General features: G+C 43.2%; 3 protein-coding genes across 7 annotated transcripts in view; all 3 read right to left on the bottom strand.

The window, feature by feature from the left end:
- LOC147258696 (septin-7-like) overlaps nucleotides 1-3,453 on the bottom strand; it is a 42,335-nt gene extending 38,882 nt beyond the window's left edge. For 3 of the 4 annotated variants that reach the window (XM_086208666.1, XM_086208669.1, XM_086208673.1), the window contains exon 1: nucleotides 3,138-3,452. In XM_086208666.1, coding sequence (XP_086064792.1) covers nucleotides 3,138-3,176 — 39 coding nt within the window. In that variant the 5' untranslated portion in view covers nucleotides 3,177-3,452. Of the gene's footprint in view, nucleotides 1-3,137 lie in introns of all 4 variants that reach the window. The other variant, XM_086208667.1, reaches the window with a different exon arrangement.
- Nucleotides 3,454-6,359: 2,906 nt separating this feature from the next.
- On the bottom strand, nucleotides 6,360-8,579 carry LOC147258695 (C-C motif chemokine 18-like). Its single transcript, XM_086207765.1, has 3 exons — nucleotides 8,429-8,579; nucleotides 7,161-7,278; nucleotides 6,360-7,067 (listed from the first exon to the last, which is right to left on the bottom strand). The coding sequence occupies exons 1-3, from the start codon at nucleotides 8,493-8,495 to the stop codon at nucleotides 6,953-6,955; spliced, it is 300 nt and encodes a 99-aa protein (XP_086063891.1). The 5' UTR covers nucleotides 8,496-8,579; the 3' UTR covers nucleotides 6,360-6,952.
- A 3,672-nt stretch (nucleotides 8,580-12,251) lies between these two features.
- On the bottom strand, nucleotides 12,252-70,270 carry smpd3 (sphingomyelin phosphodiesterase 3). 2 transcript variants are annotated; one of them, XM_086208664.1, is made up of 10 exons: nucleotides 70,028-70,270; nucleotides 41,824-42,514; nucleotides 40,150-40,401; nucleotides 38,844-40,041; nucleotides 26,194-26,269; nucleotides 22,847-23,008; nucleotides 22,013-22,102; nucleotides 19,301-19,364; nucleotides 18,621-18,789; nucleotides 12,252-16,625 (listed from the first exon to the last, which is right to left on the bottom strand). In XM_086208664.1, exons 2-10 carry the CDS (start codon nucleotides 42,123-42,125, stop codon nucleotides 16,524-16,526), a joined length of 2,415 nt encoding a protein of 804 aa, XP_086064790.1. In that variant the 5' UTR covers nucleotides 42,126-42,514; nucleotides 70,028-70,270; the 3' UTR covers nucleotides 12,252-16,523. The 2 variants fall into 2 exon arrangements, with proteins under 2 accessions (XP_086064790.1, XP_086064791.1); XM_086208665.1 differs by lacking the exons at nucleotides 12,252-16,625; nucleotides 26,194-26,269 and having other exon boundaries at nucleotides 18,641-18,789.
- Nucleotides 70,271-72,089: the final 1,819 nt, after the last annotated feature.

Genomic DNA, 72,089 nt, shown 5'->3' with positions numbered 1-72,089 from the left:
CTTTCTCCATCCTTCTAATGTCAAACTACGAACACAAATCATTCTCCACCGAGACTCTCAAACATCCAACTGAAGTTAAAAAAGAAAAACAAATCACTTTTTTGATGGGGAACCTTTATCGTAGCCAACTGCAACAAAGCAGCCAACATCAACACTTCGTTCAACATCAGCTGACCTCTGCGTTCTATGAAATGAGGAGTGAATCCGATGAACAACCAGCGGATGTTACAGACAAATAGACTGAAAAGAAGGAAACGATGATCCATCGGCCTTGTCGATACTCAGCTGGCACAGATACTAGCCTGAAGCACTTTCCACCATTCCTGTTTGAGCCGCCCACACAAAATTTAGTGTGTGCGAGCGTGTGTGAGTGTGCGTTACATAAGGGGCCACCTCTGATGGCCTCTCCACTTCCCTGCAGCTGCCCTGGGAACAGCACAGGTATTGTAACATAGTGGCTTGGTCATTTCACCACTGGGGATCAAATATGAGTGGAGGCTGTCAGCGATAAAACAGGCGAGGGAGTGAAACGGAGTACCTGCAAGCGTGCATCTGCAGATTCACAAACGCGTGCGAGAGTGAGAAAAACAACGGAGTTTGGTGTAGTAGAGTTTGATGATGTTTGTACAAGGCACGAAGCCGCAGAGCAACAGAAACACTCGAACATGACTGCTGCACTTATTTTGTGTCAAGAAAGTGATTAAGAGAGAAAGAAGAAAGTAATGGGGATCAAGAGTAATGATATGAAGACAAAAGGCTAGTATATGTCCATAATACTCATGTTAACCCCTCCCCCTTCCCCATCAGTGGTGATAGTAGCTGCCTGGTTCACTGACATCATCTGCGTTGCATTCAGCAGCTGATGTTGAGGGCCTCTCTCATTGCTCTTACCAACTGCTTTAAATTCTATTCATTGCACATTCAACATTAATGACAGCGTTAATAGTAGAGTGGTGGATCTTGAGGGTCCTGACGTGACGACACGCTCTTCCCCCATATTCTTTGCATGGTTAATGTTTGAGTGCAGTAGTCGGTTTCTGTTTGACACCTCTTAATCTTTGAACTCTCACTGCTTTGATCACCACATCCAGACATCACCGCTATCAAAACCCCATCTGTAATCTCAGAAGCTTTCATCTCAGTGTGCCGTTCCAGCCCCGGCTCCAGCGCAGGATCTTTCTGTGTGAGTCTGCATGTTCTCCCTGTTCCTGTGTGGGTTCTCTCTGGTACTCCAGCTTCCTCCCACAGTCCAAAGACATCAAGAGAGGACGAGGCTGATTGATACTCTAAATTGACTGTAGGTGTGAGTGTGAGTGTGAATGGTTGTCTGTCTCTATGTGTTGGTCCTGTGATGGACTGGTGACCTGTCCAGGGTGAACCCTGCCTCTCACCTGAAGGCTGATGGGATAGGCGCCAGCCCCCCCCCCCCCCCCCCCCCCGTGACCCTTAACAGGATAAGAGGGAGAAAATGGATGGATGGATGGATGGATGGATGATACATTCAGACATTTCTTGACCTCATGCTAAGAAATTCCCTAGCTTATCACTGCTAAAGGACAGAAAACATTTCAGCTTCCAAACAGCAGTGCAGCTGCCATGTTCTTATCTTTAGCATCACAGGACACTCACTGCTCCTTCACCATCTCTATTGCTTTCTCACATTGTGCTCCATGCCAAGGAGAGTCACTGTCTCTCATCTCAGAAAACATACAGTGTCTTGTGTGATGAGTAACAAGTCACAAGCGCCAGTGTCGAAATCCCTGAACAGAGCATGCCTGATGTGCTCAGTGGCCTGGTGACTCATGCAGTGTTTCACTTCAGAACCACATCAGCTTGACATATCAAACATCTCCCCAGAACGACACGTATGTCCCCTTAGTACTGTCCTCTATGTGTTTGCGTGTTGTGCAGTTAAGCGGACAGACATGGCAAACTAGATTCATCAATCGTGTACAGTAAGGTGAAGGAGCACGCACGTCATCGTGTCTTATGTTGCTTCGGTACAGCAAGCAGCATTCTATTTGTTACAAATCATAAATGTGAGATTTCTGAAGGGAGTTTGGCTCTCCAAATCTCAGCTGGGCTCTGATCCTCTAGGATTTTATTCAGCAAAATACTTGCACTACTAAAATGGTCAAAGTTGGTGTGAAAACACGTCTAAACATGAATTCACTGGAGCCCACTTCTTTCCAAACTGAAAGGCGTTATAATTGAGTCCAGACGATGCACATCTGATACCAGCAGCTCTGTATATATCTCATGGAACCTTGAAGGCAGCATGCGATTGAGAATCTGCCATTCATAACACAATACTTTAAGTCCAAGCGGTAAAGCAGGAGGGGAAAAAAAACCCACTATCTTCTATTCCAGGGGGCCTCAAACATTCAATGAGGGGCTGAGTACAAAAACAAACACACATTGTGTCGTTAAAAAGAAAAAGTCCCCTGAATTAAATGACTTTAATTATTTGAATGGCGCTACATTTTTCAGTCACGATTTTTTTTTAAATGATTCCATGACATCACAGCTCAATTTAAATGTAAAATCTTTACACATAACGAATAATTAAAAATCCTAAACACATAAAGTGTAAAGCGAGAAAACAGCATAAACAGTGAATTAAAGTATATTTCTAATTGCTTTTTAGGAGGTCAGTTCTATTCTTTCTCGTCTTTATCACACTGCTCACTCATGTCCTACGATGGTCGTGTAGTGGCTGAGCTTGTTCATGCCGTGGAGGTGTCTTCGCTCCAGGACTCTTTAATTAGATCGATGACAATTTTTTTTGGAGGGGGGGGGATTATACATTATTATTATTATTATTATTATTATTATTATTATTATTATTATTATTATTATTATTATTTATTGCTCAAGCGTTCATTGTAACGCAAACATGTGGCAAAAGCTGTGGTTTAAGATCAGTTTTATGAATGTGCAAGCGAAAGAGCGTAAATATAAGCGCTGAGAGCTCCGTGCCAACGCAGGCTAGTGTCAACCCGCGGGCGACTGAGGTTAGCTAGGCAGAGATGCGGGGGGGACGGGGGGACGGGGGACGTCACAATCATTAATGTACCGGGAGTAACAGCAACCTCAACCGTAACACATCGGCCTATTGTGAAGAGAAATCGACTTACAGCGATGCTGGGAACCGCAGTCTCTGGTCGCTCGATCATTGTACTGTGCTGTCACCACCCAGCCCGCAATGGACAGTCACCGAGGCATACACCGATAAACGTCCGAGAGAACGACGGAGTGGAGAGAAACACCAAGCTTCCCGCCCCCTAAAAAAATGTAGCTTGGTGCTGGGAAAAAGAACCAAAGTGTATCTGAAAATGAATGAATGGGGTTAAATTACATATGGCCGCTAGCGGATACTACAACCAGATGTAGCTCAGTGAGGAAAAATGCTCCTTCGACTTTGTTCCGACGAACCAAGCGCGCGGAATTCACACAGTCGTACATCCGGTGGAGAACTTCAAAATAAATTCCTTACTCACGCTAAGGTTCCATCGTTTTAAAGTCTAGTTGTCTTGACAGTTTATTTATTTATTTATTTATTTATTTATTTATTTATTTATTTATGAATCTATTCATGACATGTATGTCTCACAAAATACTCTGTATTCTGCTGGGGCGTATATTTATGACTCCAGCTTCTTCTTCTTATTGATTAGAAAGAAAAAAATACAGGCAACCTGCCTATAAAATGTAAAGTTTTTAAATTCTAAAGTGTAACCCCAAACCGTCATTGCCTATCCATTTCGATTATTTTACACTTAAAGCTAAAAAAAAATTCAAATCCATGAAATATAAACACATTTTTAAAGATGTTCTTAGCCACTGGAAAGATGGCGGTCAATTGAAATGCACTGCGCTTGCCGCCTTCCAAGGTGAGGCCTACTGCTTTCCAGCTGAAGCACTCGCCCTCAGCACGTACTCTCACCACTCTTAAAGTTTAATTAAGCAAGCAGGGCGAGAACACACAAAGTATTTGTCTCCTACAACAATTTTACACCCTTCTCTGTTTTATCTAACCACCTCAGCTAACTAGGTTAAAGTAAGTAGCCTCTTCTAGTCTTTAACTCAGTTTTTTTTTAAATTTTATTTTCTAATTCAGAATTTATGTTACATGTTTACCAAAAGTACTGTAAAAAGAATTGTAAAATTGTAGAACTTAGACTTTAGGCTACATCACATGTTTATTTACTGAGGATGCAGTTTGGATTTACTTTGAGAGGAAATGGACCAGCTGTGTGTTGTTACTTGTGCGTGTTATTTACAGGGAAAGACGACAGCCTAAAGAATGGAAAACAGAAACAAAAATAGTCTAAAGAATGTGCCAGTGTTTTAGTCATAAATCTGAAGTGTGTGTTTCGCATCATCAGGGAGATCCAGGAATCTGAGCTTCAGATGTACTACAGCAGGTCGATTGAGCTGGTCCAGGAATATGAAATATAGTATGGAGTAAATATAGTGTGTAGCATATAGAATATATTCATATTCATATTATATTCATACTATATGAAGATCTCTGGGGGCTAAATGATTTAATACGAGCTTTAATGTGTAAATATTCCTTCCTTGTCTTCTGACTATCCTGCCTTACGGACCAAAGATTACCCTCAGAGGTGTTTAAGAGGCTTGTACCCAGCCTCCCCTCGCCATGGAGCAGTTTCAGGTGCTGAATTCAGTCGTGCACAGAGAGATGCTGCCACTCTCTGGTCAGGAAGTGAACTACAGCCAGGTTGACACAAGCTGCTGCTTTCACATGTCTGCATTTTCCATGCATGTTTTAATTTTTAGGTGATTCACATTCTGTTGGTCCGCTCACTGATTTATCGCCTTCCACTCTCAAACTGAACTCACACTGACAGGCCTTTTCACTTGGTCACATTGTTTTTTTAATATGTAATTTCAATCATGGCTAAATTCGTTGACTTAACTCAGGAGGAGCCATCTTGTTTATACTGGATTGATAGTGGGTTGCCGGTTGATTTTGGGAGTTATTTGTCATCAGGTAGTGGGCGGCCCGCTGCTACACTGATGAAATGCTTCTGGTGGAACTCTGGCATGTAGCTGCCATGATTTTAGTCATCTGGAGTGGCACATGACGGCTGGAGAACCAGTGGCCCGTTGACATTTGGAGAGATGCCAAGATTTGCCCCATTTACGAAGCATATGACTCATAAAAGTTGAAACAAAGTTGGGAAATCATTTTATTTGAAAGAGGACACAAACAAATTGTCATTTTTTTCTTTTAAAAGGAAAAATAACTTCATGTAAATCCCTAAATAGCAAATCCGTCTACAGTCACGCCTGCATTGTTAGCCCTGGACGGTGTCCTGGTCATTCAACGCGGGGAGCTGAACAAACCATGGAGTATATTCTTCCCCGATGTACTAATGTTAAGTTGATGAATATTGTTGTGGTCAAACAGTTTTAAATGTTTTCATGATTTTATAAGGTCTTGACATGTTAACTTCACTTTTCTGAGTCTGCTGCGTTGTCGGCTTCACTGGCAAAAGCTAGAGACAGAGAGATGTTGGTGGCAGTCATCATCGAGATGATGAATCTAGACGGATTAGGTGACTGAATACTCACATTCTCACCTAAAAACCACCACGAATTTAAATAACAGCAGTTTTAAGGTTAATTAACCATCAGCCAACCTGCCTTTAGGCACATTACTGCCACCTGTTGGACTGGAGTGTAGTTGTAAGTTTAATTCTGCTATGTGTCAATGTTCATTTGGGTCAGAGGTACAAAGTTTGCCATGAGATGAGGTTGAGTCAGCTCCCCCACAACATCTGTGCCCCCACCCCCCCATAAACAGTCATACTAGTAATGTCAGACACTACCACTAACACCTAATTGTAACATCCAGCATAATGTGACCTTCATGCAGCACAGCTATGCATCGATACAATCAGCCAGTATTCTAACAACAAATTTACAATTATAAAAGAATTCATGAAGGAAGCGACAGGTTCACTCCAAGCCCAAGGTCAAGGGTCAGATCAGCTTTTATACTTACAGACGAATAAGACCAAGAAAGTTAAAACTAAGGATACACATGAAACCTTATCAGATACCATGAAATTAGAAGACATTCCACTACTGGTGGCCTTTATGAATGAAAGTCTGATAAAATGTTGTTGTTTTACCCCAAATTTCTCAGCTTGTTGTATGTAAGCATGCACATATGACGTTTGAAACAAAAAAACACACACGGTCAGTTGGAAATTGCGTGCAATGCTGAATCGTAAGTTCAACAGTGCAACAACAGCAGCCGCCATTGTTTCAACTGGAGCATTAACATGAATTATCAGCAAGCACAGGGGCAGAGAATACGCAGTCTGACGTGCTGTATGGCTTTAATTGAAGGGTTGGACAACATTGGTAGACAGGTTTTTTTTTTGTTCAACTATGTAAACATTATCACTCTGCTTCAAAATCCAAAACAGGGTACAGAACTCACAGTGATTCAGTACGGTGGTGCAGCCCTTAGCTTATACTCAACTGATGACACCAAGTGGAGTCGTTATGCATTGATGTTCACACTGAATTAAGTTTTGGTAAATCAGATTCCATTCCTATTCACAGTGTTGACGGTCTCAGTGTTAAATAAATCATACATTTGTCCCACATGATTAAATGTAAATGTAGCCAAGTAAAAAAATAATGGTAGAAAATATCACAATTATTTAAAAAAAAAAAGCATCCTTGTACAGATAAATATGTGTCTTTTCCCAACAAATTTGATTAGAATGTAGTACAAAATATTTTGTATACAGCTTTTGTATAAAGAGAAGTAAAAATCTCCTGTCACTAACATTCGAAAATTATCAGCACATATAATTTAGATCTTTTTTTTTTAAGCTTCAAAATTAGAAGTTGCCTTATAGAAACATAGCGACTGTAGTCACAGCAGGCAGGCTCTTTGGGGCTGTTACAGGTGAGATGACTGTCCTGGGGCGGCTTTGGCATCCAGGTCGCTGATGAGATTCTTCACCCAGGTCACTGAGGATCTGACACACATCTTACGACCCTCCATGGTCGTCAGCCTGAACATAAACAAAACAGTCGGTATGGTTGGTGCACTGGAGCGGGGGTGAAGTAGCCTTGACTATGTATTTCTTCAAGGTTGGTCTAGTTACCTCACAGCAGGGGTGGGACACTGCTGGTTCACCTTGGCGTAGCTCGCCACTCTCTCTATAGCGATGGGTTTCTCATTGAAGATAAAGCAGCACTTTCTTGGTCCAGACCCACGCCTTCCTGCATGGAGATGTGAAAGAACAACTCTGAGACAAGCAAGCAAACTCATCTTCCTCAGGTTTTATCAGCTTTTAAAATCACAATGCTGGATTCTTTTTGGCCTCTCGGGCCACTACAGTACTTTATTGACATGCTCAGCCAGCATGGATAGATACATGACAAATACAAATGCTGCAGCCAACACAAAGTGCTGTGTGCTAAATGTCCGCCAGCTTTTTTGAGACTAGAGATGGAGTATTCCATCTGGGATATCGGAATCTTGTACCAGTACGAACGTTATTTGTTGGCTGGATAGCGACTCATTCATCCCATTGTTCGTAACTGCCAGAAGTTGCTTTGGACAAAAATGACATCATTGAATGTGATCTAATGTTGGAATGATGACACCTATCCACATTTTATTCCATAGGTTTTTTCTGGACCATGAACCCACTCAAGCTAACATGTTCCATACAAAATTAACACATTTGTGTAAACGTTTTCGCTGTAATAATAATAAGAAATGAATCTGGAGTTAGTTGGAACTGAAAGCATTTACGGTCGATTTATCCATCCATCCATCCATCCATCCATTGTCTTCCGCTGATCCTATTAAGGGTTTCAGGGGGGCTGGAGCCTTTCCCAGCGGCTTTCGGGTGAGAGGCGGGGTTCACCCTGGACAGGTCGCCAGTAGTCGATTTATGTATTTGTTTTTATAATATTGCAGCGGGGCAGGCAAGCCAGGCCCCTGAGCTGGAAGGAGACCCTTAAGGAGAGCTGATGACATTCGTCCAGCAGCAGAGAGTTCCCTGCAGCGACCCCCTGACCACATGCTTGGTGATTAAATCCCCTCTAGCACATGGTGTGTTTAAGAGCTTTTTCAGTAAAACAGCTGCATGCTGGTGTGAGATGAGGATGAGCGAGAGGCGAGACTGAAGAAATGAGCTTTAAGGGTCATTCTCTTCACTTCATCGTCATCAGATTCACTGATCATGTAAACATAGATTTAATCTGTGAATTTGTTTTAGAGGAAAACAAATGTATTTATTAGAGAACTGTGAGGACAACATGAAATTTAAAGAACGGCAATAAATATGATCACGTTGATTTTTTTGAATTATTGTTTCATTTTAAAATGTTGGCCTCGTAGTTTAGTACAGAAGGGTCTTACCTTCGGTGAGAGTCAGAGCAACCAGCATCAGCGCCAGCACAGACAGAGCAAAACGAGGAGCAGCCATCCTGATGTGTGTGAGTGGATCCTCGCTTGGCTGCAGCAGTCACTCTCAGTTGAGTTGTCTCAGCCTGAGCTCTCAGCTGAGTGGACGGCATTATAAAAGGGAACGAGCCAGCTAGGGAGAGTCCCACAGGTCCTCTTATTCCCCTGAAGGGAAGTACCATGAGAAGACTTATCTCATGTGGGTGAAACAGTGTGGGTGTGTGTGTGAGTGTGTGTACTTTCAGATATTTCACTCTCTCAAAGGAAATGACATTCAGGGGATCAGCCTTGTGACAGTAGTTTTTGACTTTGCATGGTTTCCCCGAGAATAAAAGCTTTTGTCTGGGAAGGATATTGGACTTTCTCTTGGTCCCGGTCACAGCTTTGGTCACATGAAGTGTGTCGTCATCGACCGTAGGTGTGGCGTTGTACTGATGAAGCCTTCACCAGCCCAGAGAAAAATGGTCCTCAATTTCACAAATTAACTTAACAAATAAAAGATATGAAAATAATGGGTGAAGTGGAAATCAAGTTTCACTAGAAAACATTCACACGCCTGCACTCAGGTGAACCTTCAGCCCCGGACGCTTGTAGGTTGTAATTAAAGCTGCAGGCAGCGATGAGTGGAAATTCTGTCTAGGGAGAAGGAGGGAACCTGAATATACATGATATCTGAATTTTGCATGAAGGAGATGACAAATGCTGCACTGTGAGGCAAATATCTGCATCCACTAATTTTATTTTATTTTTTTTACAAACATGATCCATCAATCTTTGGTTTTAAAGGAGTCATCTGAGGTGGGTCAGGTATTTGTTCAGGATGCCAATTGGGCGCCTCTTCGGGAGCTGTCCCTGGCACATCCACCTGACAACAAGGTGGATGGATTACACCACCATGCTGGCCTGGGAATGCCTCAAGATCCCCCTGTCAGAGTTGGTCCATGTGGCCAGGGAAAAGGAATTTAGGGTTTACCTGCTGGAGCTGCTAAATCTTGAAAATGTTTTTAAAAGATGGACGGATGGACATAAGGTTTATCTCCTGTAACCACCTGTGGACATGATGACTTCAAATCAGCTTGTAGATGTCTTCAAACTGGTAAAGAGCTGACCACGTCTGCTTCAACCCATCACAGCATCCCGGCATTTCTGATCAAGTACAAGAAGGTTGTGGCCGAACCGTAGGAAGAGAACTGAGTGGTGGTGGCGCTCCGTGGGATTCTTCCTTCGCGCATTCTACACCTGAGTTTGGTGAAAATAAGTCTTGTGGCTTGTGGTTTCTCCTGCTGGCAGAATTTCAGACCAACAGACAAGTTCAATACAAGTACAATATTTACAATAGTGACTCACATCATCGGGATTCACAACTACACCCTTTAGCACGAGGGAAGGAGAACTGCACAGCAGCAAAACTGGTTTGGCAATTCTGAAAAGTTTCCAGGAACAATGATGTCATCAACACACAGGGGAAGTTGTTATTTGGTTGGTTGGATGAAACCAACCTGGCAGCACTGGGTTCTTAGATGTGTAGCTAATTGTTTGTTAAGTATCTGAAAAGTGAATGGACGCTTAACGCAATTTCATGGAATATTACAAGGAAGAAGTGATGAACATTGGGAGTCGACCTTATTCAGATTCTCGATGCTGGATCGTGAAGCAGTTCTTGGTCATTTGCAGGATTTGAGGCCATATGAAATGAAGACGCTTCCCGAAAGGATCTTGATTAAACATCCTCCTTTCAATCCTTGATGTCAGTGTTGTATTCATGCCTCATATAGCATTTTAGCTTTACTCACTAATTTCATCCTTGATTATTTAATGCTATTATTTTCTGTTATAGAAAATGTGTTTTTTGGGGGGAAGAAATGAATACATTTCTTCCGTCTCTCCTGCACAACTATAGTTGTTGTTTCTATTGTTCAGTGGTGTTGTGATAGCAAACTCCTGGAACACCTTCAGGGAACTGCAGTGAAGAAGCTGGAGAAAATGGGAGAGCTGATTTACGACTATGGCGCCATCCGGTTTGGAACGGCTGAGAAGAGGAAGAAGGCAACCTTCCCGCTGAACCCCAGGAGACAGCAGGAGATAGAGAAACTGGTGAAGGAGAGAAGACAGCTGAAGGAACAATGGAGAAAAGCCTCGGAGGAGGAGAGGGAGGGAATAAACCTGCTGCAAGATGAAATCAAAGTCTGCCTGGCAGTGTTGAAGAGAGCTGAGATTCTGAGAAGGAGGCGTAAGAAGAAGGAGCAGATAAGATAAAGCTTCTTCAAAGATCCCCTCAAGTTCGTGAAGAGTCTTTTCACTCAGGAGAAAAGCGGAAAACTCACAACATCAAGGAAAGATCTCAAAGCTGACCTATAAGAATCCACACCGACAGCCAGAGATGCAAGTAGATGGCCCTTCCACCTGATATACCACCAATAAACCCTCCAGAACATCAGATGGATGTCAGTCCTCCCAAATGGAGAGAGGTGGGAAAAGCTGTATGTCAGGCAAGAGCTGTATCCTTCCTCAAGGGAAGTAGAAAAATGAACCAGAGGAGCTACGTTTCCTATGGAGGCTGATGAAGTTGGTGTGGCAGACGCAAATGATACCAACATCATGCCAGGGGGCAGGAGGTGTCCTAATTCCTACGGAAAGGGACTCTGTTGATATCAGCCAGTTTCGCCACATCAGCGTGTTGAACGTCAAAGGTGTCGAACTCTTCTTCAGCGTAGCGACTCGCAGTCTGACTGCGTTCATGGAAAGGAATGGTTACATCCACGCATCGGTGCAGAGAGCAGGGATTCCAGGCTTTCTGGTTGCTTGGAGCACGCTAAGATGATATGACATCAAATTCTGCTTTCAACTACTTCAGTGTCCCAGAGACAAATATTTCCAGATTTTAATTGATAATTCATGTATTTAGCAGCACAACACACATTTGTTGATCATTTGTGTGACTTGAAAATCCTCAGACATGGCGGTTGTTCCAGGATGACAAGTAAACTCAGCCTCCTGCGAGGTGTCGGTGGAGTGATTTTCTCTGGTACATTACAGGATGAAGACGCACTCTGAAGGTGTTTAGCATGTAGCAGCAGCAGCAGCAGCAGGTGACCTTTATGCATTTTTTGGGGGGGGGGTTTTACATCTGGGGCCGAATTGTTCTGACTCATACAGCTGCTCGATATTTTTAGCACGGTTAAATCTGAGTATCGTTGCCATTTTTGAAACAGTTCAATGGTAAAGCAGGAGGAGGAAGTGGAGGTGTTGACCTGATCTCAGGCGGTCAGCAGAAGGATGTGTGACACAGTTCTGACATATTATAACACCGGTTCAGCCCAGTTATTGTGTTAAACTCAACAACATCTGGAAATACTGCATTAACCGGTTTTTGGGGGGTTACTAAGGGACCGTGTAACTATGTTTAATTGATTTCTTGGGAATTACTTTGAAAACTCCATGCTTTACATTTAATTTTGGTGGGGAGTACCAACATGCAAATTTAGAGAGGATTACTCCTTTCACAAAAGCAGAACTTGACAAAAGATTCTTTCACTTCCTACAAACGAGAGAGAAGTTGTGGACCTTTAATTATTAACTCTGGCTCTCTTGAATGACTCACTTGTTGAAATAAAAACACAAAATCACAGATTAAGAGGGAAAACGGCTTTGTTTGGGTTTTTTTTGTTTTTTTTTTAGAAAGCAGAAGAAAAGCAGTTTCGAACAAGTAAAGCAGATGACCCCGGCCCCCAGCCACATCACAAGCTGGACAACCCCAATTAGAGGGCCCCCCCCCCCCAACAAGACATAAACCAATAAAATAAAACAGACATGATAGAAAATCAGAGGGTTGGCGTCTACTGAGACTACAGGCCTGAAGCAGTACTACAGGACGTTCAGCTACCAAAGAACACGGACCTGCTGTGTCCCAGAACATCGGAGAATATTCCTGCCCTGGTTTGGCTGGGACATGGGGGGATGTTCAGAGATCAGAAATTTAAAAACAAACAAACAAACAAACAAAACTGAAATCATTTAGATTTATCAACAGCTTAGCCACAATTTGCCTTGTACCTTGGACTCTAGAATACTGTAGCAATCCTCCCATATAAGGTTTGAAATGTACTGAATTTTACCAAAAAAGAGAACATACGATTGTAAATCCCAGTGAGCCTTCACAAAAAGCTTCTAAATCTTCTAAAATGAAAATGCCCTTTTTCTCCTTGAAATTGAAGCATAGTTTAAAAAAGTGTTTGCATTCAACCTCTGAGGGGTAAAATAAAGATATTTGCTTGTCTCATCCCAGAATCAGACGGCCATCAGGGCTTTGTGCAACTTTACTGGAGGTGTCTGAGGTTCAGACCTTCCCTGGGGGGGTTTGATCCATCATCAAAACCAAAAGGAGGGAGAACTGATTTCTACAAACACTGTTTTTGTTCTCCCTCTCAATGAAACACTGACTGTCCCCCTGTAGATGATGATCCAGGATCCCGGTCACTTGACTTCTAAAACTACAAAAAAACAACATAATTTCCTGCAACAGATGGCAGTAGAGGCCACGCAGGGAGACGAGCATCCCGTTCTCACCCTAGGTCCTGATGTCTCAGGCTCCAGTGTGAGCTGAACACGTGCCACCTTAACAAAAGCGCATTTTAACTCAAAATCACAATCATTTCCTAAACCTAACCAGACCGAACCAAAGCGTAGATAATGAAATGTTCTGGTAAACCAGCGTGAACCACCTTCCATCTGAGTTGGACGTAGTACGTGTGTGTGGTTGGAAAAGAGAAATGAACAGCAGCAAGTTCAGTAAAAATCTGGTGTTTTCTCACACAGTTGTAAACAGTAATTGTGGAATTTTGTCTTCAAAAAAAACCCCAAAACACCAACAACATACGAGACACAAATGATTCCAAACTGTGTGTTTTATGTAAAATGGATTTTGAACATTTAACTACGGACAGCCTGAGTGAGTGAACTGTTCCTGGATCAGGTCTGTAACTCACCACACACACACACACACACACACACACACACACACACACACACACACACACACGCTTTATGAAATTAAAATCAACCGTTTCACTCTGCTGTCCGACACACTGCCTTTGAGTCACTGAAATATGCAAAACTACAAACACAGTCAAAGAGAAATTACAAATGGATTTTCTTCCACCGGTGAAACTGACCTGAAGACAGATGCTCTGAGAAACTGTGGCAACTCATTGTAGATCTCGAGTCTCTAGACACAACTACCCACAACTTTCAAGGGTTTGAGCTCACAGAAGTTTACCACAGTGGTGAGCAAGAGAGTCTGACTCAAACGAAGAAAAAAAACTACAAGATGAAGTACAAACTTTAATAATAATTAGAATACGAGACATAACGAGAGCAGCCAGGTGGCCTGTGGACTCACAGCGTTAGTAAAAATGTACAGTTGAACACAAGTACCCTCAATGGGGGGGGGGATCTCCTGAAGCCACTCACGCGGCACTACATTTGTATGCACGTTTGTACACCTCACATTTATACTGAAAACTTCAGAGGCCCCCCTTAAGTGTCAGAATCAGACTACGGAAATTAAACCAGATCTGTAAATAAAATAAACACATTTATTCAATTTGTGTTTTTCAAAGAGATGAGCTTGGACATAACTTAAAAAAGAAATGTAAACCACGAGTCCAAGGTTCACGTGTTCCAAACAGATCATAATGTGAGGCCACCAGACTCAAAACCTCAAGCAAGTTCACATCACAGTTGATCAGAATGAAAAGATTGTTGTTTTTTTTCTTTTGCACTACTTGTTGAGACCAGTTCACCTGTGTAGGGTTGTGTTTCTGTGGAAATGTAACAACCAGCAAATGAAACACGGACCTTTAGGTAATTTCCTGATCATGAATCACTGTGCTGTGAATCACGGGAAGAGGAACATAGACAGCTGGAGGCAGATGAAGCAGCACAATTGTTTGAAATATGGACCCAGATGTTCCACCGTGTCTCCACCTACATCTGCAGATGTGTAGCACATAACTGAAAAAGTAATAAAACCTGTCTGAATTTCTCTCAACATAAATACCCACCTTCTGCAACTACAATCTCTTTGCACAGCGCACGCCTGACTGCAGATATCGCACCAAAACGCCGCGCAAACGGGGATGTGTTGATGTGTTGATGCAGCTACGCGCCACAATGCAATCAGACTTAACCGGCATTATAATTTACATTTGAACATTTGTCACTGTGTCGTAACTCTCACCTCCGATGATCTGCGGGTATGTAATATGTCATCAAACGTTAGTAGTGGTAGCAGTTTATCTGGAGCCCCGCAGCATCTACAATAGATTAGAACATTCACACTCAAAAATGGAGGTATGAGACAAAATCAAACAAAACAGGCAAACAAAGAGTGGACAAAGTGAATGGGAGGGTGTGCAGTTTGTACCCTTGTAGGTACACCGGTACCTCTATTTTTGAGTGTGTTCTGTGAGTGTGCAAATTCAAATGCCTACGTATACGTGGCTCGCTGATAGAGGTGTATGCGCCCCTCGGCTCTTTAAAATGTTTCTCTAATGGCGAGGTTTTGTAGGACGTTATAATATGGCTGTCGTCATTGTGGTCCACCAGACAACTGTCTGTGTTTGAAACAAAAAAACTAGGTTAGCTACGTTAGCTAGCTCACATCAAAACAGCGGTGGCTCGCTGATCAGACAGCTACAGCGGTTCACAAGCTAACTCGATGACAGCGTCTACTCTCTCAAAGGCAAATGTTTTCATGTCAGGACTTCTAATGGCTGCCAGATATCCCGGTGTCACCAGAGATCTGTCTGTGTGGCAGCTCTATGTGCATCCCCATGTTTCTGTGATACGCGTGTGTTAGGTGTCTTCAACTGGGTGGAGTTTACATGCAGAACTGGCATACATGACATGTTTGAGTGTGTGTGTGTGTGTGTGTGTGTGTGTGTGTGTGTGTGTGTGTGTGTGTGTGTGTGCGTGTGTTTTTCAGGGTGAAATATTTCTTGACTCATCAGACATCCAGACTCAAGCAAGCATGGATCAAGCCGCTATATAATGGTTGTAAACTGTTTCCCATCATGCATCGGCAAAGCCTCAACTATGTCACTGACCTTCTTAAAAGACATCAGTCATAGCTGTAAAACATGCTACAAGCATCACATTGCATCTCCAATTCCATGTCCCTTTATACAATAACTCTTAAGAAACATACCATAATAGTATTAAACAGGCATTTAAACTCCCTATAAAAAGGTGTGGCGACAATAGAAATGATTTTTCTCATTTTAGAAATCCTTTTTTTTTTGTGGTTTGGTTTGTTTTGTTTTGTTTTTTTAAGAAAAAAAAGACACTTGTTGAGCTTCCTGGGACTGACTTGGGAGAGGTAAGGTAACTGATAACGAAACTGACCGATAAGCCTCTCAGGAAGGAGTGCGACACCATGACACAGACGTTCAGGCCGGTTGGTCGGGAGCTTCAATCTCACTGCTTCACATGTTCTTCTTTTATATACAGTCACTAAAGGATCCAACTGTCCCTGAAGGTAGTTCAACGTTTAAAGACAGAAACTTACTTACACTAGAGCTTACACAGATCCGATAAGAGGAGTGAGTGTAAATTGGCTACATGAAACAATTCACTGTAAATGAAACCCCTTTTGGATGCAGTGCGACGGGGAGTGTTTTGACTGTGAGGAGAGGAGAAGAGCAAAGAGGCCAGGCCATATTCAACATTTAAAATGCTGATGTGTGTGTGTGTGTGTGTGTGTGTGTGTGTGTGTGTTTGTGTGTGTGTGTGTGTGTGTGAGAGAGAGAGCAAGAAAGACAGAGTTCCCTGCTTGTCTGCCCACCCTCCCCTCCCCCACTGTAGTTTTCGTGCATCCACCATCACTGCTCAACCAGCGGTTCATCAACCACTTTGCTGCCCCTCTCAGGAAACTCTATTGTGTCCGTCTTCATCTGTAAACACTTCATCTTCATCTGTCGCTCCTCCATGGCAGTAATATATATATATATATATATATATATATATATATTTAAAAGCAAAGGTGGTCAGTCTAAGGTTCCTCCTCCCCGGTGGCAACGGCCAATCGCATGGCAACAGACAGGTGGTCGGTGAGGCCGGCCAACTGCGTTACGAAGCTGAACTCTTCCATTTCCTGCAGGAGGAGGAAACGTCATCATGAATCATCATAAAGGAACTGAAATGATTGATATTCATCCAGGCTTCAGTATACTTTGTTTGAGCAATTATTAATGCAGTGCACATCCACAGGGTTTGCGCGTGATGACATCGCCATGTTGACAGCGTTGGGAACACAGAACTGGGATGTCACTGCGTGCTCTGACATTAACATTCCCCTTCCTGACCATGATTAACACACTATCATACTTTTGGCCATGTAGGGATCTTTACGAGTACCACAAGTTTTTCCACAAATACCAATCTTGATACTTCTCAGTACCAATGTTGGTCTTCAATTTAAGTATTTTACTACTAGGACTTCTATCATCACTGTTACCACAAGTGGTGCAAATTAAGATGGCGCGCATACCTCCACCCCACAAGTTAAGCCAAAGCCTGTGTACAAACAGCCGGAGGGCCCTCACACCCTGCACACATCAGAGTGTGTGGCGGATGGTGAAATCTGGCAATGTTTGGATTTTGCACGAAAAGACTATGTAGTTGAGGTAATACTATGTAGGATCAAATTATTCCATCAAGCATTTTATTATAGTATATTAATATTCGCCAGTGGAGACAGTCGACCCAGCTGTCAGGAGCCACAGGGTCCTGAGTGTTCGTGAATCATCTGGATAGACGTGTTTAGAGGGGATTTTGTTTTTCAGGGATTTTTTTGTTTAAAAAAAAAATCCCCAGCACAATTGAGGAGTGTTTTTGTGGAGGAAGAAATGGTGTAACTATGTTCTGGCACAAGGTGGCACCAGGTGGCTGTTTGAGAGAGAGAGAGTGAGGGAGGGGGGGGGGGGGGGCGGTTGGTGATGTAAGGTGATGTAACTGAGATTAAAACTACTAAAAGTGTGTTTACAGTAAAGACAAGGTTGAAATTTAATCATCAGACTGGTGATTATTATTATCATTGTTCCTTTCATCTTTGCCGGTATAAAAATCCAATCGTGTGAAAACTCCAGCAGTGACTCCCTCCCTCTTATTAGACTAGAAGTCCTCCAGTCGTGGGACTTAAGAGCCAGCACAGCAGTACGGCTTCTTTAGGAAGGTTCCTCAGGTCTGTCTCATTCGAATTCTGATGCAAAACAGGCCAGGCTCCTGGCCTCATCAGTGCTGGCACACCTGAACCCTGCTCCTATCCCAGCTCTCTGGGAATAGACAAGCGCTGGAGGAAGGAAGGAACGTGGGTGAGGCTGGAGAACCACCAGCTAACAGAAGCTGTTTTTCTGTCTCTGTCCTTCAATTCAGCAGCAGTGGTGGACACGGTGGGTGGGTGGAGGGGGCGGGGGGGGGGGGGGGTCACAGGACCAGACTGAGGTCTGCAGGTAGAGAGATTTACATTCCCCAGCGTCAAGCACTATTTTGCCTTCTAAGCCCAATCCTTCTACACCTGTTGAATTTATCAAGACTACCAAAAGAGTTTTTTTTGAATTTATAATTGAACTTAAAGAAGCAAGGCTTTGTAATAAAACATCCATTTTTAGGCTTTATACCAGTCAAACATTCTCTTGTGAAGTGAAATAACTGATCCTGAGCTGGTAGACGCCAGCTTTTTTCACCGCTGCTCCCATTTTCAATAGAATTCTGGGACTAAGTCGTTACAAACAGAAATGCAATCATTTGGCTTCGGTTGCAGACTTATCAGCAGAGTTTAATTGTAGAAATTAAAATGGGAACATTGATGCAAAAGCGACGTTAGCAGGACTTGTCTGCTGCTCTTGGCCTCTCATCTTCTGCGTGTCTCTAAAAAAACTTGTTTTTCTGGATCTCCTTCAGTCTTTTGTCTTCTGAATTACGGGAAGATTTCATTTCTTCGAAATTGAAAGACTGCGTATCACCTTTCTATCAGGGTCAGGAAATGGATGCACGGAAATATTACTTATTATTTGTTTTACATTTTTTTCGTGGGATTTGATGACAGTGAGCTAAATATATCTTTTAGGACTTGAGCTCTAAATCATACCAGTTTCCAGTCTTGCTGCAGGCCCTCGTCGCTGTACAGGATGTAGTCAATCCGGCGTCCGTTGCCCTTCAGCGGAATCTTCCTGCCCTTCTGACTGCTGGCGGGACACTGGCTCTTACTGGGAGGGAACACCAGATACTCCTTCCTCCCCTCCTCGTTCTCCATCACTCTGGTAGACATTTACAGATGTGTGAGAATCAGCAGGTTAAAGTTCAGACAGACAGACACACAGCTGGACACGGGCCTAACACAGGAGACGCATCAAGGAGAGAATTTGAGAAATAAAGCAACCGTTTCCAGTTCTTTTGGGGAATTATATTCACTTCTAGCAGTATTCTTAAATGTACCCACTGTTTTCTGAGAGAACGCTCTCTCTACACCACCTGCCCAGGTGCAGTTAGACTCTAGCTGGTGAAACTAGAGTCAGATATTCCTCTCAGGAGACAGCGGAGAGCAAAACCAGCGGATAAAGAATGTGAATATCAGAATACTTTCACTGGCTCGGCCAGATCTCTACGGGCAACACAGTGCTGAGCGTGTTGAATGCTGCTGCAGCAACAAGAGGAGGTAAATGAGGCCTGTAAAGTCAAAATGTGCTAAAGGTCAGGACCGGTCTCCTGGGGAGTCATGTGAGTCACTGGAATGACAGAAACTAACCACTGAGCTTCTGTGTGACTTACTTTTGTAAACTTTCCGGTGAACTGACCTCATCGTCGTAAAGGCCACTGGGATCCAGTAGTGTACCTGTTGCATGACAGCAGAGAGGCGCATTGAAAGAGTGCAGGCAGACACACACGCACGCACACGCACACACGCACACGCACACGCACACGCACACACACTTGCACACTGCGACTGACGCCACCAGAAGACTGTGGTATAGGCAACGTTATGGCTGTGACTAACATTTCAGAAGAAGAGTCATCTATATGCAAAAATATGAAGAACAGTCTTCTAGAGTTGCTTTTCTAGAGTACCAGACAGTTCGTGGACATTTTGAATGCCGTCCAGCCTCTAAATCCAAAATCTGATATTGATCATCTTTCTTTACCGGCATATCATGGCGGTAAATACAGAGATGTTATTCTAATTACAGGAGAAACAGCGGTCCTCATTTATCAAACCATGTACTATACTATAGTATAGTATAGTATTTATGTAGGAAATAATTGCCCACCTATTTACTATAGTAAATGGGTGGGCAATTATTTCCTCCCAGATCTTGGCATTTATTCATGTGGACGTGAACAGAGGCTTTGATTAAATGTCAGGTCGGGCACGTGCACAGATGTTTTTGAGCCAGCGTGAGCTTGTGGTGCAGCAGAGTAGAGCTGCAGGACTGACATGACACCACCCCGACCGTCGTCGAACAACACGCAGTCACATACTCACTGAAAAGTAGAGCTCACAGCCATCGCAGGGACGCTACTACTGCATGATGGATACCTGAGGGCCGCTGTGTACATCTGCACGCAGAGAGCACTCCCTCGCCTCCTGTTTCCTGTTTGTGAGGACGGCTAGTTTCTAGTGACAAATTAATTTCCTTCCAGGGGTTAATCACATTTTTGTGATTCTGAATACGTGGTTGGCAGCGCTGGATAACAGGTTAGCTAAAAGGGCTGTTGTGTCAGATGGGATTGTTTTGCAAGTGATCCATACAAACAGTCAGCTGGGTGTAGATGACCTCTTTGTATCAGCTGACTTTGATGGACAAGTGTACGATTCCGTGTTTACGGTTCTCAGGTCCCAAACTTCTATCATCAGCCAGTGAAACGCGACAGCCACAGAGGACGAGCACTCGGAGATCCTCTCGACAAGGAGGACGTGGGACTGTAGATAATGGATTTAAAATGAAGCGCTTGAAGAGGGCAGCACTCTGAAATTACTCAGTCAATTCAGTGTTGTGGGCTCTTTTAAAAAAAAAGTGGGCATCTGATGCACAGCCACTATTCACAAGCCTTGGAACAGGCTTGATACAAGGTTAGGCAGCAACATGCGACTAGTAATGTGTTACTGCTAAAAGATTATTTTCACCGGAGAGTGGTAGAACGTTGATGTGCGTGTCACAGTTTGGTGAGCTACCTAGACCGCTGACATCCATAGACAAGAGTAAACAGTTTTGAATGCTGCTGCTGCTGCTGAAGCCTTGGAGGTCGAGCTAATATTATCAGGCCAAGAGCGTAAGAAACTGTATCTTAATATGTGTACACAGTAAAAAAACTTCAAGATTAAAGTTTGCCCAAAAAAACTGTCATTAATCATTTTTCAACTCGACCAGAAATGAGCAGAACAAACACGGTCCAGATTCTTTCCTGGGAAATTGTTCAGTTGGCCAACCATAAATATCCTCCAATTTGTTGCACTCTTCACACTGATTCGTGAAAACTTGCCAATCTGCTGTCCTTCTAATGATTTTCTGGCTACAACGGATTATTACAGCAAATAACACGGCAGTAATTGACAGTTTTGAGCTAAAATATCTTGTTTTAATCTAATTTATAAGGCATGGCAGCTGGGTTACATTATTTATGCTCAGTATCTTCAAGATGGCCGACTGCCACTTTGATAACATACTGGATAGCCCCTCTTCAGTCAGGAATTTAATTTACTCTGCTCAGAAATAACTTGTGACCTTCTTGGTTTCTTAAGTCCAATCACTTCATTCTCAAACGACTTTGAAGCAGGGTGATGTTTTACATCCAGCTAGGAACTTTTATGGACTCATAATATCCACAAAAAAAAAATGCTAGTTTGAGGCCTAAACTGTGGCATTACACTCATGTACCTCTCAAAGTTGAGTGCAGTTTCTAAAAAATCTATCTGCGGTACGATGTCAGACAATAGCCGGCCTGGCTCTCTGCCTGTCTGTCTTTCTTTCTTTTTTTCCCCCCTCACTATTGTGTTCATCAAGGTCTTATCTTCTTTGGATAAGCTTCATGAAATGGGATAATCCTCCTTCCCTTTCTTTCTTTCATTGATTCATTCTTTTTTTTCTTGCGTCTTCTTCCCCTCCCGTCTACCAAGTGGGAAAGACAGATCTGCTCCCTTGGCCAGTTGCACAAAATCCCCCTGTCCACATAAATAAGCCCTTCATTGAACAAGGCCCTTCTCTCCGCCCTGCCCACACTGTCCCGAAATACTGCTGGCCTAAATAACGCTTCATATCCAGACCAAAACCCCCCAGTCTTGACGTCACTAATGCCCATCAGCACTGTACTCAGTGTATTTTCATTCAAGCAGTGGAGCCCACTGATTTAGCCACACAGAGACAGATTATGGTCTGCTCTGCATGCATTATACCGACATGCAGATGTACTGTTATACTATTTGTACACAAGTAGATGAAGTTTTGGTGTGTGTGTGTGTGTGTGTGTGTGACTGTGTTTTGTTACCCAGAGCCCATGGTTTGTCCTCCCCTGGCCCCAGGCGACATGGGTCCTTGTATTGAGTAAAAAGTGCATGCTGCTGTTCCAACTTGTCCTCTGCAGAAACACAAGAGAACACACACTCAGAACACACACTTGGAACGGACGCTCAGTTTCTTCAATCCTGCTCAGGAACAGGTTTGAATGTGTTTCTAATATTTGTCCATTCATTCATGATAACGTGACGAGTTAATATCAGGCTAGAATATGAAGAATACATCCTTCCACCACAGGATTCCATCCACTGTTGCTCCTTATTCATTAGACGGGAGTAAAACTTAAGATTGTTTTTAATTTCTTGTTTAAGAGACGTACAGCAGGGGAAATATGTGATATTCATTTAACTGAGCATGGGATTTTGTAGTCACGTAATTTTTTTCTTCTAAAATGTGCCGTCAAAGGAAGACTGAAAATTTAAAAAAACAATAGCTATGAAACGTGAATAAAGGCTGATCGAGGCGGTTTAACTGGGTGACATTCCTGGATAATCACAATAATCCTCTTCTAGATTTATACATAAAAGTGTACACACACATACACACGCACACACAAACACACACACACTCCCTTGCTTTTTTTAAACATTATATCACACCACATTCATTTGGCAGAGGCTTTTATCAAAGCCATTTATAATACGTGTGTTCAAACTCCACAAGAACAAGATTTTATCAAAAAACTGAGATGAATCCCTCTAAAACCAAAGCATATTTGAATGGTTTCACATGCTTTGTGTGTGTGTGTGTGTGTGTGTGTGTGTGTGTGTGTGTGTGTGTGAGTTGTTGTGAGATGGTGGCGTACCTGAGGAGCAGTTATCAAAGTTGAGATCTCCCAGTAGGACATCGAAGGCCACCAGGTCTTCCAGCACCTTCTCCCCTTCAGGAGGCTGGGATGAGGATTGGCGAAACTCCGCCCCCCATTGGAGCAACAGGTCCAGCTGCTCACCTCGCACAGAAGCATCACCTGAAGAGGGGGGGGGGGGGGTGAAAGAGAGAGATTTAGACCCTCTAACCACTCGAGTATTCAACTAAACTGTTTTTTTTTTTAACAAGGGGGAAAAAAGGGACAGAAACTGTATCAAAAGATATAACAAGCCATGGTGTAAGAGTGTGGTAAAGAAGATAATAAACACTCTGATATGAAATGTTATGATTTTAGATCTCAGGCAGTACAATAAGCCTCCTGGTTTTAGCGATCCAACAAAGTTTATTAATCTGGGATTAAAGTATTCTGCCTGAAATCACCTCATGGTACAATATGCCGCAGAGCAGTTCTATACCGAAAAAAACATACGAACCGGAACTCTCGGGTACTTCAGAAGCAATCTTTTTGTAAGTTGCGGAGTTATGTTGCTACTTTTAGTGACTAAGTCCCTTTTGGTGCTGTTTTGCTCTGGCAAGGTTCGCCTCTGTCTACTCCTGCCAGGAAAGCAGATAAATTGGAGGTAGGGAGAGATGAGAGGAGGTGAACAGAGGGAGGCGGTAGGTGAGAGAAATAACAGCTGAACAGTTGAGAGTGTGAGAAACAAAAGAGGTGTCAAGATATTAGTGTTTGAGTAGGTGGCTTTGGCTTTGATTACTCTCAGCTCCTTCTCAAGGACTTGTGAAATGACTGTTTGATTCTTTTTTTAAAGAAAATATATCTTTGTGTTACTGGATCACACAGATAGACGAATACCGGAGCTTGCAGAGGCATCTTTGCTTTGTGGGTCCGTGTGTGTGTGTGTGCTCATACGAATGTCTTGTTCTTTATATTTGTAACTCCACGAACCCCCCCCCCCCCAATCTAGATTAAAATAGCGTTAGATCCTTGCACCAATCAACTTCCACATACGGAACACGGGAGACGTTTGCCTCCAAGGCTTCCTACAGGCTGGAAGTCTCGACAGGTTCTCTTTAGCTCAAATGTGAACCTCAGCTATCAGTTCTGCTGCTTAAATTTAGCGATACAATGATAGAAAACCAGAAAGCCGAAGATAAATTTAGAATATCTGGAAAAAAATGTAGCTAAAACCCCGGTGCAGGTGTCAAACATGAGGTGAAAACCCTGTTTGTACCTGCAACTATGGCTTTTTACATCTCCCCTTCAATTAAGAAAACCTAGTAGCAGTTCTACTCAGACCTGAAAGTACCTATCATTCTAATCTTTTCACAGCAGCCTTTCATAGGCAGCAGAGTCTGTCGCAGCCTGGTGTTCCCACTCATGGTGCTGATTAGTTAATGTTCTGATGGGTATAGGATCCAGTTTTCACTTAATAAACACTGGTACAAGTCACCATGCCACACGATGATGCCTGACATAATTATTTCCTCCTGGGCTTTCAGAAGATGTGCATGATTTTTCCTGTTGTGTCCTCAAATACTCCTCAGTTTGGTTTGGATCTCTGTGTTTCCTTGATGTGTGGTTAGGGTTTAATTAGTCTACTCAGGAGGTGGCATGGTGGTGCAGTGGTCAGCACTGTGGCCTCACAGCAAGAAGGTTCCAGGTTCAAGTCCCAGCTCGGGCACAGGATCTTTCTGTGTGGAGTCTCCATGTTCTCCCTGTTCCTGTGTGGGTTCTCTCTGGTACTCCAGCTTCCTCCCACAGTCCAAAGACATCAAGAGGGGACGAGGCTGATTGATACTCTAAATCAGGGGTCTCAAACTGGTCCAGTAAAGGGCCGGTGTGGCTGCAGGTTTTCATTCCAACTGAACAAAAGCGACACCTGATTCTACTTACATCAACCAAGCTGTGTCCTCACAGCTCATTTGTTAGATCAGGTGTTGCTTTTGTTCAGTTGGAATGAAAACCTGCAGCCACACCGGCCCTTTACTGGATCAGTTTGACACCCTTGGTCTAAATTGACCGTAGGTGTGACTGTGAGTGTGACAGTCGCGACCCTTAATAGGAATAAGCGGAAGAGGATGGATGGATGGATGGATAGTCTACTCAGTTTCTCTTTTATTTTGTATTCTCTTCCCTCCTGTGTCTTCATCTGCTTTCCACTTCCTGTTTTTGTCAGTTTCCCGCCTTTTCTGAGTGAGTCACCTGTGTCTCGTCAGCTAATTAGTCTCAGTCGTGTTCTTTGAGTCCGTCATCCCATCAGCTCCTTCCTGCCCTCCTCTTGTCCCACCTGTTTCTTGTTGTGTGATTAGCTGAGTTTGTGTTTCAGTCACGTCTAATCTTTACGTTCACCCTCCTAAACTGTGCCTGTTTTTGCCTCCCTGTTTGCTGTCCTTCATCTTTTTCATTTAACCTGCTATTTCTGTGCGTTGTGCTGTTGTCTTGCATGTGGGTCCACCTCCCTCCTCACCGCCAAACCTGACACGAAAGAGACTTTGATACAAACCCGGATCTCTGGTTGATGAAAATCCCCGCTGCTGCTACTGATGCTGCTAGTAGCACAAATGGCAGGTTGTCATGACAGGTGTGTGGGCGAGTACATGAAAAACATCCTCAAGGACCTGACGGCACTTTTCCAGTTGCTCGTTTTTCATCTGCAGCTGCTGTTTGATAAGTTTGTACGTCAGTCAGATGGATGAATACCAGTGCTGCCTGGGTCAAGGGTGAACCTGGTACCTATATTAAAGACCACTGTGACGGAGGTCTGTGCTGGTTGAGGGCTCTTCACATAAATAACTCTCCCCTCTTGACAAAAAAATCAGAGCTTTTGCTTTTCCCACCTTTTCCCCTTGCTGCTTCGTCCTGTTTTTACCCCCCCAGTAGGCTTTATGTTTGATTTATCTTTAGAAACAACCCTGCCGCTGCTATATTTAGAACCATGTTAAGCGTAGGAGGAGCCCAAAATAACAGACGGGGAGGGACGGGGGCGTGACATTTCTCTGGTAAAAAATGAGGGAGGCATTGGGACCGGAGGCTTTAAATAGGGCTGTGACGCCTTAAACAGCTTGAGCCGGTCACCATGGGAACAGCAGGAGGAAGAATGCAGGGGTTTTGATGCACCCATTTATCAGCTTTCTAGAGAAGCAAACACACACAAATGGCTACTTGTGTAGCAGGATGTTTGAGACTGAACAGTGAGAGCCACACAGGCGCGTGGAGCTAAGATGTTCCCCACTGGTACAAACTGCCTTGGAAAATGAATGACCGGCAATGTCACGGAAATCACGAGCGTGATGTGGAAGAGAAGGAGATCTCCGTAACTGTACCTTCTATGGCGTGGAGGTGCGTACACGTGAGATATCCCACAACCCTTTGCTCCTGATGGGAGTTTCCCACATGAACCTGCAGAAGCCGGAGACAAACACAACACCATGTTCAACTGCCACGTTCAAACAAGCAACATCAAAACCCACTCAACAAGAGTGTTTGCATGTGTAAATCACGGAAGGTGACGACTCCACCAGTTAGATGATGCAAGAGAAACGTCACTGATCCCTGCTGGGAGCCATTAGTGCACCGGTGTAATGACAGTAGTGGAGCAGGACCAGCATGAAGAGCAGGCGATTCAAGTTGATGGGGAAAAAGCGGTACCACATGAATATACAGAAAACAAGTGAAGGATTCTTGTCAGGCACTTGGAACAAGAAGCACCTGCTAAGCCTACTTGTGACTGATGCCCTCTAGTGGCCATCATGATTATGACCAGCAAACCCAAAAATTGTACGGGTTGGGGTTAGAGGACGCCCCTCCATCATGATCTTTTCCTAACCTAACCATCACCGTAATGTTGAAATATCTTAAAATATTATTACATTTTGTGGTGCAAATTCAGAAAACACTTGAATATTTTCCACTTATCAAATTAAGATAGAGATCAGGGATATTGTTTCTTGTGAACATGAGGTAGCACCTTAATAGTTTCATTTTGTTTTAAGACACAGTGAACAACAAACGAAATTAACACGAAAAAGACCACAATTGAACCAGAAACATGTTTACTTTGAAAAAAAAATCCCATTTGCACGGAAGATGTTCAAAGAGATCTTGAATGAACAATGAAACTTTTGTTAAAAATGCAGAAAATGTAAATTTTTGTCTTTTAAGCCTGATGTGAGTGCACTCTTCCCTCTCTGCTCTGATGGTTCTCTAATGGTAGAGCGCTTACAGCAAACATTTGTGCTTCGATTATTTATCAGGAGATATTTGTTAGGTGGGCTTCAGAAATGGAAATATCTACTCCTACTTAAAGGTGTATCTTTGGTTCATGTTTCTATATTTCAATGCTCCGTCTGTGTTTTCTGCACTTAAGAGATTTCACCTGTCAATCAAACCATGAAAGTAGCTCAGTTTGGGTTTCCTCTTGAAAGACTTTTGAGTTTCTTTTGTGGGTCTGTCTACTCGTCTTCAGCAACTTGTCTGTCGCTGCTGGCATAAAACATGTACCTTTTTATTAAAATAGTTACCTGTGATGCTTTGATGCTGTCAGCGTGTTTGTGCACCTCTTTGGTCCAGAAGACATACCCAACAATGATGATGAGAAGGAACCATAATGACTCTAGCAGAGGAGCAGTTGGAATGATCACAGCGACTTGCTGGTGTGAGTGATGCTACAGAGGTTTCCGGGCATTTATGGACATTGTTGGACATATATCATGAGATATAAGGACAGATATCATGAGATATATGGACAGATATCATGAGATATATGGACAGATATCACGAGATATAAGGACAGATATGAGATATAAGGACATATATCATGACATATAAGGACAGATATCATGAGATATATGGACAGATATAAGATATATGGACAGATATGAGATATAAGGACAGATATCATGAGATATAAGGACATATATCATGACATATAAGGACAGATATCATGAGATATATGGACATATATCACGAGATATAAGGACAGATATAAGATATATGGACATATATCACGAGATATAAGGACAGATATAAGATATATGGACAGATATGAGATATAAGGACAGATATCGCGAGATATAAGGACAGATATCATGACATATAAGGACATATATCGTGAGATATAAGGACATATATCATGACATATAAGGACACATATCATGAGATATATGGACATATATCATGACATATAAGGACATACATCATGAGATATATGTACTTATATCTCATGATATATGATATCATGAGATATAAGTACATACATCATGAGATATATGGACATATAAGATATTGATTGTCTGGACCTTTTTGGGTGAGTTTCAGGAACAACTGCATTGACTCAACACCTCGAGAGTGTAGCATAACTCGCATGTCTGATTTGATTGCCTTCAAATGATATGCAGCATGAGTTGCTACATGAAAACTGTGTTATGATACTCCTGCACAGTCAGGGTAGTCTGTATGCAGGGTTAAGGGATTTCAGAAACAATCTAGAGGTAATGCAATATTTACATTTTATCATAAAAATAATATTATTTAAATCCTAAATTGTATTTTTGGCTGGGAAGTCCTTGTGTGCCTGTCCATTGCTGGCACTTTGGTCTAGCCACATGTTGCGTTTCATGTCTTTCTGTGGACGTCATGTTGTAGTAAAACTGAAATTTTGCACATTCATTCAGGGCTGCTAGCGTGACAATGGACTCTGACCAGAAAAGGAAGAAAAGGGGGGGGGGGGGAAATGGTTTGCAATTGATAAAAGAAAGCAAATTGGGGCACACGGCCTCTACAATACTGCCCATTGTTTTCATACAATGCCCCATTGAGAGATTTGGCTGGGAGTCAGCTTTCACCTTTGGGGAAAAATTGTGTTGTCAAATGAAGCAGAGACAAATACAGATTGATGGGGTTCTTCCTTCTTGACAGTCGTGTTTGAAATAGTACATGATTTTAATGAGCTGGAGATGTAAGTCAGTCTGAGCGAGCTGAACACAGAGCTGGCGCGAGTGGGTTTTTTTTTTTTGTTGTCGTTTTTTTTTTGTTTTCATCACGTCGTCACACACTTGATACATTTTTCAGTGCTTCTTGCCGACCTCAATTTCTCGATTCCCCCGGGGAGCAGAGTGTTGGAAAAGCTGCAATCAATCCAACACCAATCGAGATTTAATCAGACACCTTTAGCATGAGAGTAGAGTCCTTTAGCGAGACAGAAACCTGTGTGTCTGAATCCAGCAGCTCTGGAGTGCTGGTGGGTGGATGCAAACAGATGAGGAGGAGGAATGAAAGGTTGCAGAGAAAGGGGAGATGGTGATTGTGGGGTGGTTAGACAGAAGTGGAAGGGATCTGTTTGGAGTGCGTCTATTACAAGACAGATACACCCGCTTAAAACGAGACACCCTTGGACAGGAATATCACAAGAGCTACTCGACTCTCAATGTAGCACCTTCGCCATCAAGGAGGGATTTTTTTTTTTTTTGGCCAGGGATACAGAATTAGGCTTCAATTACACCTTGCTAGAAAAGAGCATTCAAAAAAGAAATGAAGATTGAATCGTGCTGTTTATCCAACCTCGGCCTGGTTGCATTTTCGGTGGGAAAATCCTCACACAAGCAGAAGGAGAGAATCTTTCTGTATGTTCTCTTCGTGCCTGCAAGAATTTACTTTGGTTATGCCAGTTTTGTAGATTGGGGTCTAGACATCTAACCCAGTTTTTTTTTTTTTCAACCAGGCCAACCAGCTTTAAAAAGCTGATTGATCCCGTTCCCACTGCGAGAAGTTGCCTTTCCTGTTGCATCACGTTCAATATCACATGGCCACCACTCATCGTAGGTTGGCCGGAAATTACTGTTTTTACTGCCAATGCCGATTGCAGTAGAAGCCAATAAATACTTGTGTCTATGTTAGGGTTACTTGATCCGAGTGCTGAGGAAGTTTAAGTAAGAGGCAGGCAAGAGCTGAAACTAGAACAGTAGCAGACCTATGCAAAAAATCCAAAAACAACAAAACCCGGGAGAATGAGGAAAACTCTCAGGGAGCAAAATGGCAAGCAGCTGATCAGATAATCAGAACTGAAAAATGAACTCAACCTATCTGACAGCAAGAAACGGGCGGGAGAGCAGGAGGGGGGAAGGAGCTGAGCGGAAACACACAGTGGGAACAGAGCCCTGACTGGTGAGGTCTGATCAAGTGACAGGACACAAGAGATTCACTCCAAGACCAAACAGCAAAAACAAGGAACGATGCAAAACTCAGGGGTGCGTAGACACAACAAAGTTGTAGGACCGAAACTAAGAGCCCACAACTACAACTCAACACGGTCCAGGTGGGGCTGCCACACCAGGATCAACGACAAAGCTGGGAGTTTATCTGGCCAATGGGAGAGAGGCTTGAACGTGTCTATTAAACGTCATGACGTTTAGAACGCCCTGATTTCCTCAGTTTTCTTTATTCATAAATTGTCCCAATGCGGCTAAATCTTAAAAATCTGCTGCTGCTGCTGCTTGACTCTCAGGGCGAGGTGACACACTTGACATTGGAAGTCATTGTAACGGCTGATGTCACTGCGGCGATGGTGAGGTTTCACACGGTCCGGCTGTATTTTTGGTTCAAATTAAACAGTCTTCACCAATTAAGGTCAGTTCATGTCCACAATAATGAAGAAATAATTGAGTGTTTATCTCTATTGTGAATCACTGGCAGCCTCCCACCGAGGTGGGGGGGGGGGGGGGGCTGTCTTCTAGACAAATGGAAACTGTTTATCAATAATGGGATGGCTATTTTGGCTTGGTTTCTTTGCAGAGCTCAGTAGGAGAAAAAAAACAAAAAACCTTCAAAGTCATAATACAACATTAGCTTAATTAGCCTGATTCTAATGCCAGACTAACCCTTAAAAAGACAGGAAATACCCCTTATAGCAAAGCCTATAGATTTCAGGCACTGATTCAATTACTCTTAATGGAAGGAGTATTTTCTAAGAGTGGTTGGGATAAAGGGTCAATTTTGTTAAATGTGCCTTCAGTGAGTAAATTAACTTTTTTTTTTGGGAAAAAAAAAAGGTGAATCATTGATTTATGTTACTTGTCCCAGAAACCTGTGGTTTACTACCTTCATACCTTTAACTTCCATAATTCCATAGATAGCAAATATCTCTCATTTATCTTTATAGGAAACATCCATCGTAACACTTAATTGCTTTCTGCTGACGGATGAGAAGAATGATAATATACTTATATTTAACCCCAAATCAGATATGGTTAGGGGGCGGCATGGCTCGGAGGCGGTGTGGCTGTCTAGCAACCGAAGGATTGCTCGTTTGATGCGCACTTCCCCCAGTGACCATGTCCAAGTATCATTGAGCAAGATACTGAGCTCCTAAGTGCTCCTGATGGCCTTGCGACGGACTGGTGACCCGTCCAGGGTGAACCTTGCCTCTCGCCCAGTGTCAGCTGGGATAGGCTCCACCCCCCCTTTAACGGATAAGCGATATAGAAAATAGAAGGATGGATGGATTTGGTTAGCTTAGCTGGAGGGGAGATAGCTATCCAAGTATAGGGTGCTAACACCTATACTTGCTTCAGCCCAGTTTGCTAATTACACTTAATATCTGGTTTGTTTATTTTAGTTTTGTTTTTTTTTAATTTCAAGAAACCAGATACAAATGTTAATTAGTGAGCTTTTGGGTGGGGGGGGGGGGGTTATTACCAACAAGCCTTGGTGCTAAGCTAAGCTAAGCAAAGCTTAGCAAAACTAAGCTAGCCAGCTGCTAGCTATGGTGTCATATCTACTGTACAGATGGGAGATGATCCTCTTAGCAAATTCTTGGCACGAAAAGGAACAAGTGTACTATTTCTTTATCTCCAAGGTTCAAACTGTAATTAAGTCCTCAAATTCCTGTTTTTGCAAACACCCAGCTTTGCCAGCATTGCTGTACAAACAGTTCGAAGCCCATGTATGATTCTATTACGTGCCTCTACTTCCTTATGGCATTCATTTCAGTAAAATTCACCTCGGGGCAAGTTCCATCTCATCATCTCATTCTGTCTCAATTCATCCCTTCCTCTCCCTGCTCTTCTCTCTTTGCTGCTCTGTGTATTAATATTTCAGGGGCTTATCTATGCTTCGGTAGGTGTGTGCACGCCGAGGCTGACGAGAGGCCTGAGGGAATTATGTATATATGTGTGTCGTGTGTGTACTCATGCATGCAAATAAGAATGGACTCCTAATGTGTTTACATTATTCGTGGCCCCACAGTAGATGAAGTACAGATGATACAGATACTAATTGGAATTCTACATTGTGACAACAGGAAGCCTCGCCTGAAAGCAATTTATGCTAAAGTGAGCTGAAAGTACTTCATTTCCTTTCTGGTCTGTGAGAGTAAAAATAACCTGGAATGAAATAAACTGTATTTCTCTACAAATAAAGCAGCAACTGAGTCAGAGTCCCATCACAGCATTAGAGACAGAATCAAGCTTCACACTTAGAAGCCAAATAAACTGATCAAGAAACCTCCAAGGCTCCCGTGACTAATTATCATAACTTTACCATCAGACGAGGAGTGGGCTGAGATTTCACCTCACATTACTCGCTTGAGTTTGATCGCTTCACTTTTGTCTTGATGACAGAGAGGAAGCAGGAGACGGCGGGGTGACAGATGAGATGATTTGTTTGCCGGTCCATTCAGATGAACAAAGAAACAGTAAAAAGACAGACAATCTGAAATGTAATTATTTCCACTGTAAGTTGGGCAGTAGCGTTATCTTTTGGGAATGTAATCGAATGACATTTTGCAGCAGTCGGTCATATTCAGTGCTACAGATGGGCAGATGTCCGAGCAGCCTCTGCAGGCTCCGATGTGCTTCACAGTTCGTTTTCCTCAAGAATAATTAAGCCTACAACTGTTGGATTTCTATGAGCCTTGAGATTAATCACGTGATGCCAAACACGCTATGCTTAGAGCACCAATGGAGACTGGTTCATGTGTCAGGCTGACAGCTGCATTTCTTTACGCTGAAATGAATCTTACAACTTATAGATTTGAGCTTTAAGCCAAAAATCCTCCACACAGTCATTTCTTTTACTGAAGGTGGTCACTTGGGGTGACGCAGGTGATGAAAACGACTCTCGGTCAAAAGCACAATCACTTGCAGACACAGGCGCTGACTGTGAGTGTCTGTGACGTCTGAGGTAAAGAGTTCAATAAAATGTTGTCAGCTGTGTCTTTAATTACAATCTGAAAGCAACAGTTTTGGACATGTGCCAGAATTGACTGTGTGCTTTGCAGCCAAAGCTTTTGTAATACACACATACACGCACGCACGCACGCATGCACACATGATCTAACGCATTCATGAACTCACACACACTCAGGTTTTTAAATAATTATAAAAGGGGATAAATATTGAGACTGAAATGCTGTAATTACTGGGCCAGCGCTGGCTCTCTCTTTAGGGGCACATTTTTTAATTAATATTCTATCGCAGCCTCTCTCTGGCAATTCAGACTAATGTTGCTGACCTGCTGCTCTCCAGGTAAATACATCCACTGGGAAATTATGATAATGAGTGTGGGCCTCTGGTTAGATTTTCTGGAGAGTGAATTCATAGATGTGGAACATCATTTAATGTGCTCATTATTAAACCGCGACCAAGTCTGAGGGGAAGAGGGGATCTTTTTTTTTTTAAATTTTTATTTCATGGGCTCGTAGAATACATTTGAAGATTCACACAGATCTTGTTTTATACGCACTCAGAAACAGAGGTACAAGACCGGAGTACTTCTGTACTTACAGGTAGACTTTAAAGAATGTTCCCTCTGAGGTACATTTGTCACCTCAAAGTACGTTAATGGTCATCAAGAGGCCAGAAGTGCAGCCTCCGATTAACAGCAAGGGTGCGCAGTTGTGTACCACCCAGCAGCGACAAGCATTTTCTATACTTTACAGTACGCACTGGTACCTCTATTAATGAGTGTGTAAATACTTTAAAGTACGCACTGGTACCTCTATTAATGAGTGTGCAAATACTTTACAGTACGCACTGGTACCTCTATTAATGAGTGTGTAAATACTTTAAAGTACGCACTGGTACCTCTATTAATGAGTGTGTAAATACTTTAAAGTACGCACTGGTACCTCTATTAATGAGTGTGTATATACTTTAAAGTACACACTGGTACCTCTATTAATGAGTGTGTAAATACATTAAAGTACACACTGGTACCTCTATTAATGAGTGTGTAAATACTTTAAAGTACACACTGGTACCTCTATTAATGAGTGTGTAAATACTTTAAAGTACACACTGGTACCTCTATTAATGAGTGTGTAAATACTTTAAAGTACGCACTGGTACCTCTATTAATGAGTGTGTAAATACTTTAAAGTACGCACTGGTACCTCTATTAATGAGTGTGTAAATACTTTAAAGTACACACTGGTACCTCTATTAATGAGTGTGTAAATACATTAAAGTACACACTGGTACCTCTATTAATGAGTGTGTAAATACATTAAAGTACACACTGGTACCTCTATTAATGAGTGTGTAAATACTTTAAAGTACGCACTGGTACCTCTATTAATGAGTGTGTAAATACTTTAAAGTACGCACTGGTACCTCTATTAATGAGTGTGTAAATACTTTACAGTACGCACTGGTACCTCTATTAATGAGTGTGTAAATACTTTAAACCCCAGTGCTGAAGTTTTGGTGTAAGAATGAGAATAAAGGAGCAACATTAAACCTAAAGAGGGCTCAGAGGTAGAGGCCGTCTAGGAACTGAAGGGTTGCTGGTTCAATCCTCACTTCCATGTCCAAGTATCCTTGAGCAAGATACTGAACCCCTAATTGCTCCTGATGGCCCTGAGACAGACTGGCGACCCCCCCATGGTACCCCGCCTCCCACCCAATGGCAGCTGGGATAGGCTCCAGCCCCCCCCCCCCCCTTAACGGATAAGAGGTATCGAAAATGGATGGAATTAAACCTAAACCACAAAATCTGTTTGTCAAATTCACTAAAAATTTAAGATAGGGAGAGATGGAGGTCATGATAAACAAACTACAGTTAACATAGTCAAACGTGGGGTTGAGCATCTTAAACACTCGGTTACACTCAGGGAAAAACTACGGTTACAGTTGATTAATGGGAACAATAATTGCAGGATGCAAATTCTGGTCCCCTGTTTTTAATTCTGACACACCCATCCACCCTCTCTGGCTCACGCACCATGTGTAACATCCAACCTCAGAACATAAAGAGCACACTAGTTCCTCCCCTACTTTGGTAGAGGGTGGAAATCAGGAGGTGTAGCATCACGCCCATAATTACACACAGGCTTAAACTTAAATGCTCAACTGCCTGTGTTGATGTTATGGTAATGAATAAAGGTCATCATGACATGACAACAAAACCGATCTGCAATGCCACGTTTTATGAAATGTTTTAGACTGTTAAAAGGACTTGACACTTTCTTTTTTTTTGTCGACAGCATCAGTCTTCGAGTTTTTAACTTTTCTTAATCGCGATAAATCTTTGATTTTCATATGTGTGATACAAGCCCAACCCTAACCAACAACTCCGAGTGAGGTTACGTGGGCTCTGGCTGGGCTTCCACTGAGCATCAGCCCAGTGGGACTTTCCAGCGGGCTGCTGTCCGGATCCAGAAGAAGATCTGCTGGCTAGAAATGGCAAAGCGGTCATGGCTACTGGATATTTGGCATGCGTCCTGTATGGAGCCCACCGTGGGCCCATTGACCAATCTATGGAAACTGAGGACAAAACTGGCTGGGTCTTGAATCGGTATTCTAGATGCTGAAGTGTTAGCTGAAATGATTCCACAGCAAAATCACTAACTCCATCCTGACATTTATGAAGCTCCTTTTAGACATTTTCCAAGTCATGACGTGTGCAGTCCTAAATATCCCAGGCTGTCTGGAACCAGCGTGTTTGCTGGGTCTGAGGCGTGGTGCACACGTGGTTTCCTGGATACTATAATTTGCGGCAGTTAGCGTAGCAGGTGTGTTTGTGCAGTACATATACAGGCAGGGTAACACACCTGGCTTCTGATGTGACAGGAATTTTTTGAATGGAGTGTGTTTGAATGAAATAGAGCCGCGTTGTTTACATGAGCGCAGAAAAGACAGACGGTCCAATGTTTTGATTGACAGCTGATCTCTAGGAGCTAAAGAGCCAAAGCAGCCCAGTTATGAATGACGACTCTTCAACACTGCAGGGACTTCAAGGGTCACCACTCCGATGATGACTTCTGACTGTGAATCCTTGTTAGTGTTTGATATAAAAGAAACAGAGAAAAAGTATCTGGTAGGCGTGAAGAGGAACACAGCGTGAACATCAGGTACATCAAATGAACTGCGTCTAATGAGATGCGTCCCAGCTGGCTGCGGAGTGAGCTCGAGTGTCAAGTAATAATGAGCGAGACTGACCCGAAGGTTCACGGAGGGCAAATGAGGGTTCACAACAAGATGCTGGAGAGCTGCCAAGACGTCTGGAGGTTGGGATGGAGGGAGAGAGAATGAACAGCAGGCACATCAAAGCCTGCAGCTGGCGGGGAGATGGGCAGGTTATAAGGCAAGGCAAGATCTAGCGCTCGGCTGTGTTATGTTGATGAGAAGATTCAGCCGGGACGGAGCGCGCTGTCAAAAGGTACACGCTGTGGGTCTTAAAAGCTCCTTCAATATCGACAGTTACAGTTGAGCCTGACACACAAAGTGGCTCTCAGCAGCAGCTCAAATGTCCGTTTCAACTCACGTCAAGTTACGTCTCCATCATATATGGACACTTGTTCACTTGCTGTCTCCTTCCAAACTCGACCATCTCCACGATAACTTATCTACCACGGTAACTCATAGAATTGCTTTTGTAAAATTTGGGCTCTCTCACTCCTCCTCAAACAAATGTTAGCCAGCGCGAGCAATCACTTACACGGTAAATGAAAAATCTGGCATCATCCGTGCGGGTAAATTGCTTTATAAGCCTATAATGACTGTTAGAGGTCTTCAGGATGCAACACTTTTGCCTTCATGTTTGTTTGTCAACCACAAAAAGATTCATGTTTTTGTAGCCAGTGACAGACTTAGAAGACTGAATAAAGAAATATAATGTTAAAGATAAACTAGCAGGACGCTCACTTAAAGCAGAAGAAGAAGTAGGAAGCGAGAAAAAACTTAAATAAGTTACAAGTGAAAATTGAGTAATGAGAAATAAAACACCTGCAAATATTTCTGGTTTGTCCATTCGGGCCTACTGTAGATGTAAAACTCAGCAGAAATTTAATGGACTCTTCCCTGGGTCACACTACACCCCTCTTGATAAAAATTGGCCTGGTAGTTTTTATATAATCCTGCTAAAAGGAAAAAGAAGCTTCAGAAATGTAACCTCATTTCCTGGCAGTATAGTTGTTTAACATCATTTGGTTTCCTCCTTTGTCAGTTTGGGAGCATAAGCAGGAGGTACATTGAGACTTCTACCTGCCAGCTGGAGGACAGCCAGCGTGTCATAATGACCTGGACTGACCTCGTATATGAGAGGTGGTGAGACGGGGATGTAAGGCCAGCTTGTAAACGGCAGCATCAGTCAGCAGGCAGCAGGGCTAACAGGATGAGACTGTCAGCATGCAAGCTCTGATGGAGTGTGTCGTTACTAGAGCTGCAAGACGTAAGGACATGTATGGACACAAACAAATACAGGCTCACACACGCGTGCAGACACGCGCGCGCGCACACACACACACACACACACACACAGCATCAGCATCTAGCTAAGCAGGACCTGGACCAGTTCCAGACTCAGTACCTTATACACTCATAGTACCAGGCTGATTAGTGAACTCACAGAGTGTTGGTGCTCATCATACATGTGTGTGCGCTCACGCGCGCGCGCACACACACACACACACACAAGCATATAAGCTCCACTATTTTGGGGTGTTGTTGGTTGGTAAAAAGAAGACTGGGCTCAAAATGTGAAGTATGCAATATTTTTGGAGGGCCAAACGATTACTTGAACGTGTTCAATGTGCAAATTGGGCTTTTAATACTACAAGAAAAAAAAATCATAGAAAAGTGAGGACATGCAAGTGATGCTGCCTTCAAATATCTCCATCTCATTTAAATATTTTACCACGATAGTCACCACACTCTTGGTTGTCATAGTCCTGATAAGGATGTTGAATTTTTCATATTCAAAAACAGATTCTATATCTTCTTCCCAAACAATCTCCTTTCTCAACAAAAGTGATATGCTGAATACCTTAAAATCATAAGTCCTTGTCTTTGTCTTCCTTTAATGGGGTTGGAGAGGTTGGGTTGTGCTGTAATTATCATGACACTCACCACTATAATGGCTGTGTAATGGTTCGTGGATGTGGGCGTACGTAAGAGTGTTTAAGTGTTGTCAGTCACAGCAAACCTGCAACAAAATTGCAGCAAATGTGTACTGAGCTGCGTCAGTAACAAAGAAGTGTCACGTTGATTTGGAAGTACAGACGACAATGAAAGAAAAAGATGCCATGTTGCTCTCGAGGTGATGCGATGATGCTGCTCTCTCTCTCTTTCACAATGTATGTTTCTTTCTTTTAAAATAAAATTAACAGGAAGACTCAATTTCCTTGTGAAAGTTAGAGTTCAATAAAATTTACTTTTGAGGGACACGTTTCTGCTGCAGAAAGGGCAAAACAACAAAGCTCTCTGTGACATTTAAATCTACTTTGGCTGAGTTTGAAATGAAATTAGAGAGAAAGAAGTTCCCCCTGCGAGAGTCAGGAATTTTTTTCCCCAGTATTCCAGGAAAATAGTAAGATAACAAGTGAACGATGTCTTTGTAAAGAAGTTAACCAAAGATGATTTTATGAAGTGAAAAAAATTATATATGACTAGAATCTTATCGTGAAAGCTTTCCAATTTGTGCATCAGTACCAAAAACAGTTGAAGGAAAAGTAAAACAGAGCAAAGTAAAAGCGTCTGACCTTGGCAAAAAGTGCTCCCTTGGCAGCCAGAGCGTCTTCCCCTCTACCGTTAGGGTAGCACTCATAACGTGCATCCAGGATTGGGTAGCGGCTGGCTAGCAACAGACCACTATTCAGGAATTTGAACCTGGAACAGCAGCCTTTCCAGCCGTACCGCCCGACATCACTCAACACATAAGGGAAGTAGCGATGCAATTGCTGCCGTAGTCTAGTCGTTGCACTGTGGTCAAACACTTCCTGTAGAGCAAGGAAATCCAAGTTGGCGGGGAAAAAGGCAGAAATCTCATGGTCAAAAGTCTCATCTCCATGGCGGCGTTTCCGTGCTGGGCGCTTAAAGATTGACATGCGAGGGACATGAGAGAGGGTGTTGTTGGAGGATATCACTCCGCAACCTTCACCTCCATGGTAGCGAGCAAGGGACTCCCTGGAGGCAGTCATGCTGCCTGTGTCACCCCCTGCCTGTTCCCCCGGCTGATGATTCCCTGTCTCGGCCTCCTCCTCTTGGGGGTCTGGTTCTGGAGCACTGATGCTGATTTGAACCCCTGAGGTGTGAAGAGCACAGTCTGGGGATGGTTTAGTCTGGGCCCCTTCTCCATGCATGGGGCAGTCATGATGACTGGGGCCACTTTGTGCCCCTGTGGCATGCATGGGACACTCATGGTTACCTGGGCCACTTTGTGCCCCTGTAGCGTGCATGGGACACTCATGGTTACCTGGGCCACTTTGTGCCCCTGTGGCGTGCATGGGACACTCATGGTTACCTGGGCCACTTTGTGTCCCTGTGGCGTGCATGGGACACTCATGGTTACCTGGGCCACTTTGTGCCCCTGTGGAGTGCATTGGGCACTCGTGATGACCGGAGCCACACAGGGCTCCCGTGGCATGCATGGGACAGTCTGTCGCCTCCCTTGCGGTATGAGCAGGACAGTCAGATTTATTGTTTGCTCCCTCATGGTGGAGGGGGCACTCTGCTGTGCTGTGTGGTCCGTCTTGGTGAAGAGGGCATTCAGAGGACCCCTGGTCTCCTGCTGTAGGATGAACGGGGCAGTCGCTGGCACCTGAGGGGTGAATCGGGCACTCATTGAGGGGTTCGGCTTCAGAATCCGCTGGGCCATTGGTGGTGTGGGTTTGGTCTGGACGTTGGTCCAGAGAAGAGGTGCGGCGGAAACCTGTGGCCAGGCTGCTGAAGGACGCTGCGCTGTTGATTGGAAGGCAAAGATAGAAAGACCAGTCACACACAAAAATCCAGTTTGTCACAGGTGAAAAGTCTGCTCAGTGTCCTGAAATACTTAATCTTGGCAGCTACCTGATAGAAGTGTTGGTAGGTGAGTCGATGTAGATTTTAATCTGAGGTCGACTCGCACCGTTGCGGATCCTCCTTCCCACCTCGCGAGCTCTCCGGTGGGTGTCCGACAGGTTGTTGAACCTGGCCAGGGAGTCGGGCAGCAGGCAGACGTTGGCACTACAGAAACAGAAGCTCCTGCCCTGGGGCCGCCATTCCCCAACCCCAATACCCCCCGGCCCAGCCTGGCCCTGCTCCACCTGGTGCTTGTCAGCTCTGGACAAAACAAGTAAAAAAAAATAAAAATACTATCAATTAAAAAAATGCAGAAGCACCTGAATATCCCTTCTTTTAATTCCCCTATTGATCTATTAAAGCAATATATGTTGGCAGTTATTACTATTTCACACTGTCAGATCTCATTCTGTTATTATACCTTATGAATACAACTGCTCCCGAAGCTCACACATAACAGCATACATGCAAAATCAATTAAATACGTTGCTGTTTGGATAGCAGTGCAATTAATCAAAACTTGGGTAACAACGGCAATGTCTCCAATTATATGGTTTGCCACAAGGAAATGCTGCATTACTGGAAGCAAAAGCTGTTGTTGGACTGCAAACTGAGTTAAATACAGTTTTTCAAAGTCAGTGGTCATGGCGGGTAGCCACTTGGATGGGATAACCAACCACCCGCTGAGAACTGACTGAGCCCGGCAGCTTGAGGCTAGACCTAACAATTGACAGTATAATTACTATTTCCCTCTTCAATCACCAAACATAGTTAAGAACTGTGTGTAAAATGAAGGGTGAATCTGCAATTGGGGCCTCTTTTCACCTGAAATTGATTTGGGAGATGAATTCTGACTCGTAGTTTAAAAAAAACACAAAACAATGAAAGTTGTTTCAGTTCCAAAACTATAGCAAGAAAAGAGACATAAATTTACATCTCAAAGTCCTTAAATGAACAACACGTTTTACTAATGAGTGCTATGAACACGCTTAAAGCACATATGCTGGGACAACCTGAAAACATGGTAACATTTTACGTGAGGATATTTTATTGCTTGTTTGGCCCTTTCCTCTGGAGAAAAAGCATGAATCAGAGCTGTAGCGAATCACAAATGAGATGCATGATGCACCAGTAGCTGAATTCAAGTCCAAATCTGACTGCGACAGTGAAATGATTAAAATAGCTCAATTTGTTATCAGGTTTGCAAAGAGCAGGCTTTAGCATTAGCAGCTGCTGGATTTTAGGCCAACCGCAAACTTTGCTTAAAGTGGTTTTGTTGGGTATACTAACATTCCAAGGTGTGTTTGTCACACTGGCTTGGCTGCAGCAGGCTGTGTGAAACATATTTTATCATCGGCTCTCATCCGCTTGTGTAGCGTCTGAGTTCTGCTCTACATTTATGAATGTGTTGACTGTGCACACTAAAAGTGCTCCAAAAAATACACACGAGCCTGACAAAACGTAAAAGGTAAAAACGTATGCAGACCCTTAGCATGGGCACACAGTAAGCAAAGGCAAATCTCCCCAGCCGAGGGGCAAATGAAGCAAAAGATACTAACATTTGAGGACCATGTGCTCAAGACTAGCATTAGCAACGCCACAGGCCCAAGACAGAGTTTACCAAAAGTCTTTCGTTACATGGCCTGAAACTAAGAAGTAAGAGCAGAATCTTTCTTCTCTAACCTGCGGTAGGTGTACAGGTACGGCTGGCGGACGGCCTGCAGAGGAGCCCAGATGATGAAGCCCAGCAGGGCAAAAGGCAGAGAGGCGAGGACCAGAAGCAGGTAAAGGGGTGCAGCAATCAGTACACACAGGGTGAGGAAGGAGCAGGGGTCCTGGGAGCGCTGGCGCTTCTCAAGTGAGGTGGACACACAGGAAGCCAGGAGCCGGTCCAGGAGCCAGTAGCAGGGGAACACCAGGCTCCATGACAAGCCATCCAGGAAGTGCAGACAGGAACTGGAGTAAGGGGTGATGTGGAGGACCATCTTTCTTTCTTCCTTTCTGTCACGTTCTCCTCACCTCACACGCGGTCCACACCCACATACACTCTTTAATACAAGCGAGCACAAATCTGCCCCAAATATTACATTAACAGAAATAAAAAAAAAAAAATGGACCAGACTCAAATGTAGGCCCTCCCCCCGCCTTGGTGAAAGGTATACTACATGGTTTGGGTGATTTTTCTCTTTTCGGGTTAGCTTGTCTGGATCTCAGCACCCCTCCCTCAGCAATTACACCTTCTACACAGGGGGTCACATAGGAGGTCAGGGGTGGCCATTATGGTAGCTTTTTCCTTGATGATGGATCTATGACTGCATGAACCGAAAAGACCTCAGGAGGGAGCAGCCATTAATGTTCAGCATGTCCTCATGACCTGGAGAGAGAGAGAGAGAGAGCGCAGATCGAGGCAGGAAGGGGAGGAAAAAGTGGAGAAAAAAATCTGTTACGACACAAAAATTGCAAAATGAGGATTCCACAAAACGAAAAGTAAAGGAGACAGAAAAACACTGATTTAATGTCTTCAAATCTGTACTACCAGCTTCCAAGACTCATCCAGGTCCATAGAACGTGCAGCACACTTAATAACACATTTTCAAATGTCAGTCTCCTCCTCAGGCAGCAAGTGTGTGAGAAGCTCTCAAGTACGTGGGAAGAGGGAGGGTTCACAGGTGTGGTAGAAGTGGGAACCATAAGTGAAATTAATCAAGCAATAAAAATTGTTTTAACATTTTTCTGAAAGATTTTCAGCACCGCTACCCATCCAACCTTTGGCAGACTGAATGCGATGGTACTCTATTTAAGGTGTGAAATATAACCAGTTATTGGGAAAACACGTGAACATATCTGCCTGCTTACTACGTGAAATTTAAATGTCACAGACTCGACAAATGCCAGTTATTACGGTGTTTATCCCGGATTGTAGACAAAGCTGGAAATGAGTCTCCTCTCTCTCCTTTTGGACAAAAATGCCATTACCCAGTATCTGTGAGCTCTAGTGTATCTTTAACGTGTTGATTTAATACATGATTCCTTACAGATAAATGTTGGTTACAGAGATAAAATCTAATCTTTGTATGATGCTATTATTGCACATTCTGAAGAGCTGTCTCTGCAGACCTTCTAACAGCATCGTCGATTACTAGAATTGTCATGACGTTCCTTTTGGGGCTTCTAAAGCTAAAAAAACTGGCTTACCTGTCATAAATAAAACCAGTTCAACAGTTAGACCCTGCACCGATCTCTCTCTGTGTCACAGATAATCTGCCACAAAAGTATCATACATTTCCTTCTGTTTTGCACCAAAAAGGTAATTTATTAAGAGCTGCAAGAGTACAAAAATTGCCTCAGTTTAGTTTTGCATGCATGCTGAGGCGTACTTGCTATCAGACTTTGTCAGACACAGCCCAGCCCCCTTTTGCCCAGTCGGCTCCTACCCTGCCCTTGTGCTCTCCCACCTGTTTCTTTTTGTGATATTAGTGGAGTGTGTATTTAGGTTTGGTAGTCAGAGTCAGTCCTTTATCTGATCCTCATGTCACTTCACCCATGTCGCCTCCACGTTGCCTGCTCATCCCTTGTGTTCCGTTTCTTTTGGTTTATCGCGTCTTTCTTCACCCCTGTAGTTCTTTGCACTTGGGTCCTACACCACCACCTCAACACCACATACTGTAGGTTCTCCTACAAACTTTTACTGTGTTAAAATGTACAATGTACATTTCGAGAGGGCCTATAAAACTGTAGATCCAAAATGAGCAAGATAAATACAATAACAAGTTCACAATAATAAAGTAAGCACACCTCAAAAACATCCGTAACTGGGACGAAAGTAAGCTAGCAATTCATTGCAAATACACAGAATTAGCCCAAAATACTCTCAGCGCTGTAAATGTCAGATTATTATTGTTATTATCATGATAGATGTGGTTGAAACATTCAATGAATGATAATGCTCCCAACAGCATGTTAATGATTCTCTTGCTGAGAGTCGGAGGAGACCGGATCAATACGTCAATAGTGGCCACTGTTTAAAAGACTTTTGTTCTTCTTGCCCACTGATGATTTAACAATTTATCGGCTTTGAATTCTTTCCAACAATTTTAGTCGTAATGCAGCAGGTCAAGCATGGGAATAGAATCAATTACACTTGCATGAATAAATGATGACTAGATGAATTCATTCCTGTCAACAGACAGAAGTTTGAGAGACAATAGACAATGTGTTGACATCAGTGGAACCTCTTATACCCCACGAGACCCCCAGAGCACCAGCACAACCTCTCACGTTAACACACCTTCTGCGCAGTCTAATTCCAACTACACACCGTTCCAATTAAAAAATGGACAACACTTGGCTTGTCTGTCACATCTAGAGACTCTTCCTTCATACATATTCAAGATTTTTCGACAAAACCTCACTTGTAAGCTTTCAGTCGAGGATTTTCGTCCCAAAAAAATGAGAAGCTTTTGTTCGCCGGGCTGATCATCTGAATAGCACATCTCTTATCAGAGTCGCAATAATCACTGTTTTCTCCGCCCTAGTAATCTTCCTTTGTGTGTAGTCAAAACCTTTGTGTACACTAATGAGCCATGTTATGACAGAGCCACTGCTTGTTTAGGAAGAAGACTGATCCGCTGCCTGCTTCGTGGTACGCTGGTCGAGCAGCTGAGAGATGAGGGGCTGACCTGCTGACTCACAGGGACGCCTGCCTGCCAGGATTACTGCGGTTGTGGCTGACTGACTGGAAGACTGTTTCCCTGTCTGAAAGGCTGACTGACCTGATGTGTGATTGTCTGGCATATTAGCGGGTCGACAGACGTTGCTTTTAACAGAATAAATGCAGCTCTCTTAGCAGCCGGGATGTTACGAGTGAGAACATGAGTCATGCTTACCGCATGTTTAAGACATTTAATATAATTGGGAGGGGAACTGCTGTCCATTCAGCATACAATGACCTCATGAATGGTTGCTCACTGAAGGCTTAAAGGTACATTCGCTTTCATTTGGATTGTTGCACTCATTAGATATGCGTGCGAATAATTTCTCCTCCATCTTTAGCAGTGAATGAATCCACGACCTGCATCTAAACTGGCTTGTTAGACGGCAGAGACAAAGCGCGATTTCAACAAAGGCTAAAATCCAAAAATGATCTGACAAATGCAAGAGAAGGAGATTTGTTTTGGTTTGGTGTTCCTACTTCTGGAATCACAGACAGAGAAAAATGCTGAGTGAAAACAAATTAACGGGAGCTATCAACTCTGGAGAAGGTAAAAGGGAAACGATTAGACGGACCAAAAAAAAAAATAGACAAAAGGTGTATCAGTTCACGGGAGGACAGCTCCAGCGTATCGCTTCTATTTATAGCTCCTGAAATAAACAGAACAAATAAGTACACAAATGGCTGCATAAAGTTAGTACAGACACTCAATAATTAAAAAGGAAGTGTATGAATGATAAATTTTGCATAAATAAATGAGTGAGTGTGTGTGTGTGTGTGTGTGTGTGTGTGTGTGTGTGTGTGTGTGTGTGTGTGTGTGTGTAGCAGGCCTTATTTTTCATTTTCCACTTCACCAGATCAAGATTTCACCCTGCCAAGATGTTTCCGACTCCATTTGATCTTTTTGGTTTGCTGTATTTAAAGGGTCCGGGAATTGACACGTTAGACGAAACAACACATTTGGCATTTTTAAGAAATTCTCTCCTTGAGACTCCTGAGCTTTGGCTGTGTCATCTCATGGATGGTACTTTAAAGAACACTTGGAAACAGCAGGCTTGGCTCCATGAAAACATTCAGGTCACTGAGTACAACCGCTGAGGCTCTTCTAGCATGTACTATAACTCCTGGTAGAGCCTTTAGCACGGATTAAACAGACACGACGTAATGATGTGGAAAAAACGAAACAAAACTTAAAAATATAACGTTAGCCTTTCAGCTAAAACCTTTCAATAACTAGTAACCCATATTATATATTGTCCTCCTGGGCTTCATTTGGATTTGTTTTATTTATTTGTTGAGTTAAATGATAAAAGCCAAGCACATTAAGCAACATATCAGCAGTAGCTTGAATGTAAATATGCCGGAATTGCTAAATCTCATGGACAGAACCCTACAAATAGACACATTACATAAAACATAACTCAGTTAGCTTCAGACAAGGGCGTAGATTTAGGGGGGTTTACAGGGTACAACTCCCCCCCAATATTTACAAAAGGTGAATTTGTCCCCCCCAAAAATACCATGAATGATAACTACTTCACCAAAATAGGCTTTTATAATAGCACAAAGGCTCTAAACAGTCATAGTATGCGTTAGATATAGCTTAAATGGTTTTCAGAAAATTCATACACCCCTCTTTTTGAACATACCATTTTTGTCACTTGGCCCGCCTTTTCCAATCTCTCCCTGCACTTCCCTTTCGCTAGCAGTCAGGTCTGGCTACTATATGGAATAGGAGACAGAGCTACCCATCTGATGATGAAAGTTTTGAATTCCCTCAGAAATCCTGCAAAAAGTCCATAAATCCAAATCTCCTTTGTATAAAATTGCACCAGGAATCATTTGCAATCATCCATGGAAAGATTAGACCTTCCATTTTTTGTTATAACCCAATTTTAATAATCGCAATTCTGTAAACACTCACTGACTCACTGAAACAGATGGACCTAACATTAGCTTGCTACAGTAAAGTTACCAGTACTTATTTGAGTGTTTACAAAATCTGATGTAATAAATCGGAAGCATTTTTGCTTCAAAGTGATCAGACTTGGGTCCCCTCTGTGTTGGAGTAACATAGCTAAGTTAGCTAGCTAGACTAACGTTAACTAGCTTAGCCCGGTTTTGGGTAGCCGTGTCAGTGCATTGCCTGGGCTACCTTGTCACAAGCCGTTGGTGGTAACTGCGTGAGTTTACCACTGACGGCTATCTTCTAACATCAAGCTACTGTTACTACTGGCAATTTGTCTTTTTTTCAATAGACCTACAAATGGTAACACTCATAGTGCAGTGTGAGTGTGCACATACGATACGATAGATTTGTGTGTGCATACCGGGAGTGGCAGGATTGAAACCTGGCGGCACGCCTGATAAAAGGGAAGATGGGTGTCTAAAAATCCACCAGAATGCAGGAAATTAAATGTATGAAACTCAAAATTTTCTGGGGCAGGACCCCCAGACCCCCCGCCTAATTTTCAGTACCCCCTAATACTCAAGTGAAAGCTACGCGCCTGGCTTCAGAGGACCCATCCGGTTGGATAACTTATGTTCTGACAGCAGAAACAGCAGCTTCAAATGCTTACTGTACCGTACGAACACTAGCACACACAGTTGCTACAATCAAGGTGAGGCAGTGACAGGAACGGCTAAGGAAAACCCCAGAGAGGGTTGGGGTTGAATTAATTCAAACGATCAACCGCGTTTACCTGAGATGTCAAAGCAGAAAATTTACCGGAGTGACTGACAAGTGATGGACAGCAAAATCCACCAAAGGTCCAGGCTCTGATCGTTGATGTCGCCTCAGTAACGATACACTGTCAAATGCTACGACCTGCCAAACATAAAGCTGTTCTCTTTGCAATCAGACTCTTTCCTCTCAAATCCTGTCCAGAATTTTTACTGCAGATGCCATCGACAAACAAAACCCCGGAAAAAAAAACAAAAAAAAAACAACAACCCAAAACATCCATCAATCACAGATGATACATCAGCCTGCAAAAAACTGTCACTCTCAGTCTTATCAGGGGAAGTGCAGCTGTGCATAATTCATTCCATACACACAGATTTAGAAGGAGAGATTGAAATACACAGCGACGGATCCATTAGAATGTCATCATCATTTCAGTGTCAAACACAGTCATCGAATGACTGACTGAATAGGCAGAGAGAAAGTTAAAACATAGAGGGTATAGTCTCTGTGTGGTGCGTTCATGAGCAGCCGGGAAGTGGCAGAACTCACTGGAGGGCTTGTTTGAGTGAAAAAAGAGAAACAGGTTTGTCGTTTAGGGTGAAAAATGACAAATACGTCAAACTTTCTCGGACTGCAGAAACAAATGTCTTCATTGATCATTTCAGTCATATTTATTAGCTCAGGTGGCGTACTTTATCAAATAATATTTCACGGTTTTGTTCATTGTGTAGCCTGGGTAGTTTTTAAGTAGCGAGCATTGGCAAACTAAAGAAAATGACCCAAACTACAGTTTTGACTGTCTCAAGTGTGTAACTCACAGCATGTTCTTTTTTTCCATACCAGACTGAAGGCAGGAGAAGAAAAGGTCAGAGGTCATCCAAGCCTGCAGCTGAGTCACATGAATTGATAAATCGATAAAAAACATGACAGTTTTGCGCTACGGGTTAGGAAAAATATGTCAGATGTGAAAAACAATGTAAATTACGTGAAGAAGGAGGTTTTATTTAAATTTGGCATCATTTCCACACGCAACCATAATTTAAGCCTCTAAATGTTCCTGTTGTGGATTACAAAGCTGAATATCGCCTCATACAGAAAACTCATAGAAAAAAAGTATTATCTTTTGCGTTGATCTGTCTGTTCTCGTTTGGGTTGTAACGTTCATGGTCTTTTCCACTGTCTTGAATGAGAGACCTTCTGCACTGGGCTCCTCCTGGATACGTGACGTCTCCGTCTGTCAGCTGTGCGGCGCTGCGCAGGTGCTGTGCTGTTGCCTGTGCAGTGGACCTCTGATCAAAACGACTGTATTCTGAAGGACAAACTTCACAGTGACAGCCCGTTTGTGAAGTGGTTTTGTGAGATAATATTTTTGCCTGCTGTGTGCCTCCCGCTGGTAATGAATTGCGGGCTTGTGTCCTGTTTTACATTACAAAGAGATGGAACCTCACTGCTCATCCAACATGAATCTAATCTGATGAGTGGCGGTTTAATCAAGGAGCAGTCGGAGTTCGTCTCCTAATTACACAAAAACAATGATGCTTCAACATTTGCCTTCCCTCATTTACATAGATAATGAACAAAATGAAATGAAATCTGATGACCTTCTGTCAACAATTTGTGAGTGTCTCGTTTCTTCTCCTCGGTTTCTCTCTGTTCCTAGTTTGAAGAGGCGGAGTGTGAACCTCCGTCTCCTGAGCGGAGCACTTTCAGGTTTTATGGTAATAAAGTGATGACATCCAAGCCACGCAGAACGTCAGCATCTTTCAATTCATTCCCCTTTCAATCTCCACTCTGGAAATATTTGAGCTGGACATTTCTGGCACATGTTGTTATGTGAGAACCATTCATGAGTGTCAGGGCTCAGGTATTCAATCACATGTGCTACTTTGAGGGGATGTTCTCTGGGTTGTGCGTCCTGTCACTGGACACATGCATGTAAGTAAAGCACTGTGCACCAAAACTGTGGTTGACCTTCAAATGTTTGGAGAAAAAGAGCTGCTTTTATCCATCTTAGATGTATGGAAGGGAAGATTAAAGTGGGATTGAAAAGAAGGTTGACTATCCTTTCATCTCATGATAGATGTGCCTCTACTCATTCCAGCGCTGTCGACATCGTTTGTTGTGTGCCTTTATCAACCACACAACGACTGTACTGTAACACTTTCATATCTCTAATCACACCAACACACTAATACAGTGGCCGACAGGACACTCACTGCACAGGGAGGATCATTAAGTTGACAACCAGGAAGTGAATGATAAATGATCGTGTCAGCTTAGGGACTGGAGTTTGTTAAAGTTTCCCCCCTCAGTCCAAATCAATACTATCTGTCTGGACTGGAGAAGCAGGAGAAAAACTGAGTGTAATTACTGCTGCTTTACTCTGTGTGTGTGTGTGTGTGTGTGTGTGTGTGTGTGTGTGTGTGTGTGTGTGTGTGTGTGTGTGTGTGTGTGTGTTTCACTATTTGCCCAGAGAGGAGACAACAAGGCAGAAAATAGCACTGGAACATCATCAGAGTAATTGCACCGTCTCTGCATCGAATGCATTTTCTAATTTTCCTCCGTCAGTCTTTCCTGTACTTTCCTCACCACTTCTTCTCTTTCTCTCCCTCTCTCCTTTTCCTCACACACTCCAACTGCAACTACAAGACTAGTAGTTTATTCAAAATTTGCCACATGTACAGGACACACATGGACACACACACACACACACACACGGAAAGGCCAGGGACGTCACTCTGCTCTCAGGATGCTCCAGGGAATTCTGTTGTCATGGTGACTGGTCACATGCACTTAGTAACTGTACGAGTGTTGCTGCATGTCAGTGTAAGGAGAATACAGCTTCATCTCTCACGGATGGGAGATACGTACTGTAGGCTCACAGGATTTATTTCAGGAAGCCTGTTTGGTTTGTGTTTTACGATCCATCGGTGTATTCTTCAGAGATAGGCTGTCACATGTTCTTCCCTGGGTGAATATATTTTCCAGTCAATTAAGAATCCCGGTCCCATCGATGGCTACACATTTCCGCCAACAGATGAGCCATCTGGGATGAAATCAGACTTGAGGGAACGGCAGGGGGGAACAATAATTCCCACGAGGCATCTGGCTCCTCCGCTGGACAAGCTAAACTGTCAAATTATTTATCATCAGTCAAAGTAGTGCCTGCAGTTAATTACCATCAATATTACAGTTTGTCTCTGGAGGAATTCCAGTATTCATGGTCAGATAGGAAACCACTGGCCTACAATTAGGGGCTCTGATGGGAGTGTGTGCCCACAACCCGGTGTGTGTTTTAGTGCATTTGGGTTCACCTAGACTTTCAGGCCTGTGTTATACTCATAAACAGATTTGTACATAAAGAGAGAGAGAGAGAGAGTGAGATCAACCTCTTCATATCTGCACATGCGTCTGTGCTGCTTTTGCGGCACGCGAGCACAATGACGTTCATGATGACCTCACTGAAGCCCTTCTGCACGTGGCAAGACAGAGTCTCCTTGAGTTTTACTGATGTTTCCACGTCACAGGCGCAACATGCTTGCACTGGTTCAGAGACGTGACCGGATCCAGGGCTGCAACCAGGGGCTGAGCTGAGGTTGTTTATGCGTTGCACTTGTTGGTGCACTTCTTATGGCAGACACAGTGTTCATGTTTTTGACAGGCAGATGTTCAAACTACAGCTCATAAAACCAGTAGATTTAGACTTTATCTTGTTATGAGGCATGTTTAGCTGCAACCGCGACTTCGTTGTGATACCAACTCGCCTGAACGTCCACCTACTTTCTGAAACTTTTGACCAAACAGATTGTCTTCATCAACAGATTTTGTTTGCTCTATTACGAACAGGTACATTTTTCAATTCTCGCTGACACAGAACACCTCGAGGCTGTACTAGACGGGAGATGAGGAGGAAATCTAATGACGGTTCAAGCTGTAGGTGCACGGATGGACCGACAAAACACGAGACATATCTTGCCTATAAATATCTGTATAAATTGCCTATTTCCTTGTTATATTTGGTGAACTAATCTGTTTCAAAGGCGACCGGCGGAGTGAGTTAGTTAGTGGACCTTAAAACCAGCTCACTTTTCAACTCCTGCGTCTCTTTATGTTCGAGTGAGTAGACCGAGTTGATGTGGTTGCAGAGTAATTGCATGGACACCATTAACTTCTAAAATCAAAAGATCCATTATCATATCAAAAGACACAGTGTATCACTCTCACTTTAGTTTGTTCGCCAAAATTGCATTTGCGCACACCCAAAAGCCCCGACTCCAAGAGTTCCAGGAAACAAAAGGTTGTGGTCGGCAGAGGTTCAGTGTTAAAGATGAAATATTCACTCTCTACGTGTTTTTATCAAATTACCTGACTTATCTCCTGCGCTTTAAATATCTGGGATCATCTCGAGCTATCAAGACATCACGCCCTTCTCCTCCTGACTCCTTCGTCACTGTAATTGCGGTTGTGTAACATCATTAGTGGAAGCATGTAATACCATAACAATGAGACACAATGTGATCAGCGAGGTAATTTGATCAGGCAGGTGGCAGACCTGCTCCAGAGCAACATCGCTGATCACATGACAACTAATCTAATAGACGAGTTGTTTCAGTAGAGCCTCTTGAAGTGGAAAGGCTGGTTTGGGTGTGCCCCCCCCCCCCGCCTCAAACATTTTCATGTCCACTAGATCCATCAGAGAAAATTTGATGAAAACCATTTTTCTGTGTGGAAATAGATGTAAATCAAGAGCTCCAGCCAGGGTGTAGCGATAATGTGACTGCACAATGAGGAGGGGTCCTTTAACTGAGTGACATTACAGCTTTGACTCATGACCTTTTGTTTCATGTCGCTCTTCCCTTCATCTCTCAGTCTGGCTCCCTGTCTCGCTCTGTTACACTCGCCATCTCTCCTACCAGTACATGATCTAATAAATTGCTCCACGCACCAGCAAAGCGTCACCTCTGGACTTCACGCGGACCACTATTAAAGCCTCTCTACCATTAGCCTGCCTTTGATTTAGGGCCCATTTTGTCAGGTCACTATGGCAGCCACTTCCACTTCTTAGTACAACAGAGAATTGCTTTCTTCAGACCCGTCATGGAGGTTTATATTTCTCTGATTCCCATTCTACTCTCCAGATGGAACTGTTACTGCATTGATAAATGTCAATTTGATAGAAACCCTGATGTTACTCGCAGAACCTTTCGTTTCTACTCTCTGATGTTCTCCTCCTACTGGGTTCCTGAGAAACCCTGGGAGTTTTCATTAAAGTGCTACCATGGCGAGGTGGCCAATTTTGATGTCTCACCAAGGAACAGGAAACTGTAATTGGAATCCATATGACCAGAATTTTTAGTAAGAGTCCTGGCCTGAAGACATCTACGAACTGGATTTAAGTTACAATCACGGCGTCACCTGGTGGGTACAGGAAGTAAACGTGGGCGTTCCCCTCTGCTGACGCTTCAGTCTCTGAGTCGCATTGAGCTTCGCGTTGCTGCTTCCATCAAGACGGAACCTCCTCGTTCGTTTGAATCAAGCTTGTGCTGGTGCTCAGCGTCACATCATCTAGCACAGCGATCAAATAAGCTACTGCTAACCTCGTGACCGTCTCTAAAATGTTGTAAGACTTAAACAACGTCTGTGAGACATTTAAATTCACACACCTATTACTTTCCAATCTCAATCAGCGCTAATGTTCGCCTATAAACACGGCGCCCACCAACTTGAACTGCCTCGTTCAGGTTTATGCAGCCTCTCACTCACGATAATCTGCAAATGAATTATGGTTTGTCCAACTGTCACAGGGAGGCAGGAAACATTAATCCAGAGTCCTCCTGTGTGTGCTCAACTAACACAATTTGTTTTCAACTCAGTCAGTAGAATCCTTATTTGTTCTGGAGCCTGTCATGGAGCTCTTATCCCCCTCCCGAGGTGGCCTACAGTTCCTCTTCTTCCTGTCCTTCTCCACCTACCTGCACTTTGGCAGCACTAATGTCAGGTGACATTTCAGCTTCATTTGTTTGGGATTGTCCTTCATTTGTATGTCTCTTGGGACAAAAGCATTTGCTAAGAAAAAACAAAAATAAATAGGAAATGCCTTGAAATAGTCATCTTAAATCACCAGTTCAGATTTTTAAAGTCTCGTCCTAAATGCTACTTACAGGTCATGACGCTGATGGGTAGGGTTCTCAGCAGAACTTGCACTGTTCCTCAAAATAGCTCTGGAGACTTGAACAAAAACACGTGGCTGAGCCTCTGTCAGCCGGTGCATGCAGAGATCGTGACCTTATTGACTCAGGGTTTGGTTCTGCACAATTTTCTCGAGCTATTTTGAGGAACAGCATGAATCTTTACCAATCAACGCCATTATCGGTAAATAGCAAATACGCTTAATAACATCTGACATCTCTCTTTCAACACATTTAATAAGATACAGTAGAATTGCTCTGTGTGTGTGTGTGTGTGTGTGTGTGTGTGTGTGTGTGTGTGTTGCATCCTGTAGCAACCACTATAAACACAACCTGTCTGTAAACCCTTTCTGTTTCAAGAATCTCAGTCGTCAAGCTCCTCCCCTCTTCATCCATTGTCTGTCTCATTTATTTCAGGCACCACAAGAGACAAATTACAGCGTCAAATCCTGAATCCTTATATTTTTCCAGACATGTGATTATGTGAAGATGCGGCGAAAAACCTCCAGAAAGGTTAAATCTGATCAACAATTAACTCAAACTCTTGTGTGCATGCTGGGTTTTTTTCTCTCTGCCCAACAACTAATTGGCATCATGGATGCGGAGGCAGAATGAAAAAGTACTCCTCAAAGTACAGTAAACCATTCAATTAAGCAAACAATAGTTCGAGAAGTCACTCTTCCTTGACTTCTATGTGGCCGCTCAACAGCCACAATAAGACAATACAGTCCAGTCAGACCTACATTCAGCGGATTACAATCATGACTCACAATTACCCAACAGCCCTTTGTGCAGCCATCCATATTGAGTCTGTGTGTGTGTGTGTGTGTGTGTGTGTGTGCCCACATTTGGTTGGATGTTGAATGTGTGCAGAGCTGCTGTTGTTTGCTCAGAGGCAGCTTGTAGTAGATCTATAACTCACATTGATTCATGCCAGCGCAGCATTGCCTATACGCAACAGGACAGGAGGTCCTCGTCTGGCTTCATCCGGCTCCCATTTATAGTTAAAAAGCCTCGGTGGGTGGCTCGTATGCTAAATAGAGCATTAGCTGATTTGAAACTTGCTGCTTGCCGATGAGGCAGATATAAAACCTCAAGAAAAATTAAGAAAGGGTTGGCATTTTTGCATCTTTATTGATTCTATGTTTAGAGTTATGTGTTACAAAAATTGAATTATGTCCTTCAGGACAGTGTACTGTCAATACAATTTCCTCAGGGTCTGCTTTCATGTTGTGGCCTGGACCTCTCAGCATATTTGTTAAATGTTTGACCTGTTTGACAACACTCAGCCCACTGACTTCACTCTAAGATAATCCCATGTACATATAAATGTCTCAGGGAAAGGTTCTTTCGTTCATTTTCACAAAAGGCGGCTTGAGAGGAACAGGACTAGATTTTAGTTGTAGTACTGCAGTTGGCCACCAGGTAAACTCCCCGTACAACTGAGAGCCTTTTCATCCAGTCCTGCTCATATCCACGTAGTACAGAGTTGCACTGAAACACATCATCGCTCCAAAAGGAAAAAACTGAGACATGGAAGTGCCGTGTCCTCAGTGGAGCTCGTTCAGAGCTTCACATTAGTTTTTTACTTCCAGCGATTGAATTTACACTTCTAGAATCATTAAAGGGTTGTTCATTAGTGAAGAGTGTCACGCTGAAGAAAACCGGTAAGTCTCAGTTTGACACAGAGCTTATTTTTTCATCCCCGCGGCTCCATGGAATTAGTGTGTCCATGTTCACATTCTGCAATACACTGTGAAGCCAACAGTGGGTGACTTGAATTTTAGAAGTGCTGGGATACAAACACTCAATCACATGAGTTGCGAAGCGGAGAGGGAAATAATCGCCATTAAAAAAAAAAAGACACACACACACGCACGCAATGTTTAAAACTGATTCCAACAGAAGCAGATATCTTTGGATGAGTGAAAATGTGGCTGCGTGGTCATGCAACATTAGACTGCATTGCCTGTCAATCAAGCAAACCCACTCCTGTTGCTGCCTGTCTTTGAGCCATGATATTTGTTTCATTAAACTATTCTTAAAAGCGCAGACGTGCAACACATCCAGTGAGACTATAAAATATTGACAGGTTGCTTTCAGCATAAACGGATCTCGGCAACTGCACATCACCAGTTTCACTGCTCGGCTTCATCTTTCAAGACAGATCAACGGAGTTTTAGTACAGATATTTATGAACCAGCAGCCTGCATTTCAGTCAGTGTTGATAATTCTTGGGAGCCCTTAATGATGACGATTAGCGATGCTCAATGATGGATTTCGCTCATAGAGTAATAAGCAATGTTGATACATCTAGAAAAACGAGTGTGTATGATTTTCAGATTTTTATAGATACTGGAAAACAATTTTTTTTTTTAACCACACGTGATGGACAGGGAAGATGATACATGATACATCAATCAAACAATATCTGATGAATGCAGATGTTTGAATTTGTGCGTCCATCTAAGCCTGCAGATTGAACCCCTCTTCTTTGCTGTTTCTGCATCTCTTTTAAGTCTCCTGCTCTTCTGCCCTACTGAACTCTGACCTTTGTCCCCTCCCCCCACGTCAGCCTATAGCACACAGAGACGAACGATAACAGCCACTGAGTCATGGAGGCAGACAGACACGAGCTCTCACTTTCGGTACATTAAGTTATCAATACGTGATTCTGGCATCGATAAATATATCATTTTCAACACACGCGCACACACACACACACACACACACACACACACACACACACACACACACACACACACACACTGTCGTCTACTCCGCCGCCTGGCAGCAGACAGAGCTGTATAGGTTGTTGAGCATTGATTTGCTCCACATTTGTTACAGCCAACAGTTGTCAACACAGCACACTCATGCAGGAACCAGACCACGGAAATGTGTTTCCCATCCACTTGCCACACCGGTCGTTGAACACAAACATTCAGCTCACTTTCACCAAGCGGCCACTCGGCATTTCTGATGACTAAGAACCTTAATTACGTTTGGCTTCCTGCCTTAACAGATAAAAAAAAATATACATAAAAAATGAGAAACCTTCCATCATGTGGCCTGGATTCAATGACATATTGCCTGTGGTCATTTCCCAACATGATCCCAGTAGCAAGGTTGTATTTTTTTTATGACAGATGAAATTCAAGCTCACCAATTTTTCCACAGACAAGCAACATGGAGGGAAATTCACACTTGCAGTGAAGCAAGGCTTGACTTTCAAATTCAACAACAGGTTGTGAATGTTGAAAGAAGACACACCCACAACCACACACACACACACACACACACACACACACACACACACACACGTCTATAACGACACTGTAAAGTGAAGCATGTGTGCGTGTGTATGTGTGTGTGTTTACTGAAGCCAAACCAGAAAGAAAGAATTGTTTTTCAGCTCAAATTAGAGAGGCAGGCCGACTCAAAGGAAAATAAGGAGGAAGACGCAAGAGGGGAAAATAAAATTGCTCATTTGCAATTCATGAAGAGTTCAGTGGTCACGTCTCTGTTTTAAAGGAGAAAAAGTACAATTTTCCTCCTCTATTTTCATTAAGGTTGCTGTTCGCGCTTGTTTGCATTTGCCAACAGACCGATGGAGAGCAGAGCGAGAAGCGTTCCATTTCAGTTTCTAATAGATGATTTCAAATGTCAAATTCTGAGTTGGCAAGAAACAAGAACTAAAACCAAGGCCACTTCCTCCTTTCAACTGAGATGTAGGGTCATGCAGTTAAAAAAAAGACTAGTGCTGAGCTGACACCGTGTCATTTTACTGACTCACAGGAACAGTGACTTTCACACTGTTGTGTTACTAAAAAGGTCTTCAGTTGGAACCCACTCTAGCTTGTGGGGGTAAATGCGAGACTTCAACATGACATCACTTCCTGTTTTCATCTGTTATTCTTTATCACGGCTGTCAAAGGTTTATCTTCTATATGCTTCATGTCATAAATGTTTGCAGGGTCATGTGGAGGAGAGCATCTTTTGGGTTGTGATTTTCAAATATTGATCTTCAGTCACCACCCGGGGTTTCACCGGAAAAGGTGAAAAAAAATTGACAAATGTCTGTGGCAGGGAAACCTTGTCAAGCTCTGCTGATTCCCAGGGGAATGGTGACGGGAATAAACATCTGACGAGAGAGAGAGAGAGAGAGAGAGAGAGAGAGAGAGAGAGAGAGAGATGGAGCGAATGACTGCTAGCTGGCTGTCACTGTCACCAAGTGGAATGAGTGTTGCCATGGAAATGGCCCAAAGTTCAAGCCACAGCAAACACAGGCAAGTGTTTGGGTAAGAGATGGCGAGAATGTGATGTCATGGAGTTCTTGATAGAAATCGTCCACAATAGAAATGAAGGTGTCATTAAGCAGGCTGGCCTGGGAGAGGGAATCACTTGTGATGTGAAATAACAAGTAGAGATTGAAAATAAATGTCATTAAAATGAATAATTGGACTCGCATAGGAACATTGGTCCAGCTCAGCCACCCCGGACCCTCTAGCTACTGGATCCGAACCACCTGGGGACCTCTTAACTGATGCCTGAATTTGGGACAAGTGTCAGTGAGCCGTGTGGCCCAAGTCTGTGACCCTGTTGCTATGTTTGCCATCTGTCAACTACAAAAGCATAAACTAACCTTCTAAGCCAGCGGTCGCCAACAAGCGGATCGCAGTCTGGATCCGGACCCCACAGATGTCACCTCCGGATCCAGACAAGCCATTAAAAAAAAATAAAAAAATAATAATAAAAATAATTAATAAAAAGTTGTGACAAAGCAATTTTAACAGCTTATGTTTCTAAAAATGTAAAACATATTAAATAAACTATACACTTATGGTAGGCTATGTTTTGTTTCAATATTATGTGGGGCTGGTGCGCGCTCGTGCTGCAGACTTAACACTGCGATTGGCAGAAGGCAAAAGTGTGCATTGGTTGAGAGGGGGAGGAGAGAAAATTCATTCAGCTTGTGGTTAAAGAGAAGGGTGGCGTGTTCGAAGAGGAGAGAGGAAGACAGTGAGAAATATTGCAACAAGATGATGTGTTTTTTTGTCAGCCAACCTGGAAATTAGTTCAACCAAAAGCTAAGGAAACTTTTAGACAGGATTTAGAATTATTGTTGTCAATTAACTCAAACAACAGTTTATGAGACTCAGACATTTTGCTTTGCAAGATAATTTTTCTCAACAAAACACCATTTTTTTGAGTCTTGATGTGTGAACTCAATCGTTAGCAGTGCAAAGCTAACGTTATTCTCCCAAACAACTAATTGTGCACTTCTCGCAATAATTGTTTTTTTTTTTCCAAATGCATGCACTTTGAAAATTCAAGATTTACTGATGTATGTGATGCTGTGGAATAGAATGTTAAAATATCTTAAGTTATTATTCACAGAAGACCACGTTTCCGTTGCAAAAATCCCAGTCACTTTGCATTCCTGAGTCACTTTATAGCTGTCAAATGCTCAGTTATGTTCACCACTCTGTCATAAATAGTTCATAATAATAATCTCATGGCGCAAATAGTTATTTTAAGTTCTTCCAATGAAACACAGATGTGCATAATCTATTCTTGCTTTCACTTGTCTCAGAAGCTTTTATTAATTTCCTGACAGCCAACGTGAACATCTGAAAATCCTTCACGGAGCATCTGTAGTCTGACACGCGGACTACAGCCAAACAGCACGAGGTCAAGTTCCAATCTGTCTCTGCTCCTTCCGCCGCTCGCAACAGAATCTGCACGTACTCAATCAATGTTGAACCCAGCTACACTGTTTGCATCTGTAGCCCGGTATTTTGAACCCACACAGCCAGAGAGACATATTTACCACATGGGAGGCTGAGAATAGAAGAAGAATCGAGAGGAAGTTGAAAATCAGGTTAACGTGCAGCACAAAGCCGCGGCCCACCCTGCCCAGATGTCGTCTTTAACCTCGGCACCTCACTAATTACTGTACACGCTTCCTCTCATCCTCCATACCCATTTCTCCCCTCCCAAACACCCCCCCACACACACACACACGTTCATTGAGGTCAGAACATGGCCTGTAGTGCATGCAGGTAATGAGAGAGCGTGTTTGTGTGTGTCTGTGTGTAGATCCAGACAGACACTGTGCGGTCTGTGCATGTATTCATTTGTTTGAGTTTCTTCCCCCTGTGTGGCTGGTTCTCCAAGAATTTATAAAGCCATGTGTTTAAATGAGTTTCACCACATCTGACACTCACACACGCCCTGACGCAAAGAACCCCCTTTCCAACCTCACTGAAGAAGTAGATGAAGGCCTTGAGGAGACAGAACAGGAGGGCACCTCTCAAGCAGACAGAGCGGCAGCGCTGCTACAGCTGTTTTAGCTGCAGATTACACAGAGCCTTATATCAGACAACGCAGCCACTGCTCTGTTGGGGACAAATAAATAATGTCGGCGTCTATTATTTAATCAGTTAACGTAACCGTTTCCAAATATAAACCTCAAGCTGGAAGATTAACCCAACTAAACCCAAATCCTGCTCTCTGCATCCTCTCAACGGAGGTAAAGACAGGAGAAGCGGCGCAAACATAATCTCTCTATGTTCTCTCAGTCTGTTCACACTGGCAACCAACCCCCTCCTCAACCCTACATACGCACACACACACACACACACACACACACACACACACACACTCACAGGCTCAATCAATGAGACTGATCGTAAAGGAAGCCCTCAGGAGACGTTGGACCTTCTCAATTAACAGTAAAGAGTCACCAAGGAGTTACAGTATTGACTTTTACGGGAATGCGGAGAATTTTTCTTCTATTTGGATGCTGTCTTGTCAAAAGTAGAACTAGAAATAGACATGAGAGCAGCCAGGTTTTTAAATTTAAGAATCGTTTGTCTTAGCTCATCTGTACATCAGTCCTTGAACACACCAGAATGAAATATTTAACGCTATCTTACTGAATAAACTATCTTTAAATATTTGCCAGACTGAAGATCAGCATGACAGGATACTGAAAGGTAATAGGCTGTCTGCACACACACACACACACACACACACACACTGTACACTTCAACTGTATGATTTACCGTCACAAAGACATAAAATCGTAGAGGAGTGTGTGTGTGTGTGTGTGTGTGTGTGTGTGTGTGTGTTACTTTGTTACTTTGAGCGTGTACGCAGTTGTGCGCTGCTATGGACGATGCCTCCGATGATTAATATAATCTCTTCATTTTGTCACAGAGCACAAATGAGGTTAATATGCGTCCACTGTGTGTGTGTGTGTGTCCTAGTCATTGTCCTGGGGCAGACAGTTGACCTTGGGTGGGTCATCCTATTACTGTAACTCCAGAATTATACTAAAGCTGCTGACGGCATGATGTGATTTGTCATATTCGAAAAAAAGAATGAATGGATGAGAATGAAAGATGGAAGCACTTTACAGACGGTGAGTGGTGGTGGTTTCACATATTCTGCTCAGTGGGACGCTAATGGTTACATTTCTGGCTGCAGCGTCCACCCACCGTCATCCTGGAGTTCTGATGACCCCTGTCATGTTTATTTTCAGACATTTGAGGAAACAACGACAGAGCTACAAACTAGTGACGGTGCCAGCGGCCTGAGTCAGTCAACGTACGACTGACAGAGAGCCGATATTTCAGCTGACAGGAAGTACAGTAAGAAATACATTTGGACTACTTCCAATATGTACTTTATTAACTTGTGCTCTGTTTTATAGTTTTTCGACTGACACATATTACTAAGATGTAGTTTTAAAGATATGAGAGTCCATGTTGTTGGAGTTTAGCTGTTGGATACACTCACTACTCTAGTAGTGAGTATCGCATACTCACTACTCTAGTAGTGAGTATCGCATACTCACTACTACAGTAGTAGTAAGTTTGCTATACTCACTACTACAGTAGTAGTAAGTTTGCTATACTCACTACTACAGTAGTGAGTATCGCATACTCACTACTACAGTAGTAGTAAGTTTGCTATACTCACTACTACAGTAGTAGTAAGTTTGCTATCACTACTACAGTAGTAGTAAGTTTGCTATACTCACTACTACAGTAGTGAGTATCGCATACTCACTACTACAGTAGTAGTAAGTTTGCTATCACTACTACAGTAGTAGTAAGTTTGCTATACTCACTACTACAGTAGTAGTAAGTTTACTATACTCACTACTACAGTAGTAGTAAGTTTGCTATCACTACTACAGTAGTAGTAAGTTTGCTATACTCACTACTACAGTAGTAGTAAGTTTGCTATCACTACTACAGTAGTAGTAAGTTTGCTATACTCACTACTACAGTAGTAGTAAGTTTGCTATACTCACTACTAGAGTAGTGCATCCGAATGCTTCTGCATCTGTCAGTGTGAGTTTCTATACTTCTATACCTGCATGTTCATTACCCACCATACGTTCTGACCCAAGAGCTTGTTATTCATACATTATTACACAGTAATGTAATGTTAGTAATGACTGTATTATTACATGAGTACTCATTTTTCATTACCACAGTATTACATGATAATGTAATAATTACAACTGGCAGCATTATTATGGGAGTTCTCAGTCACAATCTATACATTGTTGAAAATAATGTAATACTAAGTAATGACTGTGCTATTACACAAATACTCAAGTTATATTACTAAAATATTTCATCCATCCATCCATTCTCCTCCCCTTATTCCTGTGAAGGGTGGGTGGGGGGGCTGGAGCCTATCCCAGCAGCCTTCAGGTGAGAGGCGGGGTTCACCTTGGACAGGTCACCAGTCCATCACAGGACCAACACATAGAGACAGACAACCATTCACACTCACAGTCACACCTACAGTCAATTTAGAGTATCAATCAGCCTCGTCCCCTCTTGATGTCTTTGGACTGTGGGAGGAAGCTGGAGTACCAGAGAGAACCCACACAGGAACAGGGAGAACATGCAGACTCACACAGAAAGATCCTGTGCTGGAGCCGGGACTTGAACCCAGAACCTTCTTGCTGTGAGGCGACAGTGCTGACCACTGTACCACCGTGCCACCACTAAAATATTACACAATAATATAATAATTAGGAATGACAGTAAAATTACATGAGCATTCATATGCTGTTACCACATGAGTACTCACGTGTTGTTACTACATGACAACACGTGTCCTCAGCTGTCATTACTGCATTATTATTTTGCAGCTTTAGTGCCAGGATGAAGTTACTTAGCAGGCAGTTACAACTGGTAAAGGGGAAATATTCAAAATGGAGGAACTTTAGGCGATCATCCTGGCATGACTTCCTCTGGGATCACTTTTTTCCTCTTGTGGGTGGTAATAAAGTGGCCTTTTGCCTGGATGAAACGATTCTCTCTATTTTTCATGCAAGTGTGACCGCAGTGCTACAATCTGAAATAAGACTGAATCTAGCAGATGACTGCAATTGATCTGGAGCGTTAATGGAATTCATTACTGTGCAGTAGCCAATAACAAAAGCTACATAACGGAATCTGAACAGCAGGCAGAGAAGTGGCCTGTTCCGGCTTGAGAGGAGATGCTCTGGGAAGAGAGGAGTGTTTCAGGGATTCTTGAGGATAGGGAGGGACACTCCTGCTCTGCTGGCAGGTTTACAGTGAAAATGTCACGTTTACACACGGTATAAATTACAGCAACTCGTGAGAGCAGGGTTTAAGGTTCTGTCCGTGTATGAGTGGTGTTTTTCCCTGAACAGGACACGACCGAGAGGAGTAGACTTTAGCAGACATCCACCCATGCTGCCATGCTGGCACATGAGCCTGCCAGCATGGATGCGGAGACTGAGATAGACAGATGGATGATACCGAGGAAGATGGGTGGATGGCAGACATACACTAGTGATGGGGGTAGGGAGAGAGATGTAAAGGACACACACCCACATGAAGACAGCATACAGTCCAAGCAGAGATGAAAGCGAGAGGGAATCTGAAGAGGGTGGAGGAGAGATTGGCAAGTGAATGTTAATCGAGGGTTTGGCCTCTAATCAGCTCTGCAAGGTCTAATTAAAGCTAAAGCAGGCACATGCTCTAATCATAGAGACCATCTCAATGTATATGCTGTGTGTTAAACATAGCCTGTGTGATGGAGGGTGGATGCAATCCCTCCTTTTAACCTCATACGTTGTGCTGTGATTTACTCTCAAGACCGTGAGACCAATGTGCCGCCCCCACACAAGGCAACAGGACCAAGTTGTCCTTGGCCTAGAAATCTTGGCTGCAACCGGTTCATCGTAATTAAATTGCAAATTTCTTTTATAGTATGGATGACATATAATCTCATGAACATAAAATCAAGCAGCAAATCCAGTAGATTTATAATACCTGTACACAATCGCACACAGAGGCTAGCTTCCACCCATGGTGTTTCACAGTTAGCACCCAGGTAGCAATCTGGCCCACATCTGGCCCACATCTGGCCCAGCTCATTTCGTTTAGACCACGACTGGCCCACACAACACTTCTCAACCGAGCTGAAAACACTTCAGTGATTCACTATCTGAGTATTACCTGAAAAAGAAATATATCTGCATATCAAACATATCACCTGCACAAAACAATGCATTTGTGGAAATATGTACTTGTTCACATGAAGGCCGGGTGTTTGTCCTGATGTACAGGTTTGAGGTTACTTTTGATCCTCTGATCTCAGTCTCATAATAAGGTTGCTTTTTGTTTTTTTGAAAAAGCATGTTTCCAAAAAATGGCACATTTGGAAACATGTTTTCATCCTACATTCTGCCAGAGAGCAGTGAGAACTTCTTCAGTGTGTAGCGTAGCCAGATTTATGGATCCGCACCTGAAATATCATTAATCAATGATTAAAACGTTAATATATACGTTCATATATTAATAAACCAGTCTCTTTTTCAACTCTGAAATATTTGCGTTGGTATAATCATAATAAAACCAGTAACAGGGAAGATCTAGCAATCGGTACCTTTGTGAAATGATTACTCGCCATAAAGTTTCTCACAGCAGAGACTCAGCATGTATGAAGGAACAGCACTATCACGCTTAACCACCTAATGAAGCTTTATTTAGAACTTCTATCTTTACCAAATAGCCCTTAAGAGCCCTTCATTTTATGCAGATTAAATGAGATCTTTTGCTGTGCGTACACTGCAACATGCTGACCAGATGTGGCCTTAAGTAGGCCGACTGAACAAAACATAGAGGATCAGGGTGACAATCCTCTGAAATAGCTAATCCCACAGGCTTTCACTGACTGACTGGCTGTCTGATCTGCTCTCTCTGCTGAAACTGACAGACGCCACATCACCCGTGCATGTGCGGCGTGTTTGGCAGACAATGGAAAACTGTCCTCTGAGAGTCTGTGATTTGAAAATGTAGCTGATTTTTTTTTTTTTTCCAGGGTAAGGTGTCTTCTAGGAATCAGGGGGAAACGCAGTTACACAGACTTTTAAAAGTGCTCCTAATGTCGCAAATCAAGAACCCTCTACATTTGAGAGTAAAAGCGGAAGCCAGCTGCTACAACGGGCTTTTGTGGCTTCAGTTCCTGCGCCTCGTGATAGCGTTTCAAAGACGTATATTAATTGACTTGTCATTGAATTCGAAGCCCTGTGCTGCCATCAAATGTGTGTGTTGTGTCTGAAGTCTGATATCATGATCCTTTTCTGGCTCGTATTATCTGATGTCAGTGTGATGTCATCTATTTCCTATGTAGACCGGTTACGGAAGACAGTTGCGTGAGGCAGAACCTGCTGGGGGTGAAACACTTGGATAATTAAGCGCAGTAAGAGCGCATATCCACTCTTTTTTTTAACCATCAATAGATTAGGATGTGCTACTACTCTTCTGGTTCATATCATTCATGATGCAACTCACCAATATGTGAATCGTCCTGCTGCTTTAACGCAGAAGTGAGAATGATGTCAAATACATATTGTGCTCTTGTAGGAGACGATACATGTTGCTATCGAGTAAACGCCTGCCTTTGTGTTCTCTAAAAGAGGCCCCCCACATTTCACACCGGGTTTGTATCTTCACAGTTTGAAAAGGGGCAGCATACGCCCACAGGCGGCGGTGTAGTGGCCCCTGGAGAGGTGGGTGTATGTAGACCTCTGAGGATCAGAGGGTCTCGAAGGAGAAAAGTGTGTTGTCTTTGTGTTTCGGTGGTTAACCGGCTGATAGATGATTATGCTTTAAACTGACAGAAAAAAAAAAGATGCAGATATATTGTTTATACCTGCGTCTACAATCCCTTGCTGCCCGCAGGTATCACACATCTTTCAAGGATTGCTTTTCAAAAGACAGCTGGCCTCCGCTCAGCTGTCCACAGCAACAGCAGCAGCTCACTCTTTGACAGGCATCGGCGTGAGGAAAAAAAATAGAGATTTTAGCTTTCTGGTCCAGTTATGGAAAGTGATCACTGTTGTCTGAGCAAGTCTCACAGGGCCAGTCGTGAGCAAGCTTCTGGTCCAGCCTTAGATCTGAGCTGGGACGGAGAAGTAGCCAGAAGCCAGTCGCCAGCTGAGCTCTGATCAGGCTCCTATGAGAACACCTCGTGGAGGAGGGGATGACGATGCACGCGGGTGTGAAGTCCCAGCACATGTCTGAGGAGAAATGCTGTCTTTGGAGCCCCGTGGAAGTGGGCAGTCTTGTCGTCTGGTAGTGACTTGACAAGAGCGTACCATCTCCTCATCTGGAGCAGAGGGAAATGTAGAGTAAGAGGATATAAAAGATCCTTGAGGTATTAGATTCAATAATTTAATTAGAAGTATTCCTCTAATTCCAAACCAGAAGTGCACTGACTTACCTCAGGCACAGATTCGCTCTCCTTCAAGCTCTGCTCTGGTTGCTTTACTACCAACAGCTACTGCCATAGTTGCTTTAGGGAGGTTTCTGCTGCTTTAATCAAGTGGTTAGAGAACTAAAACAGTGCAGCCTTTTTCCTGCGTTTTGAATATTAATGTCACGTCTTTACATGATGTCACAAACGCCGGCAGCATGTCGAGGTGCACATTGTCAATTCTACACTACGCAAGTTGTTTACCTTTATTTTCTGGTCACCAAGAGTCGAAAATGTACATTGGTTAAAGCATCAAAAAGCATCTTAAAGATGTTCGTCAGAGTCACTTTTTACCCCGTCGTTCAATCACAGTGGCGGCGGTATTGAAGGAACAAGCCTCTTCATTCTAACCTTTGACTTTCCCGTGAGGATGAATGAGAGGATCCCTCATGTGGGAATAGAAACAACAGAGCTCAGCAGTGTGGTTCAGGAAGCTATCAATCCTAAAGTGCCCCAGCAACGACTCTGGCGGGGGAGCGTAGCATTACCATGGAAATATTTCCTGCACTCGTCTTTTTTGACTATCTTGAGTTTAGTGTTTGAGAGGGGCCTTGCTAGAGAGTCGTGATTTCTCTTTCTGATTCTATAGATGCATTACATCTAATAATTTTTCATATCATATGTTAAATGACATCGGTAACAAGTCAGCTAGCGTCAACAAAAATCAATTACCCTGTTTCTGAATTATCTTTTGGTTCTTAATCCAATATTTGATGGTTATGATTCATCTGGGTGACTTGGATCCAGATTTGAAACTCTTTACATTATATAAGGATCCCCTGAAACGTCAATAGAAGAAATGAATGAGAGATTAACTTCAAGAGCTGGTGCGGTCGCTGCCGACTTCTGTGACTAAAGAGGTATTGAGCATTGATGTGGAGAATTTGCAGAACCTTTTGCTAAAGCTAACATTCACCTAGGAGCAAGCCGGTCTCTCGTTTACACTCTGGACTATACACACTTAAGTATTAACGAGTATCAGCGATGAATCCCCACCTGCACACAGGTAGAGAAACTTGATCCTGCACTATCAGGTGCAGGCTACTGGAGCCCCACCCGACCCTCCACCCAGCTGCTCTATCATGAACAGACACCCAGTCAGGGGCTGTGTGGGGGCATGTGGATGGAGGTGCATGAGGGGTGACCTTTTCTCCTTTTGATGACTTCTGTTCCAGTGATGGAAAGGCCAGTGTGTGTCGGAGGTGTCACATGAAAGCAAACAGTTGACGGGGAAAACAGCTACAATGTCCTTGTATGATTCAATAAACCCATCAATACTGATGCAGCGTTGCACTACAGAGCGTTTAACACGCTCTCGGCTTCATATTGGTTGTTTACCTGCCCTCTGGGTTGTTCTCTGAGATGTTAAGCATCAAAGATTTCAGCATCTGCTAATAAAGACATCAAGCTTCTTTTTTTTTTTCATTTGAGAAAACACAGATCCGCAAGTCACACTTCTAGAAACACATAACAGATGTCAACAGGCACTTGTAAAAACGCTTCTGTGACTAATACGGTTTGGATTTGAAAATATCAAACTGCAGGTCATAATTAAAGCAAACAAACTGAAGGAGGGGAAGACATCATGACAGATTAGTCTCATGATTATGTTTTAAAGATGTGGACATATTTTGAAGCCTTCTGCTCCCTGGAAGTCTAAAGAAGCAAAAGTAAATGTGGTTTTGTTGGGCTTCAGGCCCAGTCAGACCCACAGAGACGGGAATTTTAACACTATATTGGAAAACTAAGCAGCGCTGCTCCCCATGCACATATATTTAGCTCATCTGTCAACATAGTTTGTGTACATTTGTAGCCCTTTCACGTATCTGCCTGTGTGTTCAAGCTGCACCATGCTAGCACCCAGATGGCCCATGTGTACCTTATAGAAGCCCAGTGTAAAGTTCAAAAATACTTTGAGCGGGATGTCATCATTCAGACTGGATTTTTGTAGCATCTGAAAAAAAGAAAAGCATTTCCGGCCAGCAGGCTCTGAGGTTGTTTTTTTTTTAATGCCCGCGAAACACCAGGAAGAAAAGTCTGATCACTAAAGGGACATTGTGTACGTTTTAGTACCTCAGTCGTGCACGTGTCATTTTCTTTTAAGAGTCTGACATCTTGAAGCACATACCAGAAACCGAGAGGGCACAGGGCAGAAAAGTAGAGCTGAACCCCTCACTCTAGACTCAGGATGAATCAGACCTGCCCTAGACTGAAAGTGATGTCCGAGAGTAGATTCAGACACTGTGAATGCATGGCTCTGACTCTCATCATGTCTTAAATGCCTTCTAAAGTTCATCCAAAGAGAATTTTAATTTGTCAAATTCAGTTTGCTTAGCCTGCATTTCAGACTTTGTAATTACAGCAACTGCACCTACAAGTGAAGCAGAGACGATCGGGGTGTAAAAAAAACTCAAAGGATTGATTTGAAACGACAGATTCATTTCATTAAGCTAAAACTAATCAATAGAATTGATCAAACTGCAACTCAACGATGACAACTGGACCTCTGTGGTTATGGAACTTAGGGCAGTAAGAAGGAGGGACCATATCTATTAGGACATGAACAGAAAAAAGGAACAATTCTAGCCAGCGAGAATAGAAAAGGATTTAAATACCATAAAAGCAGAATGTGACTCGACAGTGGGAGGAGAAGGAAATCAAATGGACTATGAAATGGATTCTCTCTTTCATTTGTATACAGTATCAAGGAAGGAGGCGGTTGTTTAGCACCTGCTTGGCAATACAACTAACAGGAGGAAGAGAAGGAGGGAGCAAGAGAGAGAGAGAGAGAGAGAGAGAGAGAGAGAGAGGCCAGTCAGCCACACCTAAATGTACTGTGGAACCAAAAAAAAACATAAAGAAAAAAAGCAGCACCTCAACCGATTCTCCAGCTCCTCTACTTTTTTTCACCTGAATGACCACCACGTCTCCATGTAACCATGAAGCCATACATGTCAGGAGCGTGTTGGCAAAGTGGAGATGTAAAGTAAGAGGTGTGGATGTAGGAAAAATGGAGAGATGAAGAAAGAACCATTACTATTGTTTCAATATTCTTATTCTACTGTGTCAAGTGTCCAAGTGTATCTCTGATGTAATGCAAATGTGTGTGTGAGTGTGGGAGAAAGAGAGAGAGAGAGGGAGAAAAGGGGAGAGCGAGGTGGAGTCTGTATGTGTGTGTGGGGGGGGGGATCTCTGACCACCGGATCATGCAAATATGAGTCAAATATTTCACCTCAGGCAGGCACAGGGCAGATTGAGGCGCGGCTGAAAGAAGACTCTCTCTCTCACTCTCTCTCTCTCTCTCTCTCACACACACACACACACACACACACACACACACACACACACACACACACACACACACGTCTCTTCTATTATACAACGAGGAGTGAGACGGGCTCACAGGGAAGGAGACCACCTTTGCTCCGTTAGCCTTCTCACACCAGTCGAGCTGCACACCAGACAGGAGAAAAGGCGACTTACTTGTTGGAAATCTCCCCCACGTTAGCTCCAGGTGCCGGGTACACGGTGCTGACACGGTGCTCCTCCTTTAACGGCCGCTTAACTGACGACCACCCAAGCGGGGAAATCCAGCGTTCACGGACTCGGAGATGCTGCGGACCGAGCGGTGAGAGCAACCGTACGCGCGACCGTCTGACTGAGAGGAGAGGCGAGCGGAGTTGTCCCTTCAGCACCACACCACTTTGAACAGCTCCCGCTGACGTCACTGCCTGGCTACGACGCCACGCCCACTCCCTTAGCGACCGCCTCTGGAGAAACAGAGAATGAGAGAGAGACAATAAGAGAGAGAGAGAGCTGACTTTTATTACAGCTGTGTTCCCTTAACCAAACCAGTTTATCCACTTTATCCAGTTTATTGTCCGTCAAAAAGACAGAAATGTTTCTTCAATGGGTTCAATAGTACACGTTTTGGGTTAGTTTTTTTTTTTGGTCAGTTGCTGTGACCGGCAGTGTTTAGAAACCTACTTTAATCTGTTCCAAGCAACAGAGGGAAGAAAAACACCTTCTCAAGACGTTTTCAGGCCGGAGACTCTTGGCAGCATCAACCACTCCAAGAACTGGAAAAAGAACTCCAGAACCTTCACCCCAATATGTTCTACATTTCAACTTCCTCCTCCTACAAACACACACCCACAAACACACACCTCTGCCTCTATGAGTAAGTTTAAAAGTTGACTTTTTTCCTTCTGCTGAATGATCAGTATTTGAAGCCAGATTTTTTTTTAAATGGCTTTGTGAAAACATCCTGAAAAATACTCAAAATTTCCTCACAGAGAGAAAGGACGTGAGCGAAAGTTTTTCTGAACTTTAATTTACGACAGCGTGTCTTGTAATCGATGCGTATTGCTGTTTGTTATTGGCAGCTGGACACAACATGTCTCCTACTTTACTAGGAAGTCCATTCTCGGTTGGCTATTTGGTCTCAAATCCTGTTCCTACCTTTAAACTTCATTTTAAAGCTACAGCAGGTCACACTGTCATGGGAAGAGGGCGGGTGACTTCCTCCTGTTAGCCCTGAGCTAGCTCAAATGTGGCTAAATGATTTCATCATATGTCTCTCATAACTTTCCACATTATTATATCAGAATCAAATGGTGACAGTGACGAGCCTAGAGCAGATCTGCGCTAAAGACAGAGAGACGTGAGAGAAAGATTGGCAGCTGAATGTAAAACAGCCTTTCCTTCTACACAGTGAGGCTCAAGCAAATAAAACGGTTTTCATTGGAGGGGTCACTTCACCTTCATTTTCTTACCTTCTGAAACCTCCACCTCGGGGAGAGAGAGAGAGAGAGAGAGAGAGAGAGAGAGAATCTGTGGTAGCGGCCCCACCACAAATTGATCACTCTTTATTTGCAGAAACAGAATCCAAATACCAAAACCATCCATGTGCATATGGTTTGGTATCTGAGACGTTTTCCATGTAACATCTCGTGACTGTTCTTGTTTGTGATGCCCTCCCTCTTTTACAAATCCTGGAGAAGGCTGGTGTCTTTGGTGGTCTTTGGTTCTGTGCGTGCTGCACTGTTTTCACCCTTGGTCTTGAAGCCTCTCCCCAGTGTGTGTGTCTGTCCCGCGATACCTTACGTCTCAGGGTTAGCCTACGTCAGTGCTGAAAGGCTTCAGCCTCCAGTGCTCCCTTTGCCTCTCCTTGGTGTTGTCCTTGGATGAGATTCCCAAGTGGGTTTGCTGGATAATCCTTGTCATTGCTCATTGTTCTCCAGATTAGTCATGTGCACTGAAAGAAAAACTATAATTTGATTTTACAAAGCCTAAAAATGTGTCACGTATATGACTATAAAATGAAAATGTTAGTCAGTCTTTGACTGACGGAAACTGCATGAAGAAGAAGCCGGTGTGCACTGTGGTGCAGATATCACTTACTGCATCCTCTTGGTGGAACTAGAGAACCCCCCCCCCCACACACACACACACACACACACACACACACACACACACACCATGTATTATTTGGCTGTACACCAAATGAGTATTATTTTGATGTGAATAAAATCATCATTGTTAC

Source organism: Aulostomus chinensis, chromosome 7 (genome assembly GCF_037954235.1).
Source record: "Aulostomus chinensis isolate RoL2024-O1b breed Wild chromosome 7, RoL_Achi_v1.0, whole genome shotgun sequence".
Lineage (NCBI taxonomy): Eukaryota > Metazoa > Chordata > Actinopteri > Syngnathiformes > Aulostomidae > Aulostomus > Aulostomus chinensis.
Note: the sequence above shows the minus strand (reverse complement) of the source record. Positions and strands in the feature narration are given on the sequence as shown.

What these genes read in the sequence shown, in the direction of transcription:
- smpd3 (XM_086208664.1), bottom strand. Translation starts at nt 42,125, where the DNA reads ATGGTCCTCCACATCACCCCTTACTCCAGTTCCTGTCTGCACTTCCTG. An exon ending in CCTACCAACACTTCTATCAG is followed by an intron (nt 40,042 to 40,149) that starts GTAGCTGCCAAG and finishes TCCAATCAACAG; the next exon opens with CGCAGCGTCCTTCAGCAGCC. An exon ending in GCACCTCCACGCCATAGAAG is followed by an intron (nt 23,009 to 26,193) that starts GTACAGTTACGG and finishes CCCCCTCTTCAG; the next exon opens with GTGATGCTTCTGTGCGAGGT.
- LOC147258695 (XM_086207765.1), bottom strand. Translation starts at nt 8,495, where the DNA reads ATGGCTGCTCCTCGTTTTGCTCTGTCTGTGCTGGCGCTGATGCTGGTT. An exon ending in TGCTCTGACTCTCACCGAAG is followed by an intron (nt 7,279 to 8,428) that starts GTAAGACCCTTC and finishes ATCTCCATGCAG; the next exon opens with GAAGGCGTGGGTCTGGACCA. An exon ending in TGTCCCACCCCTGCTGTGAG is followed by an intron (nt 7,068 to 7,160) that starts GTAACTAGACCA and finishes GTTTATGTTCAG; the next exon opens with GCTGACGACCATGGAGGGTC.